Source organism: Corvus kubaryi, unplaced genomic scaffold, assembly GCF_017639235.1.
Source record: "Corvus kubaryi isolate FWS band 111438036 unplaced genomic scaffold, C.kubaryi_AGA036_p1.0 67, whole genome shotgun sequence".
Taxonomy (NCBI): domain Eukaryota; kingdom Metazoa; phylum Chordata; class Aves; order Passeriformes; family Corvidae; genus Corvus; species Corvus kubaryi.
In genome coordinates this window covers 3,827,380-3,889,160 of record NW_024582055.1, presented here as the reverse complement: position 1 = coordinate 3,889,160, position 61,781 = coordinate 3,827,380, and the positions used below count along the sequence as shown (strand labels likewise).

The 61,781-nt window shown below is 39.8% G+C and overlaps 2 protein-coding genes and 1 long non-coding RNA gene across 5 annotated transcripts in view; 2 read left to right on the top strand and 1 right to left on the bottom strand.

The window, feature by feature from the left end:
* Nucleotides 1-1,416: 1,416 nt before the first annotated feature.
* Nucleotides 1,417-4,122, bottom strand: LOC121674311. The gene is made up of 3 exons (XR_006019540.1): nucleotides 3,813-4,122; nucleotides 3,478-3,724; nucleotides 1,417-2,042 (listed from the first exon to the last, which is right to left on the bottom strand). It is a non-coding gene; the product is annotated as an uncharacterized LOC121674311 (long non-coding RNA).
* A 72-nt stretch (nucleotides 4,123-4,194) lies between these two features.
* Nucleotides 4,195-39,223, top strand: INTU (inturned planar cell polarity protein). Of its 3 annotated transcripts, XM_042048555.1 has the most exons (16): nucleotides 4,195-4,345; nucleotides 7,975-8,561; nucleotides 17,363-17,448; nucleotides 22,692-22,895; nucleotides 26,594-26,712; nucleotides 27,010-27,099; nucleotides 27,499-27,576; nucleotides 28,369-28,558; nucleotides 30,919-30,972; nucleotides 32,099-32,161; nucleotides 33,169-33,390; nucleotides 33,779-34,201; nucleotides 34,703-34,800; nucleotides 35,396-35,585; nucleotides 37,333-37,487; nucleotides 38,341-39,223. In XM_042048555.1, the coding sequence occupies exons 1-16, from the start codon at nucleotides 4,206-4,208 to the stop codon at nucleotides 38,450-38,452; spliced, it is 2,811 nt and encodes a 936-aa protein (XP_041904489.1). In that variant the 5' UTR covers nucleotides 4,195-4,205; the 3' UTR covers nucleotides 38,453-39,223. The 3 variants fall into 3 exon arrangements, with proteins under 3 accessions (XP_041904489.1, XP_041904490.1, XP_041904491.1); XM_042048556.1 differs by lacking the exon at nucleotides 32,099-32,161; XM_042048557.1 differs by lacking the exon at nucleotides 38,341-39,223 and having other exon boundaries at nucleotides 37,322-37,459.
* An 8,058-nt stretch (nucleotides 39,224-47,281) lies between these two features.
* HSPA4L (heat shock protein family A (Hsp70) member 4 like) overlaps nucleotides 47,282-61,781 on the top strand; it is a 19,103-nt gene continuing 4,603 nt past the window's right edge. The window contains 12 exon segments of the mRNA XM_042048558.1: nucleotides 47,282-47,533; nucleotides 50,905-50,962; nucleotides 51,581-51,721; nucleotides 52,634-52,756; nucleotides 54,164-54,263; nucleotides 55,145-55,278; nucleotides 55,892-56,136; nucleotides 56,222-56,298; nucleotides 57,449-57,600; nucleotides 58,097-58,203; nucleotides 58,601-58,734; nucleotides 59,961-60,163. Coding sequence (XP_041904492.1) covers nucleotides 47,427-47,533; nucleotides 50,905-50,962; nucleotides 51,581-51,721; nucleotides 52,634-52,756; nucleotides 54,164-54,263; nucleotides 55,145-55,278; nucleotides 55,892-56,136; nucleotides 56,222-56,298; nucleotides 57,449-57,600; nucleotides 58,097-58,203; nucleotides 58,601-58,734; nucleotides 59,961-60,163 — 1,581 coding nt within the window. The 5' untranslated portion in view covers nucleotides 47,282-47,426.

Here is a 61,781-nt window from a genome sequence, read left to right as displayed (position 1 = left end):
GGCGGGGACGGCGAGCGGCTGCTGCGGCGGGGGGCGGCTGCCTGAGATCGCTTCCCGACATCGGGAGGCTCCGGGCGCCCTGGGAGACGCGGGGCAGGACCCGCGGGGCGGACGGACAGCGGAGCTCCCCTTTCGCCGTGGCGGGAGCCGGGGCTGCCCCGGTGTGCATGGCAGGGGAAGGGAAGGGGCGGCTGCCGGCGGGTTTCCTCCCCTCCTTCCTGGAGAAGGGGAGGACGTGCAGGTGAGGGAAGCTACGGCGCTACGCCTGGGACTCCTACATGTGCAGAGAAACGTGCTGATACACTTTGGTACGAATTGATGCTGTTGCATCCATGCCATAAGTGTTTTGAACCCTTCTTTAAGGGGAGGGAAAAATGTATTCTAACTCGCACAGATCCAAGAGGGATGGGAAAAAATTCTTCAGTGGATGTACAGGAGGCACATTGTACGAGAGGCAGCTGCTTTTCCTCCTGCATTCACCATCCCTAACGTGCGATTTTCCACAGTATCCCCCCACAAAGACATCTCGACAATAAAATCTTGCCCAATAGGCCCGTGCAGGACTTTGAAAGTCACCCTTAATGGCTTTTTCCATATGCTAGCTGAGAGCCGCAGAAACTTTACAAAGAAAAACGCATCCCATTCAGCAGAATCCAAGAGAAGCTCATCTCCAGTTCTGTTAAGTGTCCGCTTCCTGTTTCTCAGCCACGCTGGTTTATTTCCAGCTGCACAGAAAAAGCACACGGGCACTTCCAGTGCCAGCTCCAAGCAGCTCTTGCTATGGAAACTAACAAGTGATTAACTCCAGCTCAAGGCGTCAGACGGAACAGCCGTGTGAAATCCATTCCTGTGAGCACTGGGGAGGAAAACACAGAGCACAGCAAGGAGGGCACGCTGGGATCAGCCTGCTCCGGCATGGCACTCTGAGACTGCTTTATGCACAGTAAATGTGCTCACATGCAGACAGACCCTCTGAAACCCTGCCCATGGACTTTCAGTGACTTAACAGAAAATTTCAGAGCCGGATTAAAACATGCTGCCCCATGGTCTTGCTTATATTAATATATTCTAAGTGGAATAAGGCTACTCATGCTTGAAACATTTGCATGTTGCCTGACTGCAAATAATAGTTTTCTTTCATGCCTGACATGCTTGCTATGTATAGCAGGTGATCCTAAAAAAATAGTATTTAAAAGATTTAAGGTGAAGTAAAAGCAGTAGAAAATAAATTGAAAATTACAGCTGCTTTTCATTCTAGAGAGAACTCTTAACTCTTACAGAGTGTTGTTCAAAAGGATGAGATGGGTTGTACTGCTCTTCCCAGATTCTTCACGGCTGTCTTCCTGTTGGTTTTGTGTTCTTCTAAAATACCTTCTGTGATCAGAGTTGATACAGAAAGCGTAAGAAGTCAGAAAGAACAGTCTATTTTATTTATTGAGGACTGGAGAGTTTGCTCACAAAATTTCTGTTCCTTTGGTCCCAGAGGTAGCCTTCATCCTCCGTGGATGTCTATATGTAAATATCCCAATTAAACTGACAGCCCAGTGTCACTCTTCAAGTCACGCTGCTTTGCTGTGGATAGTCTCTACGCAGTCCTGTCAGAGAAGTTGTGAACAGAAGGTTCTGTAACCACAGTCTTAAACGGTTTTATGGAAACCTTGTAATCAAAAAATCTTAACTATTAAGGACTCCTTGTGAAATATGTATTTTGTCCTTTAAGAAAGACTTTACAGGGCAGGGGCAAGTTGTGTTGTTGTCATTATTCCTTAAAAAAGAGGGAATTATTTCTGACATATTTTGCTCATGCTGTGCACTGGAGGAATTTTAAAACATAGGAATCAATAGATGAAATATAATGTCACTCATATTTTTTGTTACGTTTTTCTTTCAGTAAAACAGGTGTTAACAAGAAACAGAACTGATAAACAAAGATGAAACAATTTTCTGCTTAGTTTTATCTGTAACGTATCATGTTTTATTTGCAGTGTATCATTTATGTCTGTCCAGTTGTTGGTAGAGCCTTCCTGGAAATATTAACTGATCTGAAAACAAGCAGAAAGGAAAAAATGAAACAATAACAAGTCACTTAGGGCCTTCTTGCCTCTTTATTACTAATGAAGAGCTGTAATTTGAAGTATGGAACCAGTGTGTCCTATACCCTGTCTTCTTTTAACTTCAGTCGACTTCTGAATGGATCGAGGCAGACTGTTATTTTCAAAGCACAGCAGCTTTTGAAACAGGTTAAGCCAAAAAAAGGTAACAAGAAACTCCTGTTCAGGAAATAAATTTCCACACGTGGATTTAGTTCTTTGCAGGAACAGCTAATCAGAACAACCTTGAGGCTTTAATTATCCACTCCTCAGTGCTCATTAACCAGTTGTCCAGTGAGGGTGAGCAGTGCTATTGATACCAGTGATGCCCCCTGGCAGAGTTTTCCCATCTGCATGTTAAAACCAGCAATTTAGCATAGAAAGCTCATGGATTCCTTAGTGAGGAGCATCAGCCCCAGCTACTTGGACTAAGTGTAAAGTGTCTGCCAGAAGACAAATTATTTCAAGTCTCTTCCTAACATTTATGCCCAAGAAATGAGAGGCTTTCCTCTCAAGAGGGATTGTGTGGGAAAATCTGTGTCTTCACTAAAATAAGATCCTGCTGTGTGAGATACATGCTGCAATCTTTAATTGTTCTCACAGCAGCAAAAATTCCACATTCGTTTCAGCAAAGCATTTAGGTGGCTCCCAGCTACTCCTCTCTGAGGACCAAAACCTTCCATCATCCTTCCATTCATGATATGTTACTCCTATAAAATAGCAAGTGGTGTAAGACCACTGCCTCCTTGAGAGAGAGTCTGTATTTCTCACTTAGTGAACAAACAACTGGAACCAATTAACCAACTCTTGAACTCGGTGAAATTTAACTAACACAGCACCATCTGGCATTGACTATCACTTCTCTACAGAAACACTTCACTGTGGTGCTCGGTGTATTAAAAGTGCTTGCAAATGTAAGCATAATTAGGAAGGGCAGGACAGTGTATCTCACCTACTTCTAAATGAAACCACAGTAGAACAAACTTTTTCTCTTTAGATAGGAAATGGTTCTATCTCCCCCTCTGGATAGGTTTGTATTCTGTGCAACAGTAATTCATCTGTAAAATCAGGTCTTGTACAGGGACTTCAGAATGGCCACAGTTTTTAACATAGGTATTTTTACTCCAGTTGAAGCCTTAATCACATGGATGTGAGTCCAAAACATTTCTGTCTGTTAATTCACTTTAAATCACACTTACTAATAAACGCTTCTCTAAAGCAGTTTCAAGTACAGGAATTTCATACCAGGATTCTGTCACCCCTACATAGCGTTCCAGCACTATAAAACCTCACTGCTGAAGCTATGCAAATATCCCACTGAGCAGAGATTAAATCCAGCACATTAAACATGTTCCAACAATTACTCTCCATCCCTTTCCCCACTCACCATGTGTGTCCTGATGGGTTTACTGACACAGCTACACAGCAAGTTGTCTGCAGGGCTGCCATAGGTCTTGTTTTTCATGGATACGAATAATTTAAATCCTGAAAACCGAGTAGGGGTTTGGGGTTTTTTTTGTCTCTCTCGACTGAGCGTGATTTTACACGTGTAGACTGCATAGGCTATTTTAAGGTACTTCTTCGGGTCTGTCACATCCTTGCTTCTCCTGAACCACACCGCTCTTCTGACAAACCTACAGAGAAGCTACTTTTATTTCTCACAGCTCATTAAATTTACATAATAGCACATAAAATAAAGCACAGAGGCATCCCATTGCTTACCAGTTGACCCGAGAATCACTTTTTACCTCGTCTTTCCCCTTCCGGATCAGTGTTTGCTTACATTGCTCTGAGCCTCACCGCAGGACACTCGAGTTCCACTAACGGGGTCTTTTATGGGACTGGTACTGGGACCTTGCAATCAGACAACTCAGTAAAGTCTGGTTCTGCATTATGCCTCCCTGTTAGGCCACAGAAGGCCGTTCGAGGGACGGGCGAGGCTGGGCGCAGGGAAATGCCCATTGCAGAGCGCGCTCTGCCCCCGGCGCGGCGGGACCGCGGCGCAGCCGCTCACGGCCGGGCCCTCGCGCTTCCCGCCGTCTCCATGGCGCGCGGGGCCCCGGCCAATGGGAGGGCTCGGCGCGCGTCACGTGCGCCGCCGGGCGCGCGGCTGTCATGGCGTCCGCGGGGCCCGGCGGGAGCGGCGCTGCTGACGGGATGGAGCCGGGCAGCGGAGAAGGCGCTGAGCCCGCGGGCACCGGCAGCGAGAGCGGCTCCTCCGGCTCCTCCGGCTCCTCGCTGTCTGCGAGCTCCGAGTAAGGGCGGGGCCGCGGTGTCTTGCGGTGGATGCCGCGGTGCGGGGCTGGCTGTAGGAGCAGTGAACGGTGCGAGCTTTCTGACAGAGTCTCTCTGCAGAGCCCTGACGGTGACGCGGCGTGGGTTCAGTTGCGGGCAGTCCTTGCACTGAGTCCTGTATCCCAGCGGGACACGAGCTGGGAAGCAGAAGGGAAGGAGGGACTTGGCACATGCTTTAGCAAGAAAGGTGTAGTCTTTCTCTTTTAGTGTCCTGTCTTTTGGGAAATACTGCGTCAGAAGATAATTCTGTAATACTAATACGTCATTTTAAAGTTATAAATGCAATCTCCAGGGTTTTAACATATGTACATGTTATTTTAATTTGGGTGAAATTAAAACTTACTAAACTTTAAAAATTTACTTGGTTCTGTGCATTAAAACAGCTCTGCTTGACACTTAAAATGTGTGTTTCAGGGTCTAATCAATGACATTTCATTCGGCGTGTTCTTTTCATCATGCTGTGCAGTGGAGGACAAAAAATATTCAAATGGGAGAATTTAGAAGTGTGTTCAAGTGTACTTTAGTTTGTAGTAGCCCTGTAACTCTGGCTCAGGGACAAAGCTGTTGTATGTACATCTATCTTACTTTATTCCTATATTTGTAAGTCAGAAGACAACTGTAGCATTTCAGCCTGAAGCCATGTGTTTTTGTATTTTATGTGTTTGGGATTTTTCCTTTCCCAAGTCTTTCATCTAAAATGCCTCTTTAGTGGCATTCTTTATATACATTCACGGAATAAAGCTGTCTTCCACAGTTTCCAGCACAGAACACATGTCTAATACTCGTAATAATGTGTGTAATACTTTTAATAATTTATCTGCATTTATCCAGCAGAACTTGATCCTTTCTTTCTAATATATCTTTCTTCCATAAATGGAAAATTTCAATCAGCCCAGTTTTTCAGACATTTGTTCCAAAGTGGAAATACCTGTGTGGGATCAGTGAAACTACTCTTAGGGAAGTGCAGGCCTTCAAGTTTTTTAGCTCCCTTGACTGAAACTTCCAGTCCTAGAGGCAAGTTGAGGTTATTGTGTAAGCACTTGTTTCAACACAGGGGAAAAGAGATAAAAATGAGATTTTTCTTTCTTCTTTTTTTTTTTTCTTTCCTTTCTTGGTTTAAATCTATTGTGACACTACAGCATTAGGGGGAAAAAAGCCTCTCATCCTAGGTGCAGACTTCTTGTTTCAGGCTTTGCTTTTCCAGATATCTGTATGGATCTTTACTGGGAAAGTGACAGTTTCTTTACACTATAGTTCCTTCTTGACTTCTCTCTGGCATTGTTCTGTTTGGGTAACCAGAGTAAACACATGCCCACACCATTTTTTTTCCCCTTGGTCCATATTGGTCTAATAAAAACAGACAACAAAGCTGGAGAACATGAGTGTATAAACTGACATCCAGGCTGAAATTTTGACATCTACCCCAGAGAAGAAGCAGCTTTTCCAAAAATCACAGTCTCTTTTAAAGAGGGAATAAAAATGCTATCATACATCACAGGAGTTTCTGCTAATTCAAATGTTATTTCTTTGTAAATTTCTTGTGTTTCCTTTTTTGTTTGGGTTTTTTTAGGGGCGGGGGGGGAGTACTGGTGTTGGTTGGCTTGGGGGGGTTGTGGGGGTGGGGTTGTTTGATGTTTTGGTTTTGCCTGATTTTGCTCACGTATGCCAGAATGTAGTACGCCTTAAAAAATAAACCAAGGAAAAACTCTTGTCATGTTATTTCTTGCCTACCACCTTCTGAGAGATGTTGGATCAGATAATGTGTGGCCTTGACAGCCTTTAGGTTTTGTTAGCATTCTGATACTTCCTTGAGTAAGAACTCAAGATTCCCTGTAAGACTCGGCAGAAATCGCACACTTGGGTTTATCCCGGACCATCAGGTATAGCCAGATTATCACAAGTGGTGGTTCTTCTTTTAAACTATCTGTTTGGGCAAAAAAGCTAATAAATGGAGAGGAGGTAGGTGATGCTTTTTCTTGTCTGCACCATCCATAGACTTCTCTCAGTAGCTGGGCCTCCAGAAAGAGAGTAATGCCAGTGTTCTCTGTATTGTTAGTCCAGCCAGATCCTCTCATTGAGCCTTGAAGGTGCTCTGGTGCAGTGTCTTTTTATAATGTTCTCTGTTCAGCTATACTTTGAAGCTTTATCATTTATCTGTGTTTTCAATGTGATGCTCTATTTGAATTATTTAGTGCTAGCTTTAAACAAAATCATCGCTCTTTATTCAGTAAAATTACTTCTAGTGTAAAATGTATGAATGCGTGTTAACTTTAAACAATTATAGTAATTATGATTTAAATCTCCGTTCTCGTTTTTCCTTTTATGATTTTTATGAAACAGCAAGACCTTTGTCATCTATTCAGGAAGAATTAATTGGTCTTGTCTGTTCCTGAAAATCTTCCATACAGAACATCCCAGATAATTAAACCTCTGAGTACCCTTCTTACTTTGGCCATTATTGGTCCTCATCCATCTGGAGTAACATTCTAAACTTCACCTTGAGGTTCATTTGGTCTGTTGCCTCTCAGCAGGCATTTTTTGGTTGGTTTTTTTTTTCTCAGCCAAAAGAGTATGATTCCTTCAGTCTCCTTCCCTTTAAAATGTGTTTATAGGCTACTTAGTATTTGTCTCTTTGCTCTGGCTATGTTCCAGTTATTACATCTTTCTTAAAACTTATTACCCAAAACTGGACATAGGTGACACATCAGCGTTGCCAAATTAGGACAAAGAATTTTTTGCACTGTGCTGATGATGCTTCTGTTAACACATCCTGGAGCTGCTTTGCCTTTGCTTTGCAGCAGTGTCTTGCTCTTGCCTTTGGGTGATCCACTCCAGCTGCCAGATCTGTTTCTGTAGCAGTGGTGCCTCTTTACATTTTTAGTGTGTATTTCTGCCTGGAAGCTGGCATGTGCTATGTGGAACTTGGCGTTTAAAAACTGTTACCTAGATTTCATCTTAGATTATTTGGGGGTTTTTTTAATGTTAAATTTAAGTGATTTTTTAGATGTTAATCTTCTCTTTCCAAAGGGCTGGTAGTACAATCTGTCTTCCCATAGCATTGCAGAATATCCTGAGTTAGAAGGGGCCCACAAGGATAAACAAGTCCATCTCCAGGCTCTGCACAGGACCACCTCAAAAATCATGCCGTGATTATATTACAAATGCATAAGGGAAAAAATAATGGGAGAGAACAAATAGGATGTAATTTTTTCTCTTAAGGGAAAGTCCCATTGTACACATGAATGTAATTACTAATTAAAAGTTTCATGTGAAAGAAATGTTTGTTTTCTGAAAAGAGACTACTGCTTTTTGCAATGGATGTTTTCCTCTAAGGCATTTGAAGAAGCTATTTTAATATACGAGAGGGATGTTTTTCCTTGCCATATCCATCATTTATCTAAAACAAGTTCTAACCATCATGGCAGACTTAGAGCAGCTGAGCTTTCAATGTTCAGGAGGCAACTATATTTTTCCTTTTTTTTTATTTAACCTTTGCACTCTGTCCCCTCCCTACTTAAAATAATCAGATGTCACTTGCACAGTGATCTTCCTTATCAGAGCTCACTGATCATTCTTCTTTCTTTTCCAGTGACCTTGAGCCTGAATGGTTGGATAGTGTGCAGAAAAATGGGGAATTATTTTATTTAGAACTAAGTGAAAGCGAAGAAGAAATTCTGCTTCAGAACAGCTGTCCAGAAATGCCAGCAGTGAATCATGTCAGGTTTCGTGAAAATGAAGCTGAAATTATTCAAGAGGGATCACGAAAGGAAAGAAAGTATGAACTGAAGAAATGGACCAAAATGCTAAAAAAGAAGAGTCTTTTACCAAAGCGTTCTGGTAAGAAAGGCAGTGGAAGCTGCAATGTGCACCCCACTGGTCCTACTTCCATATTGAAACACCAGTCTGCTCAGAAAATGGGTGTCACTGTTCAGCAAAAGTACAAAGATGTGTCTGTTTATGTAAATCCCAGAAAACTCTACAGTGCTGGGGAAGAAGAGCAGCAGAGGCTGCTGGAGGCCTTAGTAGGGATTGTCCATCAGTCTTCATGGAGCAGCAGAAGAGTGGAAAAACAAGGCAGGAGGGATAAAGCCACCGGAGGAGTCAGTGAAGAGAAGCTTGTGGTACATGGCTTGGTGCCAGGTAGTTCTGCAATGAAAACAGGTCAAATCCTGATTGGTAAGTAACTGAAGGAATAGTTAACTTCTACACTCCTCCTTTAGCATGAAGATTTGTGGGTTTTTTGCTGTTAGAGGCAGCTGACTTGAATATTCCCGAGACATAAGCAATTACATCAGTTCTCGAGGGATTATTTTAAATCAGTGTCATTGCATCTGATGTTTTGTTGCCTAGTCAGTTTTACTGCATTACTGGTTTTAAGAATATGTGGCGTAATCTAGAAGGTGTTAATACAGTAAGGAGATGACCATTCCTTAGTGTTCAGAGATTGAGCAGCTTGGAGCAAGAAATACCCCCCCCCCACCTTTAATTTAGGATTTTAACTGAGGATTTGCTCAGTAGATAGGTGGGACTGGAGAAAACGTATAGTCTGCCAGATACCCTATTTAGATTTTGTTCTTTTCCACAGCATCCCCCTGAGATAAAAAGCTTTACTGTATATACGCTTTAAATTGATTTAGTGCCATAAAAATGAGGAAAAAAAATACCGAGTAAGATACGTTCATATGTTATAAACTTTCTGCACAGCCTTGCTTGGTTATTTTTCTGTTCAGCAAGCCTAACAGCAGCTTCCTCAGTAGTTTAGATTTTGGGAGGCTCCAAATCCATCGCAGGGCTGCAGTTTGGGGAGGCAGTGAGCCCATACAGCCTTTGTGTTGGTTTGGCTGCTTGGACACTTCCATGAGCTGATGAAACAACCTGGCAGGAAACTAACCCAGAAGAGAAATTGGCAGTCTAGTATTTTGCTGGTGTAGTAAGTTAAACTTGGGACACAGAAGGTCTGACAAGCACCCAAATGTGAATAATGGAGGGGAATGAACTGCCGTGAGGGGCAATGAGGGAGCAGAAATACTCCCACTCCCAACATTGAGGCCACCAAAAACTTGGCACTCACAGACATCAGCCTGAGAGATAGTAAATGTGAGACAACTAGGCCACATCTGTAAAGGGTGAAAGATTACATAATTATCCTTGAAGCTGGTTGCTCACAGAATGGGAGAGCAAAGATGTGATGTTGGTTAGGAGATCATTAAAAATCTTAATGCTATAGTAGCACAAATCCCGCAAAGTCAGCATGAGTGCTTTTGAAATTCCAGTGTTGTGTATGTAACAAGGCACATCGTGCTTTGACTGGCTGGTTGTTCCAGCACGTGTTTTTGGTAGAGATGCTAAAGAATACTCCAGAGGGAAAATTGGATAACTTTCAAATTTTACCAGCAAGAACTGATTAGTCAAGAAGTGGGGGATGTCGGCTGAGAGGGAGGAGAAAGCAAGTTTCAACTTGATCTGCTTAATGCTATTTAATCTCATTAGTGTACAAGTGGGTGTTTGTAACCTGTAAGTTAATTTTGGGACACAGATTTGTATATAAGAGTTTTGTGAGAGCAGGTGTGAAGTCAGAACAGCGTAGGCAAGTACCAGATCCAGGAGATCAAGCTGACCTAACCAGAGATAGAATTTCATCTGCTGCACTTAATGCTTCCCAGAGCTAGTGAGGACAAAAACTGTGGGGGTTTTTCGTTTGTTTCAAAGAGAAGAGCATTTAGCTTAATCTAAGAAGAGTCTTGCACTTTAATATGTCCTAGGCTATCATCAACCCTTGCCTTGTTTTTTTGCACATTGAAACTGAAATAGTTTTAAGCATACTGGGGTTTTTCAACTCTTAAATGGGAAAATGAGCTGCATTCAGTGGCAACAGTGGAAAATATATAATTTTCATGTAAAAATACTTTCAAATTATATATCTATAGTGAAGCTGAGTACTGTGGAATTTTTATGTGGTGTCTAGAAATAGGGATGCTTTGCATAAATTAGATGTTCAGATTTCAGTGTTGTCTGCATAAAGAATATACAGGAAAAAATTCCTGTTCTTGTCAAAAATCTGTCTGGTTTACTGGTTCTGTACAGCACATCACAGAATGGCATAGCTATGTTGTACACCCAAAGCCTGATTTAGAAGCAAATAGACAGCTCCTCAGATCTTCCGAAGAGCTGAAGTTGGAAACAAAGTTCAAGAGTAATAACAGTAGAACTTTGCCTTTCAGTCCTTCTTGATAAAAGTAGGTTTTTGGAGTCCTGTTGAGAATTGTGGAAACAGCCAGTAAAGGACATGTTTGTGGTCAGTCTAAAACTGAAGAATTAGCGTAAAAGTGAGCAGCTTCTTAAGCCATCACAAATGAGGAATACCTGATTGGCACAGCACAATGCCTGCTGGCTGGTCTGGTTATAACTTTGTTCATCTTCATTGACCTGTATGTGCATAAGCATTAACCTGTTTTTGTTTGGCTTTATAATATTTCAGTGGCCTTCAGTGGTCCAGATCAGCTTGGTAGTAGTCCTTTGTGAGGCAAATCCAAACTATATTTTCCTTTAAAAAGACATGCTTTAAAATGACATCTGGTTGTCTTCCTGGTAAGCAGTTTGCAGCACTCATTTTGACTCACAAAGTGGTTTATGCTTCAACATTTTTAGTAGAAATAACTTCTTTTCCCATCCTTAATAATCGCTTTCCTCAGGTGGCTTTTCTTATTTGTTTTGAAGTGTGTATCCCTTATAGCTTTGAACACTTAAAACATCTGTTTATTATTTGTGCAATGCACTTTAATTTTTTGTTTTTAAGATTGCATATGGAAGTCGTAAGTCTTGTTGCTGTACTTTATTAACCAAGTGGAATGCAGGCGCTGACCATATGAAAGTAAATACAGCAGTTTTGCAAGCTAAAAAACCCTGCTGCTTTGTAACTCTAGAAAGATGGCACTCTATCCATGTGTTGCTTATCAGTTCATCTATCTTTTCTTTTTATATTTAGCAGGTCAGCATCCATCTTAAATTTTCAAAACAGAAAAGCCCTCATTGATTTTTAAACTCATTGCCACTTTCATTTTGGTTAAGATTAAATACAGTTGCTTCTATCTCATGCTTTTTAAGTGTCTTTTGTATTTTCAGCAAAATATTTTCCTTGCTTAAGTTAATTTGCAACATTATACAAAGCTTGGTCTGCAGTGGAAAACTTTGAGCATATCTTCAAAGAGGAAAAGCTTCTCAAAATACTCACATTTAAATCCAGACAAATTAGGGTTGTGATAGGTAATGCCATTATAATTTGATTCTCACCCCCCTTCAAATTGAAACCTGTTGGATTCATGGCAGGGAAGAGTTCTTGTAAATGCTGATGAGCATCATCTTTACCATAGTAAAAATAAAAAATTAATTCCAATGACACTGTAAATAGAGCAAAGCTTTTCTCACTGGCAGAGAGTACTGTTGTTACCCTCTTTGAAAGTATCTTATAGCTCTCATCACCAAATAGCTCAGCATGAATCTTCTCACTTTATCAGTATGTACAATTGTCAAAAAATTGTGAAATCTCCTGCCTGACAAGAATTAATTGTGGAGGAAGGTAAAGATGGGTTATAATAATCCAGTTTTGAACATGTATGCACAAGCTACAGGCTGCTGGTGCAAGCTTCCCTTGAAAGGTCCATATCCTTAGAGTCCTATCAGAAATAAAAGCCCTTGAAAGGACCAAAATCCTGTGAGAGTTTGAGATTTTTATGTGGAATTACTGTAGATGGTGTATTTGTTGGAAAGACTCTCCCAAGTAGAGATGTTGGGCTCACAAGATGGAAACAGAGCTTGTGTAAGCTTTGCTTTGTGCTCACTGGGATGTTGGGGATGTTGCTTTTGTTCTCTTAATCTCCTCTTGAAGCACAGCAGCATTGGTTTGGATGAAAGCAGCCTGGTAACGTATAAAACAAGTAATTGATCTTTTCTTCAGTAGGAATGTGTTCCACAGTTTGCCTTTTTTGGAAAGACATATGGGAACTTTTGTAAGTGCTCCCACCAAGTCATTACCAAGAATGGAGGAAACTAAATATCAGGACTCCATGACAAAAGTGTGTTTTATCTCCATCCTCTCCCATGTGAACAACTTGATTCTCATGGTTTCAGAAAAAAAATGTTCACTTCCCTTCACAGTATGGAAGTGGTGTTCACTTCCAGTCAGTGTCCCTGGGCTTAATGCAATGGAGATCTGCTTTTAGAAATGGTGCATGCAGGTTTATCTCTAGGGAAGGGATGGTTAACAGCAGTCATAGTCTTGTGACTCAAGTGGCGAAGAGATAGGCAATTCTGAAATAAACATTCTAGGGATGGCAGCAATGCCAAAGACTTTCCTAAACTTTGTCCTTAAAGAGGCAGGAATAATTCCATCAGCTGTGTGCAGACTGGCTGTTTGAGATCAACACACACTGGTCTTAGCTGCTGCTGACTGGATGGGAGAAGTCTCTTCTGATGAGAAGATTGATAGAACAAATAAAATAGGAAAAAATTCCTGCCTCGCCTCTTTTTGTTTCATCACTCAAGTACAATTCAGTCCTGCTTAACATTGTGCAGAGAACATGTATAGATGTCTTGCAGTTTCTTTGTGAACTGAGAATCTTTCCACAGTAAGTAATAGAATTCAAAAGCTTGATCATTCATTTTAATGGGATCAGAGTAAAGCTTACTTCATTCCTTAAAGAGAATCCTAGACTCATAGTACAGTTTGGATTGGAAGAAATGTTTAAGATCATCTAGTCCTAACCTCACACTAGATCCATCCAACCTGGCCTTGAACACTTCCAGGGATGGGCAGCCACAGCGTCTCTGGGCAGCCTGTGCCAGGGCCTCACCACCATCAGAGTGGAGAATTTCTTCCTAATACATAATCTAAACTACTTTCTTTCAGAAGGACATGTATTTTTTCTAAAGATAAATTTGTTGGCTTAAGGAATTATATCCTGGAGCTGCCTGAAGAAAATTCATTTCCTCTATTGTAGTGGCTCGCTGCGTCTCTAAAAGTGGAACTGAGTGATACTTTGTTCTGATGTTTCTCCCTATATCTGTAATTCAGTGATGTTTTAGTCTGGGATGGTTTGACTTACTCTGCAGACAATCGAGTTAGACCAACTTAAACAATTGCAAAGGCTATTTACACTTTGATTTCATTTAACCTGAATTGTTTAAGCATTAGGTAAGTGAAATTAGATTAAACTTCATACAACTGCATTGATTTTTTGACATAATTCATGTGTGTAGACGTAAATCAGTCTGTCTTTCTGTAAGTCTTTTACTCTGCTAAAGTGCAAGAAACAATTCTCAAATAAATGTAGATGTCAAGCTCTTACAAAGTAAGACTTGCATGTACAAACTCTTTCACAGCAGTTAATTATTACACTGAGTAAATCTTGTGGTCATGTCCTGCTTTAAAAATACTCAGGGTTTGTAATTCTACATATCTTATTCTTTGCCCAGTGATGTCATTTATTCTCTTACTCTATTCTTTGACTGCTGTTGTGTGTGGCAAAAAGAAAAGAAGGAAAAAATGCAAGCACCCACCCTCACTGCCTCTACTCCCAATTCCGAAAAATCCATCCTAATCAGTAGAGATTTTCTCTGTTGTGGATCAAGTTGCTCTCTTTGATAGTGATGCAGCATTTTCTGGCAGAAGGCAGGCAGCCTTACAGGACTGCTTGGCCTGTGTGCTCTGGAATGCTGTTCCATGTATGGTCCATGATTACATTTTTACCAATTGGATGGAATAAATATTTACTGCTGCAATGAAAGTTTTACATGTGTAGATTAGGCATTGAATAAATAAAACACTTGGAGTATGTAGCATGTAAATACTGATGGCTCTTCTCCTTTTAAAGTGCCTTTGTCTATTCCACCCTGGGAGATGTGGTTCCAAAACATTCCCTCAAGTGCTAAGGTGTGGATGTCTGCACAAAGTGTGTGCAGCTCCTCTGACTGGCTTTACAACAGAATTCCTAAGGATCCAGTCAAACAAACAGAACACAAACAACTTTTGTTTAAATAGATGAGTTTAAGATGAGTACAAGAGCAATTTATGCTTTCTCTTGTAGTTGTGGACAATGATCTTTAATACAGTGTTCTTAACAAAGAACATAGTAATCCTGTTTATAATTCTTGTTATATTAGAGTAGCCTGAGTGCTCTGCTTTTCATTACTAATTTTCATGTCCTGGGGCTCTGGCATGGGCTTACTGAGTTCCTCTTAAATGCTGTCTAACTTCCAGCTTTTCTGTTTTTGAATTACTGTTGTGTTGAAGATTTGGCAGGCTAAAACTTAACTGTGCAAGAAACACAGAGGTTAGGGAGAGAGCCATTTCTTGAAAGAGAAAAAAATTAAATATTTTTATGTGTAGAATAAAATGTAACCTTTTCTTGGTTTTGCATTCAGGAGGAGTAGGAATTAATTTTCCTTCAGTGTAAAAGAAGAGTGAGCAGTTGGTTATTGCCTGATGTATTAAAGAGGAATATTGCTTGCGTTTTGGGGGTACTCAGTATTTCCTTTCTGATGGTTAATTAAGAAGAATGTTCTTTCTCTTGTTGGCCTTAATGGTGTGTTGCACTGATTTTGAGGAATCTACTTTGTGCCTGGGAAGAATTCCAGTTGCAGTTGAAGGTATTTAACAACAAGGTAGAACATAGGAATAATGGTAACTGTCAGTTTCTTCTAAACTTGAACGTTCCGTGACCTTTGATAGATTCTCAGGGAATGGAGAGACCTTAGAGACTCAGGCTGTGCTTTTCCATAGTCTGCATGTCATTATCACTGTGTGAGTTTGAGCTGAGCAAGTCTTCTCCTGGAAAATTGAAATACCTACTGAACCTCACAGTGGGTCAGCGCTTTATTTCTGCAGTTGATCACATCTTTGTTGCCAAGTCGAGGCTTAAAATACAACTATGCTAAACATGCACATTTGCTGCAACTCCATATCCTTTTTCTAATCCCTTTCCACTGCCTGAGTGATGAAGGCCATGTTAATAATCTTGGAGAGGATGTAGAGGTACTTTTTAGGGGAGTCTTTGTGCAGCTCGAGAAATTGAAGCTTGGTTTTCAATTTGCTCTTTCAGAGGAGCTCTTGGTGTTTTTAGTTGATGCATAAGAAGGACCTTGGAATCGAGTCCCTTTCAGTGTTCAGTAAGAAGCTAATTTCTTTATTTCCCTTCCTACAGAGAGAAGATACAAGCTAGAAACTAATCAAGCTTTTCACCTGACAAAAAGCAGAGACAGTTGAAAATGACATCAAAGAAAAATCAAGTAGAAAATAAGGCCTGTTTCGTTACTCTGAAGTTGAATATTTGCCTCTGAAAAGGAACCAATGAATCAAGTCCTGGCGCCACTGGCAGTCGCTTCTTACAGTTCTTGTCATAAATTTATATTGCCTCATCTTAGGTATTTTGCTCTAGGTACCCTTATTGGAAAGTTTTTTAGAAATTCTCTGGTTAGGGTCTGCAGAACCTTCTGATTTCCGCTCTGATTTCTCACCTAGGCTTTGCTTACCTTGTCTTTAACCAAGAGGTTCTTCACTTCCCACGGTTGCTACAGTATCACGTCTGTGTATATGATCTCATTTGATTTCTTGAGCACAGGTGAATAGGACTGTAAGGAGTACTCTGGATGGGATCACTCACCTACATTTCAAGGAAAGAACAAAAATGGTCAAAAAACCTTTTATTTTTACTTTCCAATTTCTATTCCTTTTGACAGGTCTGTGTAGTTTTATCTCTTGATGCTATTTTATGTTTTATAGCTTCACAAGTTGGTTTTCTTTTCCACAGGTCTCATATCCCTCTTGCACACTCCATGCTTAAACATGCATCTTTTTGAGGGGGATGAGGCATAGGTTACCAATTAGTTAGCACTGGGATACTTCTTGAGAATATTTTCCTTCACTTCATATAGAAATCCCAGTCTGATTTTTCTAGTTTAAACTGGAATGTGGATTTCAAGTTTGTAAGCTCTAATTTGGTTCTGTTTTCTTTTGTAAGTGGTGCCTTTAATTTTTCAAACCTTTTCCACTTGTAGTTAATGACTTTTTCTTTGGGACCGTAAGGGGTATTTTTTCCCCATTTCCAGTGATTGTAAGGGTGTCAGATGTACAGAGCACAAGATGCCATTGGGCAGGAAAAACTGGCAGATAAAAATATGGAGAGGAGGAGCCACAGCAGGGGCAAGGAATGGAAAAGAAAGGACTGAGTTGTGAAATCTGTTGTGTTTTCTGGTCAAGTAACAAGAGTGATAGAAGCCTGGATGGAGGGGAGAGGCTTAGAGAGTTATTGTACAGCAGAGCCACCAAGATGATCAGAGGGATGGAGCACATCTCTCATGAGGAAAGGCTGAGAGAATTGGGGTTTTTCAGCCTGGAGAAGAGAAGCTTTGTGGTGACCTAACTGTGGCCTTTGAGTGCCTGAAGGGAGCTTACAGGAAAGATGGGGAGACACTTTTTACAAGGACATATATTGACATGATAAGGGGGAAAGTCTTTAAACTGACAGTAGATTTAGAGTGGATGTGAGAAAGAAATTTTTGACTGTGAGGATGGTGGGACACTGGAAAGGATTGCCCAGAGAAGCTGTGGATGCCCCGTCCTTGGAAGTGCTCAAGGCCAGGTTGGATGGGATTTGGAGCAACTTGGTCTAGTGGAAGGTGTCTCTGCCCATGGCAGGGGGTGGAACTAGATGATCTTCAGGGTTCCTTCCAACCCAAACCATTCTGTATTTCTATGATTTTTGTCAAATGATATGAGTGTGGCCGTAAGGCCTTAAGAGCACTGAGGTAACAGACGAAATGTGGTAAATGTTGCATGTAGCAAATGTCTGTTTAAATGTAACAAATAGACATTTATGACAGCTTGAGAGGCATACTAATTTTTAAAACTAAGACTCTTTTTCTCTCTGTATTGTGGTGCAATAGCAACTGCCTTTCTCATTCCTTGTCTGTTCCACCTCCAGGAGATGTTCTTGTTGCCATAAATGATGTCGATGTGAATTCTGAAAACATCGAGAGGGTTTTGTCTTGCATTCCAGGTCCTATGCAGGTACAGTAGTTGAACATTTATTCCAAAAATCCTCTGTAAAAGTGAATACTGCTTCTAGCCTTTTTTTCCTGAGGAAACAAAATTTAGGTGGCCTTTTTCTTAAAACTTCCTCTGTTACCTTTTGAATGCATTGCTTGACTTCAGTCAGAGTAGAAATTTCAGAGTTTAATTCTGGTAAGTTACATGAAAATAGGTAGGTGCTGATATCTAGCTTAAAAATAAACATGTCAGCAAAACAGTAATGGATTTTGTTCTGCCAATTACTGCATTTAAAATGGTAATAATTGCTCTGAAAATACTTAAATAGAATAATTATGTCTTCATCATTATCAACAAGACTCACAAACCACAAGAGAGTAAAAAGAAGCCTGAATTAACAAGTAGTGTTATTAAAAATATTTAAGAGCATTTAAATGGTGAAATGGGTACTGCTTTAATATTTAAATAGAATAATTAATTACTGGGGTTCTAAGAGATGTTAGATTGAAGACTTTTAAGATCTTTCAAAACTCAACAGTGGTGAAATTGATAGAAGTCAGTAATAAAAACTGATAACCAAAAGAAACAATTCCAGAAAACCTGACCTGATGAATAATACTTCTTTCCCCAAAACCTACTGCAAATACCTTTTGTTCTAGCTGAATAGTAATTTTGTAGCTGTAATGAGGAATTAAATAAGTAATGAAGAATTAGATAGCTATTTCAGAACTAAACCAGGAGAGTGCTACTTACCTAGGATGTTAGTAGCATAAAATTTAATATTTTGAATTATGCTGCTTAAATCCACTTCCTCATGGACGGGAAGACAAGGTAAAAGTTGACACTTAGAGGTATGAGCAGGAGCAGGTTAAAAATTAAAGTGTCTCTTGGTAGTTTTTCTTCAGGTAGAATATATAAGGTGATGATAATAACTGAACCCTTTTACAGTCCAGAGATTTTAAAAAGTGGAAATTTACTGTTTTCTTTAACACAAAAGCTCTGTTTGCAACTTACATAGTGCAAGTTCCTGTGGAAATATATCTGCAGCTGCAGTGAGATTGAGTACTGGGATGTCAGTTCAGGAAGCTTTCCAAGATATTTGACAGTCTGAAGTTTGCCTGAGCTACTGGAGTTGTGGTCAGGTACTGGCAGAGCTCCATGGGAGAAAAACCTTCTCTTGTCCATCTTTGACCAAATAGGGAGTTGCTGTAACTGTTATTAAACACAGAATGATTAAAAAAGCAGAGATGATCTAGTTTGTGTAATTGTATCCTTGCTAGATTAGAGGTATTGCTTGTTGCTAAAAGGCAGTGCAGCCCTTTAGAGAGCAGTTCCTTGTGATGCTGTGTTAATGCTTGCACTGTCAGTAAATCTGTCAAGCGGGCAGCGATTACTTGAAATGTGTAACAGTTTGTCATGGTGGCTTTCCAAATCCTTTCATAAAAGTGCAATTATTCCTTTTCTACTGTGCAGTTTGAGTCAAGCTAGACGAGTGATGGCTGGAATAGACCAGTGGAGATTTAAATACAGAGTTCTGGGGTTTTTTGCAATGCAGTACGCTGCAATCATGCTGCTGAGGGAATAGAGGGTTGTTGTGTCTGACATTTTGTAGTACAAGCAAAATTGTTACTGTGTTCTCATTCACCTTACCTTGCAAAATATCAAAAAAGATGCCATGTAAAAAGCCTTTTTACTTACATATGAGTTCTTTCCATAAGTGAAGTCCCTACTCTTCTGGGTTCATGTTAAAAATTGCTGAAATTAATTTCAAAAACTTAACTACCTAGATTTTCTCAGTTGCACCATGTGACATAACATCTCATTACTGTATTTCCAGAATTTTGTTTTTCTTACCTCAGTTTAGGCAACTAGATCTAGGCTTGTAAGGGCTAGTTTAGTGCATTTGCTGAGCAATACAAATCCAATGCTACATTAGTCCTTTTCTTTACATTTCTGTAATCAAAATAGTTGCTGTTTCCTAGAACCACAAGACAGACTAGGAAGGGCAAGATACGCTAAAAGAATATACTCTTTTTTGCTCTGATGCTCAGAAGTTGCAGAACCATTTTACACAAAACTTTCTAAAAATATTCAGCCTGAGGCAGACATTTAGAATCAGAAATTTCAGCCTGAAATTTTGAGTTACGGTTGTGCAGACCATAAGCACATGGCAAACAGATACTGAAAACAGGAAGCAACAGGCAGTCTTTAAAAGGCAGACAATGCCCCCAGCTCTGTCTGCAATAAAATCCATATTCCAAGCCATGCAGCTTTCTTGCAGATGAAATCATGCCTTTCTGGGGCATGTAGTCTAACAGCTACATTTTCTCTTTTGACACTGAGAAATGTTTAAGAGTATCAAGAAACAAATAAAATACAGAGTGACCGTCCAATCATTACTTTCCAGCTTCCAGCAGTTAATAGTAAAGGACTTGTAAAATCAGTTAAGGGTTTCTATGTTCTCCTTTGTTTCTTAAAATTCTTTTGACCTCCACAGCATCCTGGAGCAGTGATTTATGTAATTGATTTGTATTATGTTAATTATCATTGGTTTTCAAATTGCCATCTAATCAAGTGCATGTCATACCCCCATGTTCCTGTGTTATGAGAAAAAGTTAACTGTCCATGTCTTATCCTTCCATGGCTGTGGAGAGCTCTGTCATGTTCCACTTCTGTTACGTTTCCTAAGCAGAAAATTATGATCCATGTCCCTCAGGGTTTGCTGTTCCTGACACCTTCTTGCCATTTGATTCAATTCTTTTGGAGAACTGTTCTAAGTATTGAGAATGCGTGCATGATACGTAGAATGGAATACTAATGCTTTTCCCATTCTTCTTGTCATTTTCTTTGGTGTTTTCTGTTGTGCATTGAACTGTTTTTCTTCAGGAGAAATGAAATCAGAGCTGTGGAAGGTTTCGCAGTCAGTACTTATAAAAGGGGACTTCAGTAGTCATATTTAATCAGATCCGGTGCATATTTAATCAGATCAGCTCAGGATGAAGATTCATCTCTTCTCCACAAAAAACAAACAAACAAACCAACCCAGTTTTTTAGGATATGTAGAAATGCAGTCTCTTGGTCCTTTTCTATTACAGTTGTGTGGGAGGCAGCATGGACGACTCCAGGTTGAAAGAGAATTGAAGTGCTGGTCAGTCCAGTTTGTTCTGAGCTCTTCCCTGGAGGATCGTATGGTTGTGTCTCTAAGACAGGACAGAGTTTGTTTTTTTAAGAAGTGGAGAGACTAAAAGATAGACTGCAGCAGGAATGACATCTGTGTGTCATTAGTGTAGAGACTGTAGCCTAAGTGTCATGAGTAAATGTCCACAGACAAGATGCAGTAGAAGTTAAGAGAAATAACTATTGAGCCTTGAGGAAATCTGTAAAAAGTTAAACAGGGTATGAGGAAAATGTTCGGAAATATATGCAGATGGCATGACAAAGAAACAGAACCGAGTCTCAGAATGCTGGAGAAGAAAACATACTCTTATGAAACTGTCAGCTATCAAGTTACTGGGTCTTGGAAAGCAGCTGCTTCTTAGTGTTCCTGCTCCTCGAGCCCTGTTCATGTGCAGTGTTAGGAATCAAAACTGAACTGATGAGGAGAGGGCGAGGGATGAGTTACTGTCAGAAAAGAAAGGGGTAGTACAGGACAGGAGAACAGTGCTGTACCAGGAAGAGGAAGAGAAAAGAGAAAAAAGGCTGATAGCAGCCCAAATAGGAGAGGAGAAAATCAATGGAAAGTGTTAGGAGAGGGAGTAAAGTAGAAGGGGAAGGTGGCAGCCAGTGACACAAATGTAGCTGTAAGAGCTGACGATGGCACTTCTCTCCAAGCTAGTTTGACAGTCAGTGGGTGTTTTAAAGCATCATTATTTCTTGCTGGCACCCCTCTCTTGAAGTATGTGTACACACATAGACAATTAACAAAAAATATCTGGTTTTAAATGTATGAATTACCTCTGCTTGGCCTTCTCACAATTTATCGCAACTGGCAAAATATAAATGGATTTTTTTGCATCAGTCCTCAGGCTAAACTGTCACTGATTTTAGCAAAGAAGCAGGATTTGGTGTGATGTGTTATGTTCAGAACTTCCCAGTCAATTAGGCGTGTTACAGGTATTTCAAGGCAGACAAACAGTCTTGAGTAAAAGCATGTGGAAGGGGGAACTAAGAGCATGCCTACTTACACCAAATATATCTTCATCCAAGAAGATAAATGAATTTTTTCTCCTTGGAAATTACAACTTTATGCTCAGTCAAGAGGTAGGTGTTTCTCACATCTCCTCCTTTCATACTTTGGATAATGTGTTCATTCACAGAAAACGAAAAAATCACTTATGTCACTGCTGAGACAACTAACAAACATCATTTTCGTAAGTCAGGGCTTAAAAAAGTAGTTCTGTAAAGCAGATTTTGAAACATATTTCTGCATCAAGTTTGGATTATGTGCTGCTTGTGTGTCGGGAAAAGCGCATTTATTCTAAAATTCCTGGGGTTTAATTTATTTGGGAAATAAGGGACAGTAAACATGATATAATTTTTTGGCAAAATAAGCTTTATCATCTAAACTTTCATAGTTTTATTTAACAGAGGATGTTCTGTTTGTGTTTTGATCTTTTTTCTTCTGAGGACATAGCACAGTAAGGGATGTAAACAATTTTAATGCTACTTGGTAGTCGTGTAAATTGTTAAATACAGCAACAAAACCCTTATGAAGGTGGAAGATTGAAAGAGTTGCTACTGTGGCAATTTAACAGACTTCTGCAGCCCAATGTAAATTTAAATGGATTTCCCTGAGCAAATGTGTCAGTGCACTCAAAATGGCAAAGAAATGCTCAAGAAAGAGCCTTCAGGATATGTACTTAGGAAACTGCTGACATTTTGAAAGAAGTCAAATACTGTGTGTGTTTCAAAGGCACAGTAATGGGGTTTGTGTTCAAACAAAGCCAGAGCAGTAAGTGTATTTTTCCATTCTCAAAACCATAAGAATTAAGTATGAAAACACAGCAAACCACATGCTTACTCGCATGGTTCATAGAGCATGTAATAGCTGGCTTTGTCCTTTGTAATAGATGGTTATGTAATGCTGAATGTATAATTGGTTTTCTTGAAACAGCAGGAATTTTATATGCTTACATCTTCATCAGTAAAGCTGAGGCTGAGAAAACCTGACCTCTTAAAGGGCTCAAGCTGCATCTGTTTCATCTGATACTGGAAATCAATTGTAAGTACAGCCTCGTTTTCACAGTAATTAATTACCTTAATAGGTTAAACTGACATTTGAAACCTCAGTATTTGAGCCCGAAGGAACTTCTCAGCAAAGGAGCAAACAGGCGCAGTCAAGTATGAACAATCTGGTTCGGCTTCTGTGGGGAGAGGACAGCTTGGACCTCCAGCAGGCTGTGCAGGATGTGCCTCACATTGTCATGTTCCTCACGCTGAAACTGGACTCTGAGACGTCCAAGGATGAGGTACGTGGCTGACTAAATAACGCTGAGCTGAAAGGTAACAACTGGCCACAGCAGCTGCTACGACATTTGATGTGAAAGGATAAATAAAAAATCCTGCTAATGGTTTGGAGTTGTGAATCATTCATAAAATACCCATTTTGGCAGAAATAAGGCCTGGAATTCCAGGGGGGAAGAAACAGAACACTGTTGACAGACTTTTAATTGTACTTGAGCTCAGTTGAGCGCTGCTGAGCAGCAGCAGGTGAGGAGCAGGCCAGGGTGGTGGTTGCACAGCCGAGGTGCGTGCCCCAGTGCCGAGCTGTCTCTCGGATGCTCACCGGGATGTTTTCAACACGCCTCTCCAACTGAATTACGAGATCTGCCTAGTCAAAAAATTCCATCCAGCAGGAGCTATTGGCAGTCCACCTCCATAATCTGTCTGGCTCCTCCTGTTTTGAAATGCTAATGTGTCTTTTCTTAGAGGGCTCTGGCATGTCTGCTGTTAGCAGGCAGCTGCTGATTCTTGCTTGGGCAGCATTTTAGAGCTCTGAAGTACTTCTCCTTTGTCCTGTGAAGCTTCCTTTCACATCTCTTTCCTTTTTGTGTTCTTCAGGAAAATTTTGCCAGTGTACATGTAAGCCACTGTAAGTTTGTGTAGATGTTGTTCAGGATGTAGCCATAGCTACAAATACTCCTCTTCACACAGGGACGCAGATCTGAGGTTGGCCTCTTGCTCAGTCTGGAAATGACAAGTGAACAAAGTGGACTTCTTAGGAACAGACATTTAAAAAAGGACTCTTCTCCCCTTGTGTGAATTCTCAAATTTAGCATTGTGTCCCAGTGATCTTATATTATTGCTGGTGAGGAGACGTCAAACAAAGCATAGGTTTTTCCAGTCCCCAGGGACTGGGATGACAGGACAGTGATGGAGTGGGGAGCAGAAGGAAAACATTTTGCTTTCCTTAGATTGCAATACCTTTCCTTTATTTATACTGTTTTTCAACTGGTACAAGTCTACGTTCTGTTGGTGATGTGTAATAGAGAAAAAGTGTTTCAGCTACACAAAGTGGACTTCAATTTTATTTTCTTGAGACAGGGCTGGGGAGAACCCTAGAAAATTCCATGATACCGTAATATGTAGTAGCCAAGACTGCTGTGTTGTATGGATAGAACACTTATGGACAGTTGCTGTAGACTTGAAGACAAGTGTTTTCTTGACCACGTAAACTTTATGAAATATTAAAAAAAAAAATTTCAGGGCCTCTGGCTCCTCTCTGACACATGTAAATGCCTGATTGCAATTCCTGCACTTCGCAGTAAATTGACTGCTGTTTTCTTGCCCCGTTGTTTCTCTACACTCTCCCAAGAAACGGGATTAATCCTGAGCATTGAGCAGAGGTAAAAGAGGGATTGTAATGCCCTTGTTGTCCCTTCACAACATGGAATAATTGTTTCCTGAGGAGTCTTGGCTGTTATGCAGCCCCAAATATGTTGAGAGATTCTTTGCTGATATAATCAAGCTCTTTATAACATTTCCTTACAAAAGAATGCTGCCTTCTTTAAGGCATTTGTCTTTAATTTCATTTTCTGAACTTCAAGCAACTTCTATCCTGTAGATGTACTGTCCCAGATTTTATTTAAACAGTACTTTAAATGAGTAGTGAAGTTATGGTACACCAAAGCCATCCTGCACAATAAAAATAAATGATCCTTTAATAAGCTGCTTTACCCATATCCAGAGGAGGCACAGTATGCAGATCACATCTGTGTAAACTATGGCAACTAGAACTTGTAAATAATTCTCCCACTTGTGCGCTTTTGGCACCTAAAATAGAATTAATGAGCTTTAAGTCTTGTAAGCTCTGTCTGCTCAGCTATACAGGGAAGTAGTATTGGCAATCATTTGGGATGTGTGTATGCCTGTGGGGGGTGTCCCTATGGCAACAGTTTCTCAGTGAGTAAGGTCAATCCTGCCTGGTTTTATATTTTAGTTTAAGGTGGATATTACAATTATACCTTATTTGTAGCAGTGTACAACACTACATCTTTGTGTTTGACCTGGTTTTGGTGATAGCATGTCTTAAAAGGAATAACGTTGATGTTCTTCCTACTGTTACTAGAAGAGTCTGTCCAGGTTTGGGGGGTTGGGTCGAGGGAGGATTTACACTTTAAGAAATGAGCTACTTGTCATTTATTAATTCCATTGTCACTGGCCTGTGACCTTTGGGCTTGCTTTGGAGACAGCTGATCTGGTGGCATGTCCTGGCCCTTGCTAAATCACTATATCCGTACATGATAACAGCTCTGCCCTTTCGTTACAGTTGGCTTTTCTTTCCCTGCGAATGTGTTCAGATAATTCACAAACAAATTTTGTGTAAAGGCCCCAGTTCATAGTGAGGAGGGGGGAAAAGGCTCTTTCTAGCCCTTTGCAGTGCTGTAATTAGAAAGAGCAGGGTTTCTTCAGTTGAGGGATTGACTCCAGAAAAAAAGATCCTTGTCACTAATGAGTATTTATGGAGTTAGTTAAATTGGGTATGAATGAAGAGTTTGTCAGGTCCTTCTGTAATGAAACTTTGCATTCTTTTAGTCTTGATGAAGGAAAATTTTCCAACGGGCGTTGGCACTGGCTTAATGTGCTTAGTGACATACACAGGGAAGTTAATCATGCCTGGGTTTCGTTTGTTTGTGTAGAGGGATAATTAACTATAATCTTGGTGGTGGATATGCTTAATATTACATGCGTTATTTTTGGCCCATCATTATTTGGCAGAAAGCGATAAATGAGGTGGAATCATGTTTGCTTATTACTGTATTTTTATGGTTGCTGAAATAATACAAAATTTTTGAAAGTACTTGCATAAAAATGATTTTTAAAACATTGTTAGAAAAAGAAAAACAACTTCACAAATATTTATCTCTATGGAGCTTTAGTTTCAAGATAGCTTGTATAAGAGTATGCTGGTCGGATGTTTTGTGAGAAATCTTAATGGTGTATTTTAAAATTTGAGCATATTCATCAGTTATGTTTTATGCTATACATGTAAAGCAGCTAGGTAGGGTTATACAGAGAGACTGGAGTTTTCATATTCTTATGTCAGTTTTGAAGAGCTGTATGTCTGATGATGATTTAAGTCAGAATTTGAATATTGAAAGAACTGTACAAATACTTGAATCAGAGAATGACAGAATGGTTTGGTTGGAAGGGACCTTAAAGATCATCCAGTTCCTACCCTACAGCCATGGGCAGGGACACCTTCCACTTCCCATCCAACCTGGCCATGGACACTTCCAGGGATGAGGCATCCACAACTTCTCTGAGCAACCTGTGCCAATGCCTCAGCACCTTCACAGTAAAGGATTTCTTCCTCCCTCTTGGCATCAGATATATTAACTGTGTACTTAAAGCTCTAAATGCAGTGATCGCACTGTTTGTCATTTTACATTTCTCCATGTAATGATGATTCTAAATAAGTGATGCTTTTCTATAAAATAGAGAATTTAAAACTGTCAGAAACATTCATGTGCATTTTAGAACTTTCCAGTATGCCCATGCAGCACACTGCTTGTTTCAATATCATATGAAAGGATATGATAAAAGATTTCATGTTTAAAAAAACCCCGTTACCACAAAAAAAAGATCAGTATCTTGGTTTCTGTGGGGATTTTTTGGAGGGGTTTTGGTTTTGGTTTGCTTAACTAACAGCTAACTTTCTTCACAGCAAGAAATTCTTTATCAGTACCCCATATCTGAAGCATCCCAAAAACTGAAAAGTGTGAGAGGGATATTTCTCACACTATCTGACATACTGGAAAGTGTTACTGGTACCGAGATTATCAGGTAAAAGCATTTGAAATGTAATTACTGTTTTATTACTTTATACATAGATGTACAGCAAACATGGGTCATGCATCAAGTTCTAGACAAAACAAAGCAACTCAACCTGTTAAGGCAGTTAACACTTTAACTACAACAGCATGCTTGAAGTTGGACTGCTCAGCCTGGATGTACATTGATTTGGGGGAATTTCTTTGTAGTGGGTAGCAGTGACTAGGATTTTTAGTTCAGTGAAATGGTTTTCAACTCCTTTATAACTTCATCGTGTTAACAGAAATACTTCTGGTTTCATTTTTCTAGTTCCTCCCTTTTCTTATGTGACAAACTGGTTCAAGTTGTTTACTGGAAAGAATCTGACAAGTTGCTCGTAATTGGCCTTCCTGAAGAAAAGTGAGTTTCAAATGAAAGGTTTTGTTTTCCTTTAAATTTTGTGTCCTCAAATCGTACTTTTCTAACAAAAAAGGCAAGAAAGGGAGGGCTTAAAGCATACTCTTTTTACTGTAACTAGTTTTTATACCTGTGATTCCACTATTTTGATTGACTTTATTCACATCTTTTATATATCCATTGTTGCACTTTCTTTTTCATTTCCTCTGAAGAGAATAAAATCCCAGATATATATGTAAGTTAGAAAAGAGTGATATTCTAGGATTTGGTAAACTCAAATACTTTGCAGAGACTGCTGAATAACATCACTAATATTACATATTTTACACGTTCTAGGAGGACTGCTTATTCATGGTAAAGATGTTGTAACCATAGCTGTATGTTTTAATTTTTATTTGTTAGTGTGCCACTTTCTCAGCTGAGGAACATGATTGAAGATGTTGTCAGGACCTTGACATTCATGTACAGTTCTTTGGACAGGTGAGTTCTTTCAAAAATATTTTCTTCTCAGTCACTCATATTTCATTGGTGCTCACTGAAAAAGACAAATAGTAGAATTAATTTTAATGTTTCCAGGGATTTTCTTTGCATCTTCCTTTACAGTTGTATAAAAACCGGAATTCCGTTCTTTTTGCTTTTTGGTTTCAGTCTTAACAGTAGTAAGACACTGTTTAAGCAGTCTTTGTTACTTCAGAAAGTTTTGTCCTTGAATAGGTTAAATCATTCCCATCATCTAAGTCACTGTGGATGTCAGCAGCACTCTGCAAGTGTTATCCTCTGTGTCTGTAAAACATGTGTGTGTATCAGTGTTACATTTTTAACAGAGTAAACACTCTGGACTTCTCAACTCCATTTGGCAGAGTGAGTGTCTTTCTCTTCATTTGGAAATCACCCAGGAGATTTTCAGTCTGACTTTTACTTAAATAAAATTGCCCAGGTGGATTTAGTCATATTCTTGCATTTAATTCAGGGTTAATATGTGTATGCCATAGAGAAAGATAAAGAATAAATCTCAGTTTCCGAAAGGATGAGATTGATGTTTCACTCGTCTTAAATTGCTCTAAGACATCTACTATGAACTAAACCATACTGGTTTAGTTTGCTCTTTATTTGTAGGTACTGCCTGGGTATCAGTCTAGTGGTTTTTTTCCTGTTAAAAATACATCCAAGTGTAGCATCGTGCTGCAAAGAGACTTGTGTAGCACTGAGGGTTATAGAAACAAGCTGCAAATTTCTCGGTGTTATTCTAACTTGGAGTTCATGTTTGTCCAGTGCTTTTTGCCAGGTGGAAAATGTTTCTCGCCTGGATCATTTTTTCAACCTGTTCTTCCAGCGTGCCCTTCATCCTGCCAGGCTCCAGTCCAGTGCCAGCCCCAGTGCTCAGCACCAGGATTCCTGCAGTGCCCTATTCCTAGACAGCCTCCCAGGCCTGCGCTGGCTGACACTGCCTCAGGACATCAAGGTAGCAAGGACATCCTTCTCACATCTCTCTAGGAAAACCTGTGCAGGAGAGGCCAAAAAGTCCATGCAGCTGTCTTGTGCTGCTACTATGTGATTTACCCAAGTGCTTTGCCCATCCCAGACCATCCATTTTCCTATAAAATTCAAGTTTGGAGCTACACTATCATTCCCATAGGATTGCCATTGTGAATCTAGTTTGTAGTTTTGTAGTTTGGTGACTTTCAGAGTTATCTAGGAAGAGTATATGCAAAGCAGCCCCTGGTATGTAGCTGTATGTTTGATTTTGACCATTGAAGTATTTTGGCAGGCAGGAAGTATTATTCTAGAAGCCCATGTATTGCTCATAATTTAGGAGAGATCTAAATGGCTGTTGCAAAATCATAATAAATACCCACATGTCATTCGTTGACACCAGACAGGCACAGCTTTTCTGCACCATTTCACTGGGCCAGGTTACCTCCATGTTAGAAACCAAGTTGTGCTTTAAGCAGGAGTAAGACAACTGGTAGGTCATAGTAAATAACATTATAGCTGCCAGTTGTAAACCTCACTTTCATTACTTTAATATCTGTGACTCCAGTTTAAAATATGTTATTTTTGTCATGGTAGAGTTTGTTTTTTTAATGAGTATCTACTGTGATTTATTGCAAATAAAACAGCTGGGAAATTTTAAATTCAGAGTTTTCTTTCATGGAGAGACCCAAAATATTTGTAAGTTTGTAGATAACATAGTTAAGGCTAATTCTAATTATTAGAATATTATTCTAATCTGAGCTGACCATAAACTCCATTATCCAAACTTATTTCGTCAGCAACAACAACAAAAGGAAAGAACCTTGTACTCACTGAACTTCGAGGCTGCCTGATGGAAAATTAGAATTGCTTCTCAGAATGGCTCTGGGAAAGGCCCACGTTTGGATGTTCAAAATTACCTTTCTTCTGCAGTGGCATAATTCTGTAATTTATAGGTCTTTATTTGAAGATAGCATTAACTAGGACTTTCCTGCATTTCTGATTTTTATGTTTAGTAAGACCTCAGTGTATAATTTTCATGGGAGTGTTTGGGGGGAAAGGGATGAAGGGTTAAAGTCTCTCCATTTACTATTGACAGGGTTTGCAGAATGATTTCAGGTTTGCCATGATTCAGTAAGAGTTGTCAGGGATGTTACAAGTTATAAACAGATTTCTCTTTGCTAGTGTGGCCTTCTCCCTCTTCTCCTCTAAAGGAGACTTGTCTTCTCCTTTATCTTTAGTCACAGACTGACAATTTTTTAGTTCTTTCCACCTTGCCCTGTAGTTTTTTTACTATTTGTTGTTGGGGTTTTTTCCATGCTTTTTTTTGTCTCTCAAGTTTCTGTAGAGACTCTGTTGCACTTTGGTCTCCAGTTTAGCTTGCAGACCGCTTTTTTCTTATAAAATAGTAAGTGTTAAAGGGATTTTGAAAACAGCATTGCTGATACTTACAACACAGACATCACTTTCCAGAGTTCTTTGAGATCATTCACATTTGCCAGAGAACTGTTGCTGTTGCAGAAGATGACATTTCCAGTTAGCGTTTTGGTGAAGATCTTTATATTCTGTAAGGACTATAAAACTAAAAATGTCAGTTCTTCAGGCAGAAAGCCATTTAAATTTTGACCGAGGAAAAGCTGAGAGGCTGGTTAGTTGTTGAGTGCCAACAGGCTTGCTGACATTTCTCTGTTTGAAAACTGGCTGTATTTCAATTAGAGGCAGCCTGTTAGCACAGCCCAAGAAGTTTGTAATTATGGGATTTAGGTTCTTTTCATTAAGCAGCACATTTATGTCATGAGTTTCAGTGCCTAGGACTAAGGAAAGTACTCTTAGTAAAACTTGATTTAACCAACAGCTCTTGCAGTTAGAGAAATAAGGAAGCTTAAAGCAGTTTCAGTAGAACAAAAATAACGAGTGAGAGAGTTTTGGCAACTTCCATAGGGACAAAAAACTTAAACCCATTGGATAAAAGATCTTTCTGATAACTCAGTTGGATGCAGTAGTGAGCCATGTTTGTCTCTAGACCTCGTGTTTTAAAGCACACTGAAAGTAAGAGTGACATCTCCTTTGTACCAAACACTGGGGTCAGCAGGCACACAAGCAGAGAAATTGTACAGTTCCAAAGAACAGGGGAATTGACAGCAATTAGGAAGGATTTTTCTTCAGTCTGGTATCTCCAGGTGTTCTTGATATTGGATGTTACTAATAAAAAATAGGTGCAGATGTTTATCCACTCGCTTTGTACTTGTGAAACCCAGTCTGAGACGAGCAAGACAGAGCAAGCTGTGCTATTATTGGAAATTATTGTGTTGGAAATCTTTATTAAAAAGTGGGTTTTGAATGTTTCAGATGGAAATTGACACAGCATTGAGTGATCTGGAAGCAGCTGACTTTGCAGAGCTGGTAAACATTTTATTTTTGTTTGTATTGCAGGTATCTCCTTGTTGTCACATTCAGTGGTTTAAACAAACACTATTTTCAAAATCCATCAACTTCTTTTAATCAAGTGGGAGTCAAAGCAGTTTATCCTGAATTTCTCTCCATGCTTAATATTTTAACATATTATAATCCTATAGGATTAGTCACTGAAAATCCATTATTTAATATAATTGAAGTCCATGGGATGATGTCTACAAAAACGCTAATTTCAACAGACATGATTGTTGTTACATTTCATCTTTCTGTAAATAACTGTCTCCTTCTCAAGCAATTGTGAGTAAACTTGGAAACATCTATGAATCAGAATTTAATTTTCCAGTTTACAGAAAGCAATTACAAATTCTACTTATTTTTACTACTGTTAAAGGAGGTAATAGTAATTTGCTTAAGTAACTGGTGGCTGTGCAAGGTGTAACCAGATTGACCATTCAGCTTTACTTTGTAATGAAAGAGCTCTCCTGAGCTCACATTCCACAACAGTTACTTTAAACTTCTATTCCAAAGAATCCCTGCACTAAACAACCTGGATGATTATTTACAGAACTCAGTGTTTATAAGTTACAGTTAATTGCACAGAAATTGATTCCACCTACTTAAAATACAGTATATCCATATAAAAATAGTGCTACTAATGGGAGAGCACTGAGCATTAAAAGATGAATGAATGAATGGGTATCTTTTGGGTAAAATGTCAAAGACTAGAAAAAAATGCTTTAAGTTTTACTCTAGGAGGGCCCCTGGTGTCAGTAGTTATGCTAAAAGCTAGTTTGCTATTAACTGTGAGAATGAACATATCCTAACAAAAATAGTTTATGAACACAGAATAATTAAATAGGAAACGAGTTATTTTGAGCTGAAATTTTTAGAGAAAATTGTAATGACACGAAATTCAATGATGAAGGCTAAAAACTTGGTATTTCCCTTAACTGCTCGGTATTAACTGCTGCACTGGTAATAAGAGGTGGTGAAATATGAAAGTGTTAAATAATACATTGATTACAATTGAGCAGAATTAGTTCACTTGCAATTGGTAAATAAAACAAAAATGCTGAATTAAAAATTATACAGTGCTTTTTTTTTCCTCCAACAGTCTGAAGATTATTATGACATGAGAAGATTGTATGTGATTCTGGGCTCTTGTCTCTTTTACAAGGTAGTATTAATGATTAAGGCCTAAAGATTAGGAAAATGCATCTAGAAATCTAATTTAGTCTTTCAGAATCTCACAAATCTGAAATGAACATATGACTGGTTTAAGCATGTATTTCTAGTAACAGCCCTAAAACTCAAACACCATAACAGAAAAAAATCAGTGTTGGGAAATATGTGCTGTATGAACAGTAAGAACAAAAATACTTCTTTAAAACTGGAATTTCTTGGTGTACGATCCAAGGATTGGAAAGACAGTAATAAGAAAGCAATAAGAGTCAGTTTAACTGAGACTGTAGGATATTCTAATAGGAACTCTTTTGTTCATTCCCATTTTTTTACAGCAGGTTCTCTATTTTTAATCTGTCTTTAAATCCAAGACTTGAGAAATTGTATTGACAGCTTTTTTTCACTTTGGCCTCATTCATAACTTTATTTATCTTTGGTAAATATAGACAGTGCAATCAACAGTATAAAGAGGAAGGTATCAGCCTTTGCTGTAAGAAAACTTGCATTTTAAGGATTTTATCAGGCAATTGTTCTTTGTGCTGGGAGTGTTATGAGAGAAGTGGAACTGCACAGTATCTACCATGACAGCACTTCAGCTGTGAAGCCCTTAGTGCTGGCACCACTGTTATTCTGTGGATCTTCTTTGGAAATTTTATTAATTCCAGTAAAAGCACACTATTTTTGGAGAGGGAATTAAATGAGAATTCAAGCACCTTAACACTGTAGCAGTTTTGCAGGCTGGGAAGGCCCAGCTTGCCTTTGGTAACTTGCATATATGCTGATGGTTTTTTTGTTTAGTGTTTTGATTATTTAGATGTAGTGCAAAATCTCAGTGTTGTCTGTTGTACAACTGTAAACCAAAAGGAAAGTCTGTGTCCAGAAACTTTAGGATCTCAATGCACGTGGAGCAGGGATATCTCTGTATGAAAAGTACTCTGAAGTGCCACGTGGTGGTGGTGTATTTCTCACTGAACACGCTCCCTCTTCTGTGTTTAATTAAAGGGTTACTTGATTGGTAATCACTTGCCAAAGGAAGACCTTGTTGATGTGGGTTTCTACTGCCGGCATTACTGTCTGTTACCCCTGGCAGCGGAGCAGAGGATTGGGCAGTTGGTGATTTGGCGGGAAGTGTTCCCACAGCATCACCTCCAGCCATGTGAAGAGTCAAGTTTGACAGGATACAGGGAACCTGAAGCAAGATATTTCTTACTGATAGTTGGCTTGGTAAGATAACAGCTGCAGCATGCCTGTTCTCTGAGGCTCTCTTTTGCTGTTGTGAGTTGTCTGCTGTTCACCAAGATCAACACTTTCCATGCCTTTCACTGCGTAATTTTGCAAAATACTCAAATTGTAGCTGTCTTGTGGGATAGAACTTCCCAGAGAGTAGCATTATTTATGCATCTGCAAAGCTTGCAAAGTTTAGTATAAATTCTCATTATTTTTATGCCTTTTCACTTCAGTTGAAAATGTTTCTACCTTCATGATCTCACATTTTCAGACAACTCATGTCAGAAATGTCTGGTTCTGTTCTTTTAAATGTGGACTTTCTTTAAAGCAAACAGCTGATGAGTTTGTAAGCAATCTTTTACGTTTGCATCCTCTGTATTTACAGAGACACTTCGTGCTGTGTGTCCTGCTGGAGGCAGGGGGCTGTGCATCCAAAGCTATTGGGCATCCAGGGCCAGACTGTATCTACGTAGATCAGGTCAAGGCAACCATACTGCAGCTGGAAGGAATAGACGCCAGCATAGAGGAGAGGCTGGATTCTCCCTCCATTCCACCTTTAGCCTGTGCTGACTCGTTCCTTCCTGCAGCACGGGACAGGCTGGACAGCTTGAGCACCTCACCCATCCTAAGCAAGCTGCAGAATTCCTGCAAAGCAGCAAGCACTCCGGGGAGCAGAAGGAGCCTCTTCGGGGACTCCTCCCTCAGCACACGGAAGCAGAGCCCCACGAGGAGCAGCGGAGGGGCCGAGCAGGGCAGCGAAGGGCCTGTGGAAGAGGAAAGCACCAATCCACAGCCTGTGGTGGAGCAGGTCAGAGAACAGAGGCAGAGAGAATTGATAAGGTTCTGGGGGGCTTAGGGGAGAGGGCAGTTTGTTCAAACTCAAGGTAACTTTTATAAAAAGCACACTATAAAAGAATACAGTCCTTGAACTCAGTAGAAAATACTTCTGTTGCCTTGGGAAGCTCTGAGTCAGCCTCAAAACCATCACACTTTTTTATTTTATCATTGCTTGTAAATATTTGGGGATTTCACATGACTGAAGTGGGCACAGCTGTGTTAAAAAAAAAAAGTAGCTATAATTGGAGAATATCTCCAAAATGACCAATGAAAACTAATTGCTGTACAGTTGCACAACTGCTTCTAACCAAGTTTAGTCTAAAATAGGCTGTAAAATACATTTATATAAACTGATGTAACTGTTTGGGCCTTATTAAAAATGCTACATTGTCATCTTCTTTCTGTTGGTTTGATTTTGTTCTTTCTTTAGCTGTGTGTTCTCTGTTAGTTCATCTATCTGCTTGTTTTTCAGGCCACTAGGAGAAAACACACCCTGCCAAACCCATTGCATTCAGGAAACCTTAAAAAGAACCCTTCCGAGAAAGATACAGAATTTCTTAATTCTATCAAGTAAGAAATTATTTTTTATTAAGTATTTCATTTTTAGGCCATGCTTGGATTTTTTTTTTTAATATACACAGATCACAGAAGTCCCCACATTATTTTATTCCAACCAAAGCTTTGTTATGCAAGGATTATCAGAAGTGAATCTGTTAAACTGAGAGCTTAATTAAACATTAAAATTTGAAATAATGTGATGAAAGACAAATGTTTCTGAATAATTTGTCAGTATTGTGCACACATCCCACATCTGTGTGACCTTGGAATTTCAAACAGAAGTTTCTGGACCACACATATCCAAACCTTGTGCCTCCCTATTGCCTTTAGGTAGGTGTACAATGAACAAAGCTTTTATTTCTCTTTCCTTTTTCTTTCTTGGAGACATCTTTTGAGAACACAAGTGTACCACAGTTTTTAATTTGTTGGTTTTTTAAATTGACAGTCAAAATTAGCAGGATTTCCTTGGTGTAGAGATAGGAACCTTTTGAATGCCTGCATCCATTTTGTACTCTACTGTAGCTAGAAAAACAATTCTGTCTTAAGAAACAGAAGTTGTAAATTATTTTATATTTTTTAATTAAATGAATTCTCCAATATTTTTAAGGTTGACATCTGGTCCTGAGAATACCCTCTTCCACTATCTGTCTTTGGAGACGATGCAAGGAATCTTTATTACTCCAACTCACAAAGAAGTAGCACATCTCGGTGGCTCCATCCACCCCCAGTTAATTGAGAATTTCTACCAGTGCTGCCTTTCAATTCGTTCCATTTTCCAGCAGTCCATGAGGAAAGAGGTAGGGCAACTTGGATTTCTCTTTGTCCAATCACATTCTCAACTCAGTATTTCAAGGTTGTTTTCACTTCATTATTTCAGTGGTTCATGAGCAGCTGTATTTGCATGTCTGCAGACTCTAAACCAAAGTGGAATACCGTCTGTCAGCTGTATTTTTTAGATCCTAAAGTGACAATTCAAGTGAGTTAAGTGAGAAAAGGGGAAATAACAGTACAAGTTGAATGAAGGCAAGTTTGCAAATAACAATATATATAATTTTTCTCAATGTTTCTTTGATGTTACTGAAGAAGTCATTTCTGGCTAGACCCATGTGCCTCGTAAATCTAGGAATTTTTAAGTGTTAAAAATATGTGTTGATTTGGTGGATTGGTCACATGACACTGGGGTTTGACTGAGTAGGGCTTTGGCAATGAGCCATGTATTTTGGGCATTTCTGTTGGGAGATGCAGAAACCCAAAAGCAAGCAGAGAGAATAAATGAGTATTTCTTACCGTCAATTGCCTTTGGCTACAGCCATTAAATAGACACTTTATAGTTGAAGCCATAAAACTGAGTTCATTCTGCTCTGAGAATCAGAAATAACTGATGAACACGTCTCTTTCAGTGAAATTTGGGGTAGTCTTTTGCATATTGGCTCCAGCAATTAATGCTGAAATTGGCAGGCTGTATTATGGCACAAGGAGAATGTAAAAGAATAACCAGAAAATTGCCTTGTTCATAGTGCATGACAAAAAAATCAAATACAGAAATGTACTATTATATTGCATATTCTTTGTCATCTGGTAAATACTGTTATGGTTTAGGATTCAGAGAACTGCACCAGTAATGCAAAGTTACTGTAAACTGATGAATAATTAATTTAGCCTTACTTTCTGACAACTGAAAATTCACAATTAAACTTCTAAACATGTACAGGAATCTCGAATAAATCTTAAATTGAGCAAAAGTAAGCTCTGTAGTTTTAAACCCCAAAATACAATGTTTTGACCATCTTTTCCAGATCTTCAGCCCCCACACCTTCAATATTGTAGGCAGATTGAACGATGTGGTTTCTGCTTCTGCATATGGCAGACAGAAGTTCCTTGAGTTGTTTCCTAAGAAAACCTTTTCTTTCATCTTCGAACCAACTGATTGTAGCAGGAGTTTCCCTGGCAGATCCACAGATGAGCTGGAACTTTTGCAAGGTTTATTCAAAAGCTCTGTACAAAACAGAGCTCTAAAAGCTCGAGAAAACACAAAAATGTCTTTATTTTCTGTGCTCTTATGTCCTTGTACTGGTTAAGAGTCAGAAAATGCTCTGAGCAAAGTGCTTCAGCTGTTCATTTACAAAAAGAAATTCCTGCCTGGCCAAGTTTATTCAATAGACTCTTACTATCACAGTTCTTAATTAGGGAGGCACACAGAGGAGGAAAGGTGAGAGCTTTAGCTGTTGAAACACACTTTTTTAAAGACCTGTAGTATCTCAGATGTCTTTTTAGAAAAACAGTGTTTAAGTAGAAGGGAAAAAAAGTCCAAAAAGGGAGCATGTGTCTAATTCCAGCTTGTGTAACAATGGAAAAGCCTTTTGATGCCAAAGTAAAAAAACTGTGGAGAAAAGAATCATGAGAGCAAGTTAGTTGTTCTAAGCCTGGCTTTTTGACAGCAGTATCATCCATCAGAGAGTCCTGAAGAAATCACATGGTTATCTTTGTTTGTGTTTATGTCAGAATGTTTCATTCTCTACTAACATTTCACCAGTCATTTTACAGAAAAAGAAAAAGGCAGGCAGTGGGATTTCAGAATTGAGTAAGGCAGCTGAGGACCCAGATCTGGTAAGAGAACATGGACTTCTGTTTGAGTGCTCTCCTGAAAACTGGACTGACCAGAAGAAACCACCACCAACAATGAACTACTGGGTTGTGGGGTAAGTTTATGGAAAAATTTCACCTCCAGTTTTTCATTTTGACTGTGCCACTGTGTTCTTTAAAGATAAATTTAACTGTAGCACATCACAGGAATACTTGAGCTGAGTGACTGAGGTAGCTTTAATTTAAGGGGACTGGGAAGTTGCATTGGTGTGAATTTCCACCTTTAACAATTGCTGAGTCAGTGATACAAACAAGTGAGGTGAACAGTTATAATTACTGGAGAGGCTTTTCCTTTGGGAAGGAAGATGTTTAAAGAGAAAAAAGAAAAAAAATTGTTTCCCACCCTGAATGTACATAGTTGCAGTTTGTGTGGGAAAAATTAAAATATTTAATTAAAATATTAAAAAATGTTTATGCTACTGTTGGTATCTTTTGAAAAATAATTATAATGCTACACAAGGTTATGCACAGGTATTAACAGCTTTTCTATTTTAGCTCTTTCCCTAGAAGAGCTCATTGGATTAATATGTGGGAATGTAACTACCCAGATGTTATTAAGTTTAAAAATCAGTAAATACATGAATCCTGGGGCTTGCTCCCAAGGACCTTGATTTCACCTTGTAGACCAGACAGACCAGTACCACAGAAGATCCTGAAAACCGGGAGATTTTTTTCTCTACACAGCCTGAAAAAAACTGAGTAGAGAATAGCTTGATTTAAAAATCCAACGTATTGAAAGAGGTAAAGTAACGCAGGACAGACATCGAAATTTGCCAACTGTCTTACACAGCAGCTTGTTTTAACTCCCTACTGAAACCTCACAGTACAACTAGAATCTACCATTTGAAGAGAAAAAAATAACACCTGTGATGGTTACCTTCTTTTTGTTCTTTCTTTTTTTCTCCCCAGGAGACTCATTCTCCACCCCAAACCTCAGGAGTGTTATGTCTGTTTCCATGACTCCGTGACAGAAGCTGCTGTGGAACTGGCCTTTAAACTGTCCTTCGGCTTAGCTACATAGATGAGCTTCCTGCACACTCAGGCATCCTGCATGGGGGTGTTAATTCTTTAGAGCATCCCATATAAAGGGAAATGAGCTCCCTTTGGGTGCCACCATGGGGTATCTTTGAAAAGCTTTAAAAAAATCAAATACCTTGTGGTATGGCTCAGTGTTTAAAAGTTTAAAATGAAATTTAAAACTTCAGTGGTGATTCTAATGAGCTCATCAGTTGAATACTTAAAAATATTTCAGAGAACCAAAGTTCTTATTTTTATATGCTATCACTGTTTCTTATCCTGGTCATAACTTTATTATATGAAAACACCACATAATTTGTGCATTCACTGCTGTTCAGTGTACAATATGCAACATAAAATGGTAAGCTGATCCTCAGAGTACTCTCTGAACATGGAAATTGGATGGAGGAAGAAAAAAGTTTTCCAATTAGTTAAAATGTTGCACCTCTGAGGGCCTGAAAAATACTGAATGTTTTCAGTAGCACTGTGTTAATAAAGCAGAGAGAAACCTTTTCGACAATTCCTGGCACTTAGCCTCACAAAACTAATGGCTTATCATTTTTGCTCTCCTGCACACTCGAGGACTATAGTGTGGCTGATGTTTTACTTGACTCCATGAGTTTTAACTATAAATAATACTTTTATTTGTTAAAATGCAATTTTGAAGACACAAAGAAGGATGGGGGAGGGCAGGGTGGTTTTAAGACTTATGCATGGACTTGGCATATTTTATATTCATAATTTCATAATAAAAATCTATATTTGTTAAAGAATAGTAGAGCATTAATTTTGTATTCTTTTTTTACTTAATGCATTTTCATTTTCTCTTTTGTTTTATTATTTTATTCTACTTGCTTGTCATGAGTGCTTTTCCTAAAATGCATACTAGACTTGCATTTTAAACAATGGGATCAAAAGGTTTAAGTATTTGGGAAAGCAAATTCAATTTCATGGCTTCTCATGACCAAATCTTTAGATCTTGTTTTCACTAGTAGATGACACTGTTTGGGGTGCCTCTAAAACAGTCAATCAAAGGCTTGCAGTGCTCACAGAGTGATTCACAGCTTGTCTTGATCACTCAGCAGTTGCTTTAGTTCCAAGCAGCAGAAGTCTGAGGCCTGAAGTGCAAGCATATGATTGAAGACTTAGCTAATCAGCTTTCTCCAGGATTTATGGTTCCTAGCAGATGAGCAATAGTAGTTCAGTCTGAGGCGTACAAACCACATCAGTAATGTGTTAGCTGTGTTCCCCCTGTATAAATCAAGTGATGATGCGAGAGTTACCCTGTTACACCTCTTAAAAGTCTAAAATATGTGAGGTTTGGCTATTGGATTTCCTGGTAGATGGAAGAAGGAACGTGGAGGAAAGCAAGCAGTCTTTGCTGCAGCGCTTGTAGCTGTTTATCTTGGTGTCCAGGAGAACCCTTTCTTTCATTTAGAAGAATACTGTAATTTTTAAAGTGCCACCAAGTTTGTAATACCTGTATAAGCCATCTGGCATTGCTCTAATAAGGAGTGGGAGCACCCTCTCTGGCAGCCAAAATGCGTAGGGAGGCTGCTTCAGGAGAGCCATGTCTGCACAGTCCTGTAACTACTCTGCTCTCTTGCAGTTTCCATAGGTATCCCTGGTCCTAGAAATGGATGAAGTAAGGAAGTTAAAAATCTGAGCTATTTCTCATGTTACTAATGTTTCACTCGTAGTTTGAGGTTTTTCTAGAGCTAACACCAAATTCATACGCTGTTGGTAAATTTCAAGATCAATCTGGATTTCCAAAAACAAGTGCTTGAAAAAGAAAGGTCCTGAAAAGAAAGATTTTAGGCCTTTGTTGCAGCTCATACCAAATAGAAGAGATATTGTACAATATTCTTGGTGTAGTATAAGCTTTGGAAATTTTAAAATCTCTAGTTATTTTTAAAGTTCCATTTCTTTCTCTGCAGAGTTTTTGGCATTGGTGGTCTGGCAAGTGTTACACAGTACTTCTCAACACAAGCTCTAAAGGTTTCTTTTAAGGACAAGTGCAAATACATTTTTGTGTCCAAAGAGGACAAAGGAAAACAGGTAAAAATAATCTGCATATTAGTTTTGATAAACAAACTAGATCTGGTCAAGAGCTGTGCAGTTCTTTCCCTCAGCATGCTTGGTAATTAGGGGTGGTATATTGATAAGGTTTTGTAATAAGCTTATTTTATAGCAAGAGAAAGAGGCAGGTTTGCTGTGTAGCTTATTGTTGCAGGAGTAAAATCTGGGTTTTGATCTTAAATGATAAATGACTTAGTGCAGTGCCTGTAAATGTCCTTCCATTCAGATGGATTCTTGAAAGGCATACAGGTCTACTCCCATGGAATTAATTACAAGAAATCTTGGTCTTGGAATAGGAAATGTTGATACTGGCATTTGGCAAATTACTTAAAATTCATTCATATCAGCAGAATGGAAAATAAATTCTTCATATCTGATTTGTTTAGTGTGAAAATAGATGGAAAATCTGCTTCATTTGTCTCTGTCTTAGGTTATCTCTTTTAGGATTTCTTTGATTAGGTTTTGATAATGTAAACATAATCCAGTGTTCTGTGATTTCTCTTGCTGACAGTTCTTTACTACAGTGCCAGAAAGTTTTCTTGCCACAGGCTTTTCTGGTAGTGCTGACCAGGAGGAATTCTGTCAGTCACTAAAGTTAGATTAATCTCCTGGTATCACATGCAAATTCTTAAGCAGTCCTTTTTCAATTACAGTCATTTTTTATGTAAAGAGTTTAAGGTTATTTTCTTTCTTTTCTTACAGTGGAAAAAAGTAAAACAGGTATTGTTTAAATAACACTGTTTATAGTTCTTAAAATCTCCCTCCTGGAAGTGCTTCCAGATGCCTTACATGTGTATGAGCTTGTGACTCAAATTTTAGAAACATTCCATGAATAACACTCAAGATTAATTTCCTTAGAAGTACAATATTTAGCAAAGTGGCATATCCATTGTTGAAGCTCAGGGTCTTTGGATGCTTTCTTCCATGTTCTGTTCAGGGCAGGAAATGGGATACTACAGCTGCAGAGTTGTTACCAAAGTGGCAAATAAGAAGTGATTTTGGGTACATCCACATGGTCTGTATTTACTACACGAGATGTAGCCCTGATGCAGTTAAGGCCAACACAGCTAAGTCAGATATCACCACTACAAATTTATGTCAAATGGTTCTTCTACAGTGATCAGCTTTTACAAGTGAAAATTTAAAAAACAATTTAAATTTAAAAAATTAAATTAAAAAATTTAAAAAAATTTTAAAATAGCTCAAGTATAGGAATTGCTCTGAGACTGCCACAAGATCCACTGAGATCAGCTCAGAGCATGGTGCTAATTCTGGGAAGGCAGTGAAATCTCTGAAGTGGCAGTGCCAGGTTTACCTGATGTGCCTCAGGTATTTATATTTACTTCATTCTAAAGGCAGACCAATGCACAGTAGTATTAGAATAGTTTCTGTTACTTAAAAATTTACAATTACAACCATAAAAGGAATAAGAAATATACAATCTTCAAAGAAGAGGATGGAGTAGAGGGAAAGAAAATTCTCTGGAAACAGTGCTGTAGCATAGCTCTCAGTTTTGCATTTGTTTAGACTCTGTAGGGAGAAGTTTTAACTGCATTTTGCCAACTTGGGGTACAGAAACCAGAGGAGTTTGGTTTTTTGCTAACTTAATGGCATTACGGGGTGTCATTTAAAGAGTTAATGACCATCCTTGTTCTGTATCAGGAATATCAGCTGAAGATTTTCTCAACTGAAGATGATTTTTGGGTAGTTTATGTCTCTTGATACATTTCATTCATTCTAATAGGTGAAATTAATTTCCTGGAAAGTGTGTCTGGAAGGCTTGGCAGTACAGAGGGGAATCTATGGCTCTTGGCTTTCCTGATTTTCCTGTAATGGACAACTTAACTCTGGTTCTTGTCTGTGCAAGGTTATCCCACGAATTGGCTGCTTTGCTTCACCTGTTGCTCCCTATGCCTTGTACTTGAGCTGAATTAATAATTTTGTGATGCCTGTGGTATAAGCAGGTGTGCAGTTTGTAGCTCTTCCTTCAAAGGTTGGTTTATTGCCTGCCATGTTTTTCACCTGTAAAGAATCCCAAGAGATGGAAACTGATGAAAAATCTACACATATAATTTTAACTTTTTTAACTTCAGCACACAGATTTTTTAACTTTTGCTCCACACTAGGGAAAAACTGAAACAAGTAACGCTTCTCATACATCTGAGTAAGAATGTGTGGGGAGGAAGTGAAAGCATGGTATTTTATAGGAAAAATTCTTCCCAGAGAAAGGGCAAGAGAATTCATACATAAGGGTTCTGCTGAATGACAGCAGCACTGGAATGGTAGTTATTTGACCTGGAAAGTGTTTCAGCAAATGGAAGTCACTGAATGTTTGAATACAGTCTTCACATCTCTATGCTTTGTTAATAAAGAGACAAAGCAATGATCTCCTCTGTTTAAATGCTTCAGTATGCAAGCAGTTTGTACTGAAAAGCAGGGTGTCTGCAATGCATGACAATGTGCATACATTTCTTTTCTATTAGGTGCTGCTGAGCAACAGTTCCAGGAACTGGGGACTGCATTATTAAAATTGCAAAGACAGATGGACTTCCTGGCCTCTACAGGGATTGAGTGGTTCAGTACAGGGAATTGTTGCACACCAGGCCTTCTGTTTTGGATGTTATGACACCATTAAGGTAGCTTTTACAAACAGAAATGAACACATTTTAAATCTTTATCATCACATTTATTATGAACTAATGAGGGTGTTAGCTACAGCTTTTCCATTTACAGTTATTTGTGCTCAACAGACTATTACTGAAGAGCCAAGTCATTCTACAGTAGGATTAACAGAACAGAATTGATCAAAATTACATTTTTTATCTACTGGATTTGATGTGCGTTTTACAGAACTTGTAGAGGCTTCCACTTTTGTTTTGTAAAAGTATGTTCAATTCACAGCTTGGTGAAGGCTTTCAGTAGAAAACTAGGATTGGTTTTCCTTTTCCTACTCAGAGCCAGATATTTGGAGTAGGACAGGTTTGTGGGTAGAACAATTTAACTAAGGAGTTCAGTAGCATTTGAAGTACATATAATAATACAAATTCTTGCTGTGAAGATTATCTTCAAGCAAATAAAAAAGCACCACAAAAATGCTCTTGAGAAACCAGGACCTCGTTCCCTGCATCCCTGAGGAAGTTCTGCCATCTGATAATAGGAAAGAGTTGTTAGTTCCAAAGTGTTTCTATGCTTTGTTTCAAGGATCTCCTCTCGGTATTCCAGGAAGTCAAAATCTGAATAAATGTTGGCATAGAACTTGCTTAGGTCATTTCAAAAAATCCCAGGGATACTTAAATTCTTACATAATGCCCTGCATACCTCTGGTCATCTGCCCTAAACACCAGAAACCTTGAAGCTTGCCCCATTAGCACTACTGATGTCTTCCTTCCAGACTAAATGTGATTTCACTGTTTCATGCTTTATCTGCTCCATGAGCAGCAGGCCTGCAGTTCATGCTGGTTTTACTTCAGAGTGCTGTGCCTCTTGAGGCTTTACCAAAGAATTGCCTCTGTTTCTGGTCATCAGCTTACCACTAGGATGGAGAAGAGTATCAAGATGATTAAAAACATAAATTGTAATAATTTTGAGTAAGAGAATGGGTTTACTAGCACAAAAAATGAGAATGAGAGGATTTATCTATTTTGTGGATGTATAAAGGTATTTTGTGAGTGATCCTTGTTTCATTCATGTTGTTCTAAAGGTACAAATTAAGCTGATTAGCATGATTTTAACAATTTCTTATCATGTGGCTTATTCTGATCCAAGTGGAGGCCTTGAATTAAATATAGCACCTGTTATTTCTCCAGTTAAGACTGTATTTTCCAGATGGGATAACTTTCTGAAAAAACAAGCATACTACAGTTGCTGCTTTCAGCAAAACTGGTTTCTGTCAGCTAAGCAGCAAAAACCATTATTAAATAGCCTTTCATTTGCATATATTCACATTGATCCAAAACAAAATATGCTAAATGCTCTTTAGCTATGTTACTACACTTATTTATATTGATCACGTGAACATACATTTCATATGTTTGAATCACAATGGCTTAAAATAGACAAGACTGTCTTTCTGCCATTACGGAGAACCTAGAACCTTACCTTGACATTGCAAGTGGATTTGATTTCAGATGTGGCTAGGTTAAATCTTCAATATTAGTTTAAAAAAAAAGTATCTTCTCTCCACTAGAATTTGACATAATGAGAGGGATTTGGATTTGTCTCTCCCAAAAAAAAGTGTGCATGTTTCCGAAAAAAAAGTGTACATGTTTTTGCTAGTGAAGACAAAAAACCAGTACTGGTTCCTAATACAGCCTTAGTATGTTTTAGAGGACTCTATTGATCACTAGTGAACTGCAATCTACTTGGTACAAAACTATTTCAGTCATACCAAAGAAGGAAACAAAAAATGAGCTGTGCAAGTTTTAATAGCATTGAAAGAATTCAGAGCACCCTTAGCACTGGAGTGACCTCATTTAATTCCTAAGCCTTCTACTTGCCCAGTAGAGCTTAAAAGAAGCATCAGAAGAAGGATCACAGCCTTTCTAAATTTAGCCATTGGTACCAGCTAACAGAGCGTGACACCAGATAAATATTTACTAGTCAAAAGATCACTCCTTTGGAGTGATCCATTAGGAAAAAATGGTGTCCTTTACTACAGAAAGACCAATGAATCCAAGAAAATACTTACTTGCCTCTTGTTTGAAATTCTCAATGTTTCCATTTTGTTCATACTAAAACAACATTGAAAAGGCTCTTACCTGGCTGGCAGCATTTTAAGCCAAACACAGCCCAAAAATATAGAGACCCAAGCACTTAGAGATCTGGAACACTTAGTGCAGTAATTCTTGAGCAAATTAAAAATGGCTGAGGATTTTTCTCAGTATTGAGGCTAAATCTGAGCATGTACATAAATAAGAAGATTCTTGCTTTTATTTCTGAGGTAATAATTTTCAAGAGGGAAAGACCAAGCTTTGTGGAGTATTGATAACTCAGGATCCAAAAAAAGCATTTAGGAGGCCTTTATTTAAATGTCTGGTTTCAAAGAAATTACATAAGTAGCAGCATTCCTAAGATTTCACTTCAGCCTTTAAGTTTGACAAGAAACCCTTAGCTCAGACTTTGTACAGATTTTTTTTTTTTTTTTTTTTTTTGCTTCTGAAAAATCAGATGTGATCCACAGGCCAGGAATTGGAAAAGACTCAGTCCCAAGGTTGCTACAGTGGCAGTCGATGATGAGAGGGGGGATATGCTCAGGCAAGTCTGTGGCTTTCTCTGAGTTTTGTTCATCCTGGCAGACGGGGCATCAGCGTGACATTGAAGCACACAGACAAGACTTTTATGAAATGCCTCCAAGAGTTTGGCTTACCCTGTTTGTGCTCTCATCTCCAAGTCTTGACAATGCAAATAAAAAGTCCATTGGCACTCTGGTTGCTGTCAGGAATGCCTGCACACATCTGCTCCTGAGTGCAGCTTCAAACCAGCTGGCTTGGGTTGCACAACTACACAGGAGCATTTGCATTTAATCTCTTTGCCCCCGAGGTTTCCATTCAGTCAGGAGTCAGCCTCAGGTGGTGCTGCCATACCTTGAACCACTGTTTTTCTAACAGGGGTGGAAAGAGCAGAGCAGAAACTGGAGGCGGGGGATCTGCCTCCCTGGCTACTGTCGATGGGACTGGGCCTGGTTTGCCTTTCTGATCCTAGCCCTAGCAAGTAAAGGGAGATAAATGCAGATAGCACAACAGTAGCTGTGTTACAAATAATTCTGTGTACCAGTGGTTTCTCTTGCTTCTGGAGGTTTTACAGGAAAAGGATGTGTTTTCACTAGGAAAATTCTGGTTGTTTAGTAGACCATTGAAACCCTGACAAATGGGAGAGATAATCAAACCTCTTGACAGGGATGTTAAACTAGTTTAGTCATTTTGTGCGTATTTTTAATCTCTCCAGTGGAACAAAACTGCAGTGCAGTGTCACATGCTGTGTCACAAAGACGTCACATTGCTGTGTGAAACAAAGTGTCATTTTTAGAAGCAAATAAATACTTAGGGAACTTTTCCAGCCTGTACGTTTGTTTTGTGGCGTTTCAATCCACAGATACTCGATACCCATGAAACGCGGGGTACGTAGAGATACTTGGGGTTCAAGACGATTTTCTTCCCCAGGAAAGGAAGACAAACGAGGTTGTTTCTGGAAATACACCGGTCCCAACCCCAACCGGGGACAACTCTTCCATAGGTGTTGGCAGTGGGCAGAATGAAGGACTCGACGGTCCCAACTCTGCCTGTCCCTGGCACCAGCAGGCACCAGGAGCCATCCCCACCTCAGTGCCGGACACAGATGCCTGGGCCTAACTGGGCTTTCACCACAGGGCTCATCCTGTGCCTCGGCCCTTTAGGGTTCTCCGGTTCCATCTGCTCCAGGAGCCGGGGTCTGCCCCCTCCTCGCGGCAGGTCCGTGGCGGCTCACTCCAAGCACGGCTGTGCTAATGGCCCCGATCGCCGCTCCGCACTAATTGCTCCGGATCGTTATAATCCCATTAACTCGGCCCATGTGGCACTGACGGGAGCGGCAGCCGCGCTCCCCGGACCCTTTAAGTCGTGCGGGGCGGTGCCTCCGCAGCGCTGACGCGGGCGCGGGGCGGCGCTCTGGGCGGGGCTGCTCCCTCCCCGCTTGCCCGCATCCCTCCCGTTCCAGATCCTTCTGGAAGGGCAGCGCCGCCCGAGCCCTGCCGGAAAGAGCCGAGGCGGCGCCGGGGCCGGGCGGGCTCCCGCCGGCGGCGCCTGCGCACGGCGGGCCCGCTGCCGGTTGGTGCTGGCGCTCCGCAGTGGGGGAGCGGCGGGCGCGGAGCCGCGGCCGGTCCCAGTCCCAGTTCCCGCGGCGCGCGCGGAGCACCGGGCGCAGCCATGTCTGTGGTCGGCATCGACCTCGGCTTCCTCAACTGCTACATCGGCGTGGCGCGCAGCGGCGGCATCGAGACCATCGCCAACGAGTACAGCGACCGCTGCACCCCGTGAGTACCGGCGCGCCGGGCCCCGCCCGCCGGGGGCTGCCCCGCGCCTTCCCCCCGCGGGATCCCCCTCCCGCCCCGGCGCCCGCGGCTGTGCCGGCCGAGCCGGGAGCCGGGAGAGTGCTCCTTCCCGGGAGTGCGTGTGCTGGGGAAACACTCGTATTTCTGTGTGCGTCCCGGCTCCTGGCGGTGCGTGTCCTTGAAATCCCGCGCCGTGCTGCTGGAGGAGCGGCGCGGCTCCACGGGCACGGCGTATTCCTGTCTTTGCAGCGCTTTGGTTTGGGGTAGCCAAAGATCTCCGTGGAGTGCATGTGTTTCCCCAACTCTGGAACGGCTGCCAGGGCTGGGAGCGTTTCCATTAACAATTACATGAGTGGTAGCGAGACTGGCGAGGAGGAGGAGGAGGAGGTTGATTCAGCAGGGAAGCGGCGCGATGAGTTAGTTCCCTCTCCTTAAACCTGTTCTTACTTGCACCACATCTGCTGGCCCTGGAATACCGAGGTCTGGCGAGGAAGGCGCGGGGGGGGGGGGGGGGCCCGGGGGCAACGTCCGTGATGATGGGAGACGCAAGAGTAGGTGGAGATTTTGCTTCTCTGTTTCTATGGGATACGTCTAGGATTTTTACAGCTCCATCTGTGCATAATTTTGAAGGAGGATTCAGGAATTCGTGTAAAACTCATAAAAATCGGGGGCTGGATGGTGCTTTCCTTTTTACAAAGCGACTTGTAGCCAACAGAGAAAGCTGTTTCTGCTGTGAGAGACTCTGTAGTAACTCCGGCACTGCTGCCCTGATCCTGGAAAAATGTAGGTGTAGGTTTGCTTTCTAAAAAGTTGTATTTTAAAAGCGCAAAGAAGTTGATGGCCAAAATGCATGGCGTCTGTTTTAGTGGGAATACTCTTTAAAGTTTTTTACTATTTAGAAAAATATATTTCTCATATTAACTCTCGGGGCGTAATTATCCTCTTGTACTAGATATGCAGTGAAGACCTGAAATTCTGTGGCCTTTCAAATGCAAAGTATCCCATGAAATTGTTGCCCAGAGAATCCTCAGGCAGCTGCAGTTTCCTTCCTCCTTGTGACGAAGAGCATTTCCAATTCTTAGCTATTTTTGGAGTGTGTTCTTTGCAGGTAGGCTTACCTGCATTTAATGTTTTTCACACTACTGTCTGATTAACTGTACTTTCAAGATACTTGCAAAATGATGATGAAATAGGTCAAGTTAGCAATTACAGCATCTGGAGTGCACATGTACTTAAAGACAGTAGCTGTCACACTTAAAGTAGTATTTTCCTTGGCCTTTTCTGTCTCAAAATGTAGTAATACAGGAGAATTTGAGGAATGTCTTTTCTAATATTATTGTCTTGAGACAAACCAAACAAAGGTAAAGGGAAATGTAACAGGTTCATTACTGTTATGTAAGTTTATCATAGTAGCTAAATCTTTACTTCAAGTGGGATTTGAGTGGTGCAGACAGATCCAATTCTTAAATCAAAACTTCTCTTACTGTACATAGCAACACAGTAAATGAGCCTCTTATTTAAATGTTCCTATAGAGGTGCTCACATCGTGCAAGGACTTGAATTAGCTTTTAGTTAACTACATCCTATAATCCAGTGCTTGGGATTGTCGGTGTTTGTAAAACCATGTATCATACCGGAAGCTTTAGCACAAATACTTTACAAAAAAAGGAAAAATGTTCTGTCAATAAGCCATGCATTTCAGTAGAACTTGGATATTTCCTGGCTTTTGGCCCTGTATCTCTTTGAAAGTTTACTGACACTTGACTTCTCCTGAACTGGGAACTTCAGCAGATCTGTTGAGCACGTTTCCAGCGCTTCTGGCACATTAAACTCATGGCAAATGGCCCTTTCAGGTGCTTTGCCTCACCACTGTGGTTTTTTGGAAAAACAAGACAGTTGTTGATAGCTCATAAGTTACTTCAGACCAGGTGTAATTAATGTGATCACTCGCTGTAATTAAGATGATGTAATAAGGAATCTTGGAAACTACTGAATGGTTTGAAGCCAAGGAGGGCACATGTATTTTTTTGACATCTCTGCTTCTCAGCGGAGGGAGGAAGAAACCATCCATCCCTCTGTGCTGGAAGTGAGTAATTGAAGTAAACCCTGGCAGGAGCTGTGGTGGCTCTGAGTTGGTGCTTCGTGCTGTGCATGTGGTAATGTACAAGTAATGCTCTCTGTCGGCAGAGGCAGATTCCTGCACTGAGAAGGTGTGATGCAATAGCATTGGTGTGTAAACCATTTACTTACTTTGGAAATTGCTCATTTATCCGACTTTCCTTAATTATCACAAAGAGTAATTGGCAACTGTAGTGCTGTGACATCAAAAATTGTAAAAGTTGTTTGTGGAAGCTGAACTACGTGTTTGAAAATGTAGGGTAATGCTTCGTGTGTATGCAGCAGTTAAATCTGGAGAGGGTTTTGGATGTCAGAGAGAAGAGATTGCTAGAAAATACTATCAAATTGCTGTGCCCTCAGTGATGGAGAGAAAGCAGGAAGCAATCTGCTAGAGTGACCTTTATATATTCATCAACGATTGCATTTGAGCTGTGTGAAATCTGCGTTCCTCTGTTGCTTACTCCTGAATGGTTGTAGCCAGATCTCTTGCCTTTTAGGCAGGAGTTGTATTTCAGGTCTGTGATACAAAGGTGTGGTGTTAGTAACTTGCAGAAAAAAAAAAAAAAAAGAACATTTCCCAAGGCAGTGATGAGGGACCAGATGGTGGCTGGGACCTGAGGCAGCCTTTGCTGATCCAAGAAGCTGCAAGGAGCTGTGGATTTCAGTAGAGCTTCCCAAGCCCGGGGTGCGTGGGAGCTGTCCCCAGATCTCTCCCCTTCTGCCTGTTTGCGGCGTGTGCCTGCTAGTCCTCAGTAGTGGATGCACTTAACAGCTTGTTCAGCTCCGGTGGGCTTAGATGGTTTGTGGGCTCTTTAATTGTTGTCTTAGGATTGTTGCTAAGAGCTCTTAGAGTGAAAATGTGTCCCTGTCTGACTCAAGAGTTGTTGAGTCGAGAGAACCTGACTGCTAAAGTTCAGGGGTTTGAATTAAATCTTATGTTTTTACCTGTGACCCAGAAGTAACTATCAGTGCCTTTCCTTCATGATAAGATCTGTAGAACATACAAGCTTTTTTTGCAATTAGAATGACAACAGTTGAAATTGCTTGCTGTTTCTAAACTAGTTTACAAAGAACAAAATAACTATAATTCTGCTTCAGATTCTGGTGTGTCATCCAGTAGTGCTGTTACTTAACACATCCATGTTCGGCTGCTTGAATTCTTGTGAGTGTTCTAAAGTACCATGGAACTATTTTACAATGTTTTTTTTTACAGCTGAATTTTTTTTTTTTTTTAGAGCATGTATATCTTTAGGATCCAAGACCCGAGCTATTGGGAATGCAGCAAAGAGCCAGGTAAATGGATCAAAAACTTTTTAGGCTAGTAAACAAGTTCATCTTGGAGAATATTGTCCTGGAGTAGTTTCTTCTGATAGTTTACATACTGTGTTTGTTGGGATTTGTTTTCATCCTTTCTTTGGTTAGAAGCTTGTCCTGAAAATAACTAGGTTAAAACACTGATGAGTGAATAGGTGTGGGGAGGCTTGACATCCAGATGGGATCTGAACTAGAGGAGAACTTCAAAAGGAAGGGAAATGTCTTAATTTGTTGAAGGTTCATTTAAGGTTAATGTAGGTAATAGCTTCATTAGTTCCTGCAGGCAGCCACTGCAACAATACAGGATCTTAGATATTGCATGCTGTAAAAGAAAGCTCCTTTAAAATAAAAAGTACAGTGAAAATCGATGGCAGCAAGTTGATAGATGTTACAGAGAGAAGTACATTTGAATTTTTTTAATAGAGGCCATAGATTAAAAACTAGATGATTCTTTCTCTTTCCTCACACTTTGCTTCCCAGCGAATGTGTGGGGCTTGACAGTGGTCTGTGTGTGCGTTAAGCCCAACATAAGAAATGCCTTTCTGCACAGTCCTCTTTATCAGAGTTTCATGGGTAATGAAAATATCTTTGCCACAGATCATCACAAATGTAAAAAATGCGGTACATGGTTTCAAAAAACTCCATGGAAGAGCGTTTGAAGATCCTTACATACAAGCTGAGAGGGCCAAACTTCCCTATGAACTTCAGAAGATGCCAAATGGCTCCGTTGGAGTAAAGGTGAGTGAGAGCTTTGGGTGGAATCTCTCCAGTGGTAGGGATGAGCACTTTGGGGCTTTGTCACTTCCTGTGTGGTCACTTACATTTTCCTTAAGAAAATTAAATACATTCCTGTGACATCCCTGTGTCTCTACATAAGTCCTGTACTTTCTCCAAGATGTCCATTGAGGTTTCTCATCAATCGTACTAGTTTCCATAGTCACATTAGTAGCTTTTCACTTCATCTTACTAGATTTACCTTCAAATCTGTATAATTACAGTGTGAGATTATTAGTTCCCATCAGACATTCAGAGACTAAGTGTCAGGAAAACAATATAACGCTCTGAATATGAAATTTGAAGAAATTACTTTTAATTTGCTTCCAAACGAAATGGCAGGAGTGCTTGGGATTGCTGGAGAAATGGTAGCTTGTTAGAAATTTGGGACACACAACCTCCCATGAAGGCTGAGGACTCGACTGTGTTCCCTGAGCAGGGCAGGACTGTTGGAATTGCCTCGTTTACACCTTCCCTCCCTCCTTCCCTGCTCCTGAGTGACTGTTGCAAGAAGCAGATGTTCCTTGGGTTTGCTCCAAAACTTGTATTTTTAGCTTGTGTTATAGGACAAAGTGATCCTATGTGTAATGTGCTTTTTTGTTGTTGTTTTTTAAATTTAAAAAATACAGAAATACTGTATCATTGTGAATAGTCCCTTGGAATAACTGAGGTGTTAATCTTCCCACAAAAAAAAACCAATCTGAACTGTTCAAGATTTGTTGCAGTAAGCACAAATCAATTGATAGGGAGTTGCTTGTGTCTAGAGCCTGGTGTTAAATGGGTCTCAATGCTCAACATGTCAAATAAAGTCCAAATGGCACATCTTGAGAGCAAAGTTGAGATGATTGATCACAGAATCCCAATGCTGTGTCTCAGGTGAGGTACCTGGATGAGGAGAGACTGTTTGCAGTGGAACAGATCACAGGAATGTTGCTGGCCAAACTGAAGGAGACTTCGGAAAGTGCTTTGAAGAAACCAGTGGCTGACTGTGTGATTTCAGTAAGTTGTGATATAATTATTGCAATCCATAGACAGCTTTATGCAAGCTAGGACCATTTATTATACCATGGTGCAATGGTAAGTAGTACAAGTAGTGGATAGAAATCATATCCCCAAAAATGGGCCTTTGTTACAGGTTTTCCAAATGAGAATCCTCCTCGAAGCACGTGTGCGGAGATGAAGAAGTCGTTAAACCAAGAGTGGGTTTTCAGAAAGAACATAATACTTAAGCTGGTCCAGTCTGTCTGTCTCCAAGGGCTACATACAGTATTTCTGATTACTGCAGTTTGTTCCAAATGGGAGCTGTCCTAGGGGCAAACATATCCTCCTTGCTTCCAAAGAGCCTTCCTACATTCGTGTTAAATTTCTTTGTTACATGGTTGAGCACTGTTGTAGTGCAGTTGAATCGCCTGAACTTAGGGCTCTGAGGGTCATGCTGATAATTTGACAAGCCCAAACTAGTTGACTTTTTATTTGGTTGGTTTGCTCATGTTTTTTTAGCTGGTGTCCTTACCCACGGGGTAAGGGTGGAGCTTGAAGATGTTTTGTTCCTGATACAAAGTCTTGTGTCTGCTTTTCACATGGTCTTTGTTTACTGGCCCTGGGGAGAAGTTTGAGCATGAAGGATTGCAGTTACCCCTTCTCTGTCAGAGGGAGACATGGGAACTGGAAAGCTGTGTACTTCAGCTGTTAGAAATCTGCTTTGATGTTTTTTCTTTCTTCCTTATGGCATACAAAGATACTGGGAGAATACCTCCCACACACAGGGATCCCTGGCAATGCCCCACAGTGGTAGCCAACAAAACACAAAGTGAATGGAGCTCTCCATCTGCTGAAGAGGTGCCAAGTGATTGCAGCCAGATCCTAAATGGGCTCTGATTGTGCTGTGGCTATTTTTGGTGGCACTGAACCTTGTAGCACACTGTAAGCTGGAACTGGTGAAAGTGATATCTGAAAAATGGATACAGGTTCAAGTTTAATTCCAGCATTGCTGCATTGTTTCTGCCATTGACTTACTTTGAGGCTATGTGTGAATATTTGTTGGGTTGACTTTGTCCTGCACAAATGTTTCCAGAAACTGGTGAAGATTTTAAGATGACTCATCAGAAGAATCTGAAAAAGCATTTTCAGGATATTTTTTTTGGTGTGTGTTAAAATCTGCTTTATTTAAGACAACCCTGGATGCCACTTCATTTTTGTCATATTCTGAACTTTTAATTAAAATATGCACTAAAATAAATTACCTAGCTATTTATTTTATTCAGGCTGCCTTATTAATTTGAGGGTAGCTTATAACAGTTTCTTGTGGTAATGACATTTATAGGGTAGCTTGATGGGCAAGTCTAATTTCTTTAAATTAAAAAATCCATATCCCGTAATATCCTATGTCATTATTTTTGGAAACAGGTCCCTAGTTTCTTCACTGATGCTGAAAGAAGGTCTGTAATGGCAGCTGCACAGATTGCTGGATTAAATTGTCTGAAGCTGATGAATGAGACTACAGCAGGTAAAGGGCTGGAAATTTTTTTGTCCTTTAAGGCCATTCAGGCTGTTGAATGTGAGGGTGATGACACACTGCTGTTACACAATTAGGAGCTTGGGAGAGAGCTGTCCAGGCTAGTACTGCCCAATCCAGCTTGGGAACTGGAAACACAGCAGTGGGGTGGTGTGCAGCATTCAGGAGGCACAGTGAGAGCTGGGGTTTGCTAACCTGAGCACAGTCACACTTGGGAATAGCTTTGGAAATAAACCTGGGATCTGTGCTTAAAGTTGTGGCAGTCCTGTCAGCTGTAGCAATGGCACAACTGTTTCTATAAAGTAATTTACTTTCCTCTTCTGTGGTTTTGGTGAATTCTAGGGTAGAGCATAGAAGTACGTAACACTTCATGGGAACTAAAGTTGGAGCTGCTTAAATCAGTAATTTTTATTTTTCTTGATTCTCTTTGCTTTTAGAAAGTCTCAGACAGCTTTCCAAGTGAGTGCTGGCAGTGAAATCTTAGATCTGAGTAAATTAGTCTTCCAAAACATTTCTTTATTTCTTGGGCATGCTTGAATTTTGCAAAGCTAAGGTAAAAAATGCTGAAAGTAAGGCAATTCAAGGGAGAGTCTCAATCTGTGCAGTTTCACAAATTGCGCAGTGTTAATTTGGGTACAAGCACAACTGAAATACAGGGTGAGTCTTTATTAGTGCTAAACCTTCACTTGACATCTCTTTTCCTCTTGTCAATGAAAAATGTGTTCTCAACGTGTTTGTGGCATTTGAATAGAGTTATGAAGGTGTTTAGAAAGGGTGAACGTGGGTAGTGTCTGTCTCTTGGTAGTGCTTTCAATGTGTGGTCTGCAGCTGTGTGTGGCTTCCCCTCACTTCCATGGGTTGGTGTTTTCCAGTTGCATTAGCCTATGGAATATACAAGCAAGATCTGCCAGCCTTGGAAGAGAAGCCAAGAAATGTGGTCTTTGTAGATATGGGGCATTCTGCATATCAGGTTTCCATCTGTGCTTTTAACAAGGGAAAACTGAAGGTAATCTTTCAAGTCATACATTAAAAGCCTGAAGTATTTAAAACTCAAAATAGTGCTCTGTGGAAAGATTAGTTTTTCTAAAAAAAAAGGTCTGTAGAAAGTATTTTTTAAAGACAAATACAAGTAGAATACAAAACCTCTCTGTTAAATTTTAGCTATCTCAGCAAGTCAGTTTTTGTAAAATGCAGAAGTGAAGCATCCTAAAGTGTGTTTTGGAAAGTGCTTGATAATTAAGCACGCTGCAGAGTTTTTGTGTCGTTATATCCCTGAAATACTTGCATATTCAGGGAGCCTCCTAAGTGTTGTAGATGTGCAGCTGACTCACTCGTGGGAAATTCTTGAACTGTCTTAGTCGCTCCGAGATGTTGGGGTTCTTTTGTGCCATCCATGACAGTTCAAAGTCTAAATCCAGTAGGATGTGAAGTAAAACTGAGCAGTCTTTGTGCTTCCTGGTTTGGAGACTTCTGCCTGTGACCTACTAATGGCTGAATGCTTTTGTGGACCTGTCTCTGGTAGCCAAATGTCACCTGTGGCACCTCTTGCTGCACTGAGTAAATGACACAGAACAAGCAATGTCTGATAATTTCTGATCTCGTTCTTTGACTCCTGCCAGGTCTTGGCCACGACCTTTGACCCTTTCGTAGGTGGTAGGAATTTTGATGAGGCTTTGGTAGATTACTTCTCTGAAGAATTTAGGACAAAATACAAACTGAATGTAAAAGAGAATCCCCGAGCACTGCTGCGATTGTATCAGGAATGTGAGAAGCTCAAGAAGCTGATGAGTGCGAATGCGTCTGACCTTCCACTCAACATCGAGTGCTTCATGAATGACCTGGATGTCTCCAGTAAGATGAACAGGTACTGGCTGCTGTTGCCACTGAGGGGCAGGGGTTTGTGGTCTCTGAGCAGCTCAGTAACACCAAACACTCTCCCTGCCCTGCAGAGCTCAGTTCGAGCAGCTGTGTGCTGCCCTTCTGGCCAGAGTGGAGCCTCCTCTAAGAGCAGCCATGGATCAAGCCAGTAAGTAGAAGTAACTTGAGGTACTGCTAGTAATCCAGTCATTCTTGATCTCTTTAATGATTAACTTTTCAATGTATTTTTGTATTTATTAGAATTGCAAAGCTAAATACTGAAAAGTTAAATGTAAGTTCCATTCATATGCTTGCCATGAATGCATGATACCATTCCCACCTCATTTAGTGCACATGCTACTCTGCAACCTTGATTATTGACCCTCGTTCACCCTGTGTCATGGAAAAGGTTGGGACTCTGAATTTATTAAAAAAGCACAAAACAACCAAACCAAAATGATGATGGTAAAAGATATTACACTTTACTGCAACCTTCTGGCCAGCCTGTTCCATGTGATACTTACATGTCCTCACTGACCTGGTAATTTGGCAGTATATTCTTAAAATGAATTACCTAAAGCATGTGCAAATAACAAAGTAACTTTTTTTTTTTTTTTTTTTGCCTAATGTAGTGTAAAGGAGAGAATTAGACTTTACTAGGAAGGGTTTTACCCCCAGTTCCAGCAGCTTCACCTAAAAGAGAGGGAAGAACTCTGCTGATGACCTGGCTTGGCTAGATAGCGGGTACGGGAAATAAAAACCTGAGTAACTACTGAGGAGAGCTGTTCATGGACTGACAGTTGTTTGAGATGACTTCATACACATACCCTGATTTCAGAATTAAAAAGTTAACCTTCAAGTACAATCTGCTATTTATTAGATATACTGACCTAAAAGGTTTTCTCTTTTGGCAAGCAAAATTAAGCCAGACATAAAATGAGATCTACTTGGGTTTCGTTTTGTTGGTTTTGTTTGGGAGAGTTCAGGTATTGTCCAGTAGTGCAGAAGACCCAATTTCACCCTTCTGGAGTTCATGCACAGCAGAAAGGGGATGCACATGGACAACACACTTTAAAGAACAGCTGTTTTCATTGATGCTTGGCTTCTGCATTTCCCAGGTTTATGCAACTAGAAAACTTTGTAGCCTACAGGAGGGACAAAAAGTTACAAAGATCTTGTCAGCCATGAAATATATTTATTGTCACAGTGTCTAGATAATAAGAGAACTTTTCTCTTTTTTCCTTTTTTTTTTTTTTTTGTCCAAAGATAGCTTTTTGATATCTTGATGATAACTTAAGGGCATGCACTCTCTTTTCTAGAACTTCAGCGTGAAGATATCTACAGTATAGAAATAGTAGGTGGGGCTACTAGAATTCCAGCAGTGAAGGAACAGATCTCTAACTTTTTCTGTAAAGAGATAAGCACCACGCTAAATGCTGATGAAGCTGTTGCAAGAGGCTGTGCCTTGCAGGTATAGTTTCTGAAATAAAACTTTAGTATCGCTTCTTTAACATCATGTACTAATGAAATACAGCTAACCACAAGCAGAAGGTACTACAGCTGAAACAAGATATGGAGGGTTACTTGCTCTTTAGCTAATTCATGACAGTGACCATGTCAGAAACCAGTCTGTTGCATTCATTAATTTGCTGCTGTGTCATGTTAGAAGGATGGGCTTGTTAGAGACCTGTTAAATTTGAGGACCCAAATTCTGCTGTTCCACTTCTGTGTAGTCACTGGGAACCTTTGCTGGGTATCTTTACTGAAAATCACTGAGGAAGTAACATCTGTTACTTAAATGGTTCAGTTTAATTAACTGCAGGAAGTTTCTGTTAAAAAAAAGAATTCTGTGATAAGCAGAACCTCCATATGACCTATATCATAAGTCTTAATTCTTGTACTTGCTATTTATTTGACTATGCTGAACATACGAACATAATAAAACTTCGGTCTTTTTTTTTTCCTAGTGTGCAATTCTTTCTCCAGCTTTTAAAGTGCGTGAGTTTTCCATCACAGATGTTGTTCCTTACTCTATAACATTGAGATGGAAATCATCTTATGAAGAAGGAACAGGGTAAGTTGTACAGTGCCTACAAAACAGTGTGTTTGGATATAAAGAAAAGTGTTGAGCTGTGGAAAAAAACAGGCCTCAGGCTTTGAAGCTGTCATGCACTTGAACACTTGAAATTTCAATTTTCTTCTTTTGCATTTTACCTTTTGGGTTCCAGTTACTGCTTAACAACTGGAAATACAAGTAATTAAAATGTTGGAGTGAAGTTGCCTAATTCTTAGTAAGTGTGACATAAAATGCTTTGACACCGAGAGACCTTCAACCTCCAGCTCTTGTTAAAAACTGACTTAAACTACATGATTGTTGCTTGGTTAGCAGGGCTGCTGATCTTTAACATACCTTGACTTTGATTATCTGTGAACTTAGAGGTTTAATGGTACTTAATGTTTTATTGCTTTAGTGAGTGTGAAGTCTTCAGTAAGAACCATGCTGCTCCATTCTCAAAAGTAATTACTTTCCACAAGAAGGAGCCTTTTGATTTGGAAGCTTACTATACCCATCCACAAGAAGTGCCTTATCCTGATTCCAGAATAGGTAAGGACACGAATAAAAACCCCATCCCTAACTCCCACTGATACAGGAAACAGGGGTTCTCCTTTCTTGTAAGATATGTTACTTCCATATTTTCTAGCTTACAGAAAAGCTTAGGCCCTTTAGAAAGGCTCAGCACAGGCTTGTTGGTTTAAATGTAGTGATCAAACCATATTGACATCTCTGACAGTTTGTAAAAAAAATTCTGCATTCTTCCTTCTGTCTATCTTTACAGTTTCTGAATGCTTCAAAAGAAAGAGGCACAAAGAGTTTAGTGCTCTATTGTCTGGTTCTTTCAGTCTCTATAAAATTGATAGGGATCTTATGTGCCTGCTAGCTTGGATTTTTCAAAGCAATTGGATCAAAGGAGCTGTTGCCTGTCTGGACAGATAACTTGTCTAGTGCTATCTGTCATGTCTTTTTCTGTTAATCTGAGAATATAAAAGATAGGTGTTTCCTCAATTTAAGCATCTGTAGTAGAGTCTAAGGAATTAGATGGTACAAATAAGTTTCTTGGTAGCTAATGCTACCTTACTTGCAGTTATTAGTAGACTCCTTGGGGTCTTTAATTCATATTTTTATTCACTGATTTATGAATCAGATACAAACTTGGTGCTGTCTGTTGGGCTGTCTATGCAAGAAGTCTGTGGTCTTGAGGAAGAAACATTCTCCTTTACATGTGCACATCATCTACACTTAAATTTTCAGCAAGTTGCAGAATAAGTATCAACCCCACTGCTTTCAGAAACCTTGCTAAGCACTGTTCATTCTCCAAAAGCTGTAGTGCAGCCATGTTATCAAATTCAAACAGAATCTTTTCTCTCTGTTAACATTTTAGTTTCCAGTGTGAAGTTTGAGTTACATGTACAAAAGAAACCATTTGAGATTAATCAGAGTAGTTTCTCTAGTGTGATGGTTACAGAAGGCAACAGAGAAGTAGAACACCTAGTAAAGTACTGTCTTGTTTCTTTATGAAATACAGATAAAGCAAAAACATCTTACTAATTATCAGTGAACTGATAATAATTGGGGAACCAGCTTTTAGTTTATCTACCTGCAGCTTACATCGTAGGATTGTCAGCTAAGTAGAAAGTTTCCAAATAGTTTCAGTTACATGAAGTCACTGTTTAAATTAACACCCTTAAAGGAATGTGGAATGTGTTTGGCTTTTTTTTCTTCTTTCTCTGCTTTTTGGGACAACAATTAAAGTCATCTCTGTTGTTTCCAAGGGCGTTTCACTATTCAGAACGTTGGTCCCCAGCACGATGGTGACAACTCCAAGGTGAAGGTGAAAGTGCGCGTCAATATCCACGGCCTGTTCAGCGTGGCCAACGCGTCCATCATAGAAAAGCAGAGCTTAGAGGGGGATCACAATGACACACCCATGGACACTGAGTCATCAAGTAAGAGCCAAGGCAGAGATGAAGAGCTGGTATGTAAAGCTTGTAAATATCTCCACTGTCATTCTGACAACAGAGCCGATAATTGCAGGTTAAGTCACCGTGTTTCGCTTCTGACAGTTACTGCTTCTCCACCCTTAAATTGCTTCTTCACTTGTGTAACACATTTCTTCATGTTGATTACTAAAGTACTGGTGAAGTGTGGCACTAAGAAAAATGAATGGAAAAACAGATTCTAAAAAAATTAGTTAATTTTTTCATTGTTCTTTATCATCTCTCTACTACTCTTAGCATTATCTAGTGTTGCTAGTAAATGGCAGCATATTTAATGAGATCTCTTGACAGATTAATTCTAGAGGTTTGCTTTTCCTCACAAACTGTTTTCAATGAGTAAAAAACACATGTTATTTATTTATATATGGAAAACTTCACTGTCTCCCTAGAGTAGCTCCCTGTGAGGTGCAGCTGTACCCCTTGGCAGTGCATAGTTGAGAACTGGATGCCAGGGAACCCTTTGGAGCTGGAAACAGCAGTAGCAGTGCTGGCCCCAGCAGCCTTTCTCCTAAGATTTGGCCTTAGCTTCTCCCACTTTAGTTGGATATCCTACAGGAATTAGAGCAAATGGTTACACAACTAGCATTACATAATTGATATAGCCAACTTCTTAAATACTACGCTGCTTTCCAGGAATGTGAGCATATTTGAAATGCTGAGCATGATGCAGTTCCTTGTGGGCAAGTGCTCCATCTGTGGCTTTGTAATCAAGTGAGCAAAGGTTGGAAGTGCTAGAGCTGGCATTTAGTGTAAGAGGCATGTGGAGCTTACTAGGAGTGTGCTGAGTTCAGTGTGAGTAGCTGCTTCCCTGCTCAGACTTTCCATTTGCAGCACTTCATTCATCTAACACATCTTCTGTTTTACAATGGTGCTTGTCAGCAATTACCTTTCAGTATTGAGGATGATACCATCGACTCTGAGGAGGAGGTTTGTGGTGTAAATGTGTCCTATTTTCCCCTCTCTAGCTATTTTCTGTAGGCAAAGCAGTTCCTCCCAGTTGTTGGCTTTTCTGTGTGAACAGTAAGAACAGTAAAATGAGGATTTACATTTTACTTTTTCTATTCTGAAGTGGCAAAACTTCAAATTTGGTAAAAGTAGCCTTCTTTTTTTCCGCTTTAAATGGCAACATAGGCACCTGTGTTAGAGTTTGAAATCCTCAGATAACTTTTTTCATTTTGCAGAACTAGTAGTAAATTACTTCACCTGCATATGTAGTTTGTGAATCCAGAAATATTAATTCCTTGTAATGGAGGCAGTCTCGGACCTTTCAGGCTTTGGTTGCCACTCGTTAGTTATTAAGGCTCTGGATCTCTGAGTATTAGGATCATCCTGAAAACTTCAGACTTAACCATTACTGTGTCATTTAAAGTGTTTTTCGGTGATGACATGGAGTTGTAATCCTTAAACCAAGTGATCTGCACTAGTAATTCAACAGACTTTCAGATTGTTAAATTTGGAATAAGGCATAGGTGACAAACTTACTGATAAATTTAAGTGAGGCTGTCTTTATTTTGGGTGGCAAGGAGGGAAGATAGTTGCACTCCCAAGAGGTTACTACTACTACAGCTAATTTTTATTGATGCAAGTGATAATTGC

What these genes read in the sequence shown, in the direction of transcription:
- INTU (XM_042048555.1), top strand. Translation starts at nt 4,206, where the DNA reads ATGGCGTCCGCGGGGCCCGGCGGGAGCGGCGCTGCTGACGGGATGGAG. An exon ending in TCGCTGTCTGCGAGCTCCGA is followed by an intron (nt 4,346 to 7,974) that starts GTAAGGGCGGGG and finishes TTTCTTTTCCAG; the next exon opens with TGACCTTGAGCCTGAATGGT. An exon ending in ATTGGCCTTCCTGAAGAAAA is followed by an intron (nt 27,100 to 27,498) that starts GTGAGTTTCAAA and finishes TTTATTTGTTAG; the next exon opens with TGTGCCACTTTCTCAGCTGA.